Genomic DNA, 72,089 nt, shown 5'->3' with positions numbered 1-72,089 from the left:
TTTGCAGGGATCACTTCAGTGCCATCTAACACAATGTATTATCATCAAAACCATTAACTCAGCATGTTGCACTGCATTTAGATTATGGACCACATTATTTTGTGGAAATAGTTGTGAGGCCAACAATTCTACCCATCACTAATTTAAAGCAATTCCCATCAAGTGCACATGCATGTTTAGTTGCAAAGTTCATGAAGGTGTTAGCCTGAGATTTCAGAATTTTTGTTCCAGAATTATTGTTAGAGATTTAATATAAAGAAAAAACATATGCAATTTTAAACATTTTCTTTCTATCTCTTTTATGTCTCTGTCTCAGTCCCATGGTTCTTTCTTTCATTGTATTTCATTTTATGTACATGATGACATTAAATGTTCAAACTGACATTTTGTGTGTAGCTCAATAACGAATTCTCAATATGATTGGCTAAGGAGATACACAGTTGCGAACTAATCAATGTCATTTCCTGTCTCGCCCTGAACTGGAAAATTCCATTCATTATGCTTCCACCTTTCTCCTTTCTGTCATGCTCACATATTCCATCTCTGCCTCTTCTCTATCGTACCTTGGCTTTTCTGGGTAGGAGCTTATTGGATCTGGCTGAGCTTGGTATGGTAAGATTTGTGACAGAATCAAGCAGGAAGTTCAGTGAGGCCCATCTTGCTCCATCTTTTATGCTTTTCACAAGCAATGTGATGAGTTTCTTGCTAGGCAACAATAAGATGCCTGTTGATGAGGACACACTACAACTCGCCTCACTAATATTCAGCCTCTTATCTTACAAAGCTCACCAAAGAAGCTAAACATTGGGAACACCTGATAGGAAAACCAGAGTATGCCTACCAGAGGTTAGGCAGTATCTGAGGAACAGGAGAATTGACGTTTCAAATGTTGGCTCTCCTGCTCCTTGGATGCTGCCTGACCTGCTGTGTTTTCCAGCACCACACTTTTTGACTGACTCTCCAGCATCTGCAGTCCTCACTTTCGCTTATACCTACTTGCACTGAACAGTCCCCGAGTTGGACACTGGGTATGGCCCACAGAGACCAGCCACACACACACACATGCACTACGTTTTCAGTTACTGGCATCCAGCAGCTCTCAAAATGATCACAAACATCATGACACTTCTGAGATATACTAGTCGGCTACTCAAGGGGTGCAGTCCTGCATTGCAGGTGCACCGGCAACTAGAACTGAAAGGCTGCAGCATAGACACCTTGCATATACAGACAGGAACGCGGATCAAGGATCTGAGCAGGCTGCACCTCAGGCCTGCTCGGATGCTCGCCTAGCATGTGGTCATTTTGTGCCTACCTGACATGCTGGCATCATCTGTGCCCAGCTTTGCCTTGCTATGGGGTACCGTGACTGTTCAAATATTGATACTTCAGTAAGAACTAAAGGCTTTCACTGCTGTTGTTTAAAGAGGCTGCATAATGCCATTACAAACAGACAGGCTGCTTGCAGTGCTGGTCAATATTGAATGGTCCTTAACAAAACAGAAGTTGCTGGAAAAGCTCAGCAAGTCTGGCAGCATCTGTGAAGAGAAATCAAAATTAACATGACCCTTCCTCAGAAGTGGGTCCTTGGTGGTGGAAACATCTTGGTGAATGGTAATCTAAAACCTACAGCATTTACCAGCACCCGTGCACAGCAAACACACTGCCTCTTCTCTCAACTAAAAGGCCGTGTCAGTAACTGCTGAGGGATAGTCCTCCGTCTAGTCAAAGTCAGGGGCTGGAGGGGAATGGGGTAAGGGAACGCTGTCGAGTAAGGGGTCCAGGTAATGATAGTCAGGGTCACAATTCACATACTGTGTGATGGCTTCAACATGGTCAGTCATGCATTTGGAGGAGTCACAGTCTAGGAATCAGTCCCAGTACAGTCTGTTCAGCAGTCAGTCATATAGGGCCAGCACAAGCAGTCAGGGACACCATATTTCAGGGAGCTACAAATGCAGCAGTCAGGAGTCTGGTTAGTCATGTCTAGGGGTGTACGTTGAATGAAGGAGGGGCTACAAGACCAACTAATGTGAGGACATTTAAAGGAAATCAACATTATACATAAACCCATTCCCTGTACAGGATACAGATCGTGGGATTCCTAATCCCTCACTATCCTAATGGATAGTGCTGTGCACCTCTCTGTTTCAGATATTGCTGATCAATTCATTCACAGCTGGACTTTCATGCACAGAGGACAGAGAAGGAATCGGGATACTGTAGGACGAGGGTCAACGGTGTCAACACCAAGACAAGCTTGAACATCTCAAAACTCAACAAGTTTAGCTATCTCAGTGAAAACAGTTTAATGTCAAAAACTGCAATCAAGTCTTGCCGGTTAAAAACAATAAGCTTACAGAAGATATTTTAAAACCTTGTGCACAGACAACCAGTGTTCTCAAACAATTTGTCCAACAGAAAATATCCACAGAAGAAAAGACCTCCTTGGTGTAGAAATCGTCATAACTCCAAGATCAGAGTAAACAATTAGCTGAAGAAGATTTTCTGCTGCAGTTAATGAACAATGATCTAATCTTTCAGAAACAAATCCTGGAGAGAGAACAAGAAGCTTCATTCTTTTGTTAACCACAGAGATCGCTTCCAAAATAAGCCTGACCTTTTAAGGAGGTCTGTCGGTCAGAACATGACAGAAGAATGTTCTATTGATCTTGCTGCAGCAGTTTATCTTATATTTAATGAATGTAGCACCCATCTTTCTCACGCAGCCTGAGAGATGTCTTCGGCTGTTTCTCAGTAACTTAATGATGCAGCAACTATCAAATTGGTAACACTATCTACAGAAACAGAAATCTGTATTTCCCAAAATAATGGATGACGGCACTGTTTTCAGCTCAGATCTGCTGTCAATGCACAGTCTCATGATTATCTGCAAACAGTTTAAACTGGCCTCAGGAGCAAAGGTATATTGAACTAAGAGCAAGGCCATGTTCTTTGGGAACTTGTCCAACCAATCCTTCTTGGCCTTCACTGTCAAGCCAGAAGCTACTGGGCACATGTCTCAGAGAGGCTGGGTTGTGTGCTAAAACTTGGCTTGAGTATATACTCATGATGATGCAGAGACTGGGTATATGGAATTGCTGTTCCATCTCCATTGTTGGTACAAAGCTGGTCATCTTTCGATGTTGCTGCTCATGGCAGAGGTCTGAATTCATTCCATGATCCATCTTCTACTTCATCTGGAGGTCAAAGACTGATCTTATCCACAGGGACATCATGTATGGGTCTCTGGGTAGAATAGGGAAGAATGTGCCCAAAGTCACTCTCACCTGTTTGCTCACCTATGTGCATGGCTGCATCAAACAGTGTGTACATCCTCAGTAGACAAACCCAAAGCGTCACTACCTGCTGAGGTTCTACCTATCCGTGGTGCTATGATGGATGGGTCTGGTTATGATACTACCTGCCACTTTTAGAAAATTTTGTCTAGAAAAGCATCTTTGACCAGAGATCCACCAGGCAGTGGTCAGCACAAAATGCCCCAAGGCCCCTTGGAAAAAGGAAAGGATTGATCCTGTCAGTTGACTCCCTGATCAGAATGTAAAGATTTTTGGCAGAATGCCTCATCACCAGAACTTTCCAATAGGCTTCAGGATGTAGCCTGGTAAAAACAATGACTGCAGATGCTGGAAACCAGATTCTGGATCAGTGGTGCTGGAAGAGCACAGCAATTCAGGCAGCATCCGACGAGCAGCAAAATTGATGTTTCGGGCAAAAGCCCTTCATCCTTCCTGATGAAGGGCTTTTGCCCGAAACGTTGATTTTGCTGCTCGTCGGATGCTGCCTGAATTGCTGTGCTCTTCCAGCACCACTGATCCAGATTCAGGATGTAGCCTGGCTGGTAGTGAGAAGAGCAATACCCATTAGATCTCTCATTCACACCAAACACTGTGCTTCCCCAGGAGGGTTATGGAGTTGAAGAGATAGTTGCATATCTCCATTTGGAATATGCCTTTGCAAAGATAGTCTGGGGAGAGATGCAATGGGTTTTGTTGAGGTTCTTCTGGAGCAGCTCTATGATGCAGGCCTCTGTGGAGTTGTTCCCTGGAACGTACACAGAGACAAGCATTTACTGCACCAGGAAGACCATTAACTCGGTGAAATACATTCTTTTATCTGCCCAAAACTTGTTGATATTCCAATGCAAAGAGATTTCCTGGACTGAGTGTTGCAGACTGGCACATTCCAAAGCCCAGCACATATTCTGTGGGACATGTTATAGCTTGGGACAGCTGCCGCCAAGTCTCAGTAAGGAAAGCTCACTGTCTAAGGTTTTTTTCTGCCATAATGTACCAAGGGGCAGTTAACTTACAGAATCCCTTGTCACCTGGTATTGGAATGTATATAGATCTGCTCATACTTGATAAATATTCAAATTTTGCATTTGGATGGAAGCACCTAAGAGTGCAATACTCAAATGAAAGTATAATTTTTAAAATTGTGTTTTCTAAAATTTCTGCCTTGACCTGTTTTTTAATGTACATGTAGATAATTGATGAATAAAGTATATTTTTGCAAATAAAAAAAACAGGAAATGTCAGCATCCTTAAGAGGAGTGGGTGAGGTGAGGACCCTGTGAAGTGCAGATGGCTTTATTGAGACAAGAGGAGTTGGTGTGATGAGAACCCTTGCAGAGAAGCAGACAGACCAGTGAGGGACCTGAGTGGGACTTGGGACATGGAACGTGGAAAATGGTATGATACTTCTAGTCTATACATTGGTAGAAGTAATGACTCTCTGCATCATTGCACACTGCCCTTGAAGAGCTTGGTTCAGGGTAGAGACTGTCACACATCTCCTGCTAGAATGTGCCTTTGCAAAGAAAATCTGGGGAGAGATGCAGTAGGTTTTTTGTCATGGTTATTCCTGAGCAGCTCTGTGATGCAGGACTCTGTGCTCTATGGTCTGTTCCCTAGGATGCACACTGAAACAAATATCAACTGCACTTGGAAGGCTATCAGCTCAGTGAAAGACACTCACTGGGCTGGCCGAAACTTGTCGGTCTTCCAATGTAAGGAGTTGATCTTGACTGAGTGTTGCAGACTGGTATATTCCAAGGTCCAGGACTATGTGCTTAGGGATGCACTAAAGCTTGGGGCAGCTGCTACCAAGGCACAGTAGGGAAAGACCACCATCAAGGTCTTTCTGCTGAAGTACAATCGATGGGGTGGGGGTATCTATTCAGTTAAAACCTCCTGGTGCCTCAATGACATGTGAATAGTATCTTGCATAAATAAGAATTGCCTTTGTAGAGGGTTTGTTGCAACTATAGAAAAAGTTGAACCCATATGTTTGTTTGTTCTCCACATCCAAAGACTGTACAGAACAGAACTGTAGGAGCTGTGTATGTGCATAAAGTTTTGTAATGAAAAAAAGTATATTTTCACAATAAAACAGGTAAAATAAAAGCTGCGATCCATATTCTATTGAGCTAAGGAATGTCCTGGAGTCTCAGGCCTGTGTTTTGCACATCCTGTGATATGTGGGAAGTCCTAGCTACTCCTAATGGTCTGGATGCTCATGTGACTGGGAGGTGTCGCCAGCTGGAGCAATGGCTGCAGAGGTGGTTGACCAACAGCTGGAGTGACCACAGGGCATACACAAGGCTGAGAGGTTCGTGGATAACATGTTTCAGGATATGGTCACCCTGCAGCTCAGGCAGAGGCCAACCTCCAGGCTCAGTCAGGCTCAGCTCAACACAGGCAGAGGGAATGGGGTGATGGTCTAACAGAAGTAGGAGAACAGGGAGACAGTGACAGAATTCCATGAGTGCATCTCATTCAAACTGCTTTTCAGTGGGAGCGATGGTTCCTCTGTGGAGGCCGGTTAGAGCTATGGCACAGTGGGTTACATTGTCTCCCATGGATACGGGTGAAGGATGTCACCGATTAGCTGTAGGGTACTCTGAAGAGGCAGGGTGAATAACCAAAGGTTGTGGTTCAAATTGGGACCAATGACATAGGAAGAAAGAGAAATGAGGCCCTTCCAGCAGATTTTAAGGAATTAGATCAAAAATTGAAAAGCAGGATTTCAAAAGTAGTTCTCTCTGGATTACCCCTCAATGCCACACATTTGTGAGTATAGGAATAGAAGGATATAACAGGAATAAATGACTGGAGAGATGGTGCCAGAGGAAGCGCTTTAGTTTTCTCAGGCACTAGAATAGTTTCTGTGGGAGTTTGGGCCTGTTGACCTGGTTACATCTAAAAAAGAACGGATCTAATATCCTCACAGTGTGGTTTGTTAATATTGTAGCAGCCGATCTAATCGAAATCGGCAGGGAGATAGGACCTAATGAGTATTTCGGAGGAAATAGAAAATGAGGTGGAATTATAAGTTAAACTGCAAGTAAATTTGCGTGGGTTTCTTCTGGGTGCTCTGGTTTCCTACCAAAGTCCAAAGATGTGCAGGTTAGATGGATTGGCATTGCTCAATTGCCCATAGTGTCCAGGGATGTGCAGGCTAGGTTAACCATGGAAAATGCAGGGTTACAGGGATAGGGTAGAGGGTCAGATCTGCATCTGGGTGAGATGTTCTTCAGAAAGTTGGTGTGGACTCGATGGGCTGAATAGCCTGCTTCCACACTATAGGGATTCCATGATTCTACTAATGAGGTTGGAGGCAGAGAAAACATTGGCTAGATGAGAAAGAAGTGAATTTAGCAAGGCTGAATGGAATATATTTTAATGCAAGGAATCTGAGGAATAAGACAAAGCAGTTGACTACTTAGGCAGGTGGGAGTATGATATAATAGTTTTGATAAAGATGTGTCTGAAAGATGGGCAGGAATGGCACCTCAACATTCCAGGTTATAGAATTTTCAGACGACATGGAGAGTGGAGTAGAAGACAGGAGGGTCACAATATGAATCAAAGAATCAATTATAGCAGTGAGGAGGGATATTAGAAGCATCATCAAATAACGCCATATGGTTTGAAGTTAAAAAAACACAAAAGGGGCAAACATGCTCTTAGGTGTGTTCTGTAGGCCTGCAAACAATTAAGGAGAGATAGAAGGTCAAATATGTAATCTAATTTTGGAGATGTGTAAGAATAATAGGGCAGTAATGTAGGGGATTTAAACCAACCAAAAAATAACTGGGATAATATTGGTGTGCAATGTAGAGTGGAAACAAAATTCCTACATTGAGTCCAGGAGAACTTCTTTAGCCAGTACATAGAAAGCCCAAAATAAAAGAGAAGACAGTTCAGGTTGTAATAATTGGAAAAGAGCCAGTACAGGTAGAAGGTCTATCAGACGGGGAGTATTTTGGAGATTGTGACCATAACTCACTTAGATTTAGGATAGTAATGGAAAAGGATAGAAATGGGTCAAAAATCAAAGGTTATAAACTAGGGGAAAAGCTAATTTTAGTCAGATAGCATACATTTGACCCAAGTGGCCTGGGAGCAGCTATGTGCAGATAAAAATGCATCAGAGAATGGGAGGCATTCATGCAGGAAATATCAAGACTACAGGGCAAATATATTCCCATAAAGTCAGAAGTCACATAATACCAGGTTATAGACCAACAAGTTTATTTGAAATCACAAGCTTTCTGAGCATTGCTCCTTCACCAGGTGAAGGTCCACTGCTTTTTGTCATTTATATAATGATTTGGATGTGGACGTAAGAGGTATGGTTAGTAAGTTTGCAGATAACACCAAAATTGGAGGTGTAGAGGACAGCAAAGAAGGTTACCTCAGAGTACAATGGGATCTTGATCAGATGGGCCAGTGGGCTTAGGAGTGGCAGATGTAGCTTAATTTAGATAAATGTGAGGCGCTGCATTTTGGAAAAGCAAATCAGAGTATGTCTTATATACTTAATGGTAAGGTCCTGGGGAGTGTGGCTGATCAAAGAGACCTTGGAGTGCGGGTTCATAGTCCCTTGAAAGTAGAATCGCAGATAGATGGGATAATGAAGTATGCTTTGGTATGCTTTCCTTTATTGGTCACACCATTGAGAATAGGATTTGGGAGTTCATATTGCAGCTGTACAGGACTTTGGTTTGGCCACTTTTGGAATATTGGAATTCTGCTCTTTCCTATCAGAAGGATGTTGAAAAACTTGAAAGGGTTCAGAAAAGATTTACAAGGATGTTGCCAGGGTTGGAGGATTTGAGCTGTAGTGAGAGGCTGAATAGGCTGGGGCTGTTTTTCCTGAAGCGTCAGAGGCTGAGGGGTGACCTTATAGAGGTTTATAAAATCATGAGGGGCACGGATAGGGTAAATAGACAAAGTTTTTTTCCCTGGGGTGGGGGAGTCCAGAATTAAAGGGCATAGGTTTAGGGTGAGAGGGGAAAGATATAAAAGGGACTGAAGGGGCAACTTTTCATACATTCAACAGAGATTTACTTGTATTTCCACACACATCATCTACTATGTCTGTTGCTCTCGATGTGGTTTCTTCTTCATTGGGGAGACAGGATGCTAACTTGCAGAATGTTTCATAGAACATGCACTAAACAACCCCAGCAGCACTACTCTAATCTAGAATCTGGTTTCCAGCATCTGCAGTCATTGTTTTTACCTAAACAACCCCAATGCCCAGTGGCTGAACACTTTAACTCCCTCTCCCACTCCACCAAGGACATTCAACTGCTGAGCCTCCTCCACAGCCAAACTCTAACCACCCAACGCTTGGAGGAAGAACGCCTCATCTTCTGCCTTGCGGCCCTCCAATCACTCAGGATCAGTATGGATTTCAGCAGTTTCCTCATTTCCCCTCCCCCCACCTTATCCCAGATCCAACCTTCCAACCACACTCTTCAACTCTGCAGTCCTCACTTTCTCCTCCTTGCCTTTCTTAACCAAACATCTAATACAAGTGCAACAAGGTTTTGCTGGATTTGCATAAAATGCTGGTTAGGCTGCAGTTAGGATACTCATGCAGTTCCAGTCCCCACATTATAGGAAGGATGTGATTGTGCAAGACATGGTGTGGGAGAGATTTACCAGGCTGCTGCCTGGGATGAAGGGTCTGAGCTTTGAGGAATGGTTAGAAACATTGGTGTTGTTTTCCTTGGAGCAGTGAAGTTTGAGAGAGGACTGATAGGGAGAACATGTTAAGACTATGAAGAATATAGATAGGGTGGATAAAAGGCATTTTTTTCCCCCTAAGTAGAATCATCAATAACCAGGGAGTACAGATTTAAAGTAAGAGACAAAAGGCTCAGAGAAGAGTTGGGGAGAATTTTACCTTCACTTAGAGATTAGTAGGAGTCTGGAACTCACTGCCTGAAAGGCTGTTTGAGTCAGCTTTTCCAGTACAGCCACAACACTGACATAACGCATGATTTTTCTTTGTATGTGTTCCATGCTGTCAGAGCCAGCACTCTGCAAACATTGTAACATTCAAGAGACAGACAGTTCTAATGAGCTATTACATCAGAGTTCCAGTTCTTGTTGCTATATTTGACTGTTCCAAAATATTATTTATATTCAGTATAGCTGAGGAACAAGGGTGAAGCTTGTTACAAGATTTTCAGTAAGTCACTCAAAGCCATTTGATGTCATTGAAGAGCAAATCGGGCCACAATTAGTTGGAGAAGAAGACATATACAGAGAGAAAGATAAGCTCCACGCAGAAAAGAATTGTTTAGCTGAACTACTGAGAAAAAAAATAGAACAATGCTGATTCTGGGCTCCATAAGAAGTCGGGACTCAGGAATGACTTATAGAGTTATAGAGTTTACAGTTATACAGCATGGAAACAAACCCTTTGGTCAAACTTGTCTGTGCTAAATAGATATCCTTAAAGGTCTAGTTCCATTTGCCAGATTTTGACCCACATTCCTCTAAACCCTTACCAATTATGTACCTGTCCACATGCCTTTGAAATTAGTAATTGTACCAGCCTCCACCACTTCCTCTGGCAGCTCATTCCATACACGCACCACCCTCTGTGTGAAAAAGTTGCCCCTCAGGTCCTTTTAAAATCTTTCCCCTCTCACCTTAAACCCATACCTCTAGTTTTGGGCTCCCCTACCTGAGGAAAAGCCGTAGCTTTTCACCCTATCCTTATCCCTCATAATTTTATAAACCTCTATAAAGTCCCCCTTCAGCCTCTCATGCTCCAGGGAAAAAAAGCCTCAGCCTTTTCAGCCTTTCCCTTGTAACTCAAACCTTCCAGTCCCAATAATGTGTTTGTAAATCTTTTCTAAACCATTTCAAGTTTAGCAACATCTTTCCAATAGCAGGGAGACCACATTTGTACACAATGGCCTCACCAATGTCCTGTACAGCCGCAACATGACATCCCAACTCCTATACTCAGTGCCCTGACCAATGATGGCAAGCATACCAAATGTCTTCTTCACCACCCTGTCTACCAGCAACTCCACTTTCAAGAAATTATGTACCTGCACCCCGAAGTCTCTTTGCTCAGCAACACTTGCCAGGGCCCTACCATTAACTATATAAATCCTGCTCAGGCTTTCCTTACCAATATGCAACACTCCACATTTATCTAAATTAAACTCCATCTGCCACTCCTCAGCTCATTGGCACATCTGATCAAGGTCCTGTTGTAATCTGAGATAATCTTTGTCATAGTCCACTACACCAGCAATTTTGGTGTCATCTGCAAACTTACTAATCATATCTTTTACGTTCACATCCAAATCACTCATATAAATGATGAAAAGCAGTGGCCACTGGCAACAGGCCTCCAGTCTGAAAAGTAACCCCTCACTACTAACCTTTGTCTCGTACCGTCAAGACAATTTTGTATCAAATTAGCTAGCTGTCCCTACGATCTAACCTTGTTAACCAGCCTACCATCCAGGAACCTTGTCAACTGTCTTGTCGAATTCTATATAGACAATGTCCACCACTCTGCCTTCATCAGTCTTCTTTATCACCTCTTCAAAAACTCGATTAAGTTTGTGAGACACAATTTCCCGTGTACAAAGCCATGTTGACTATTCCTAATCAGTCCTTGCCTCCTTAAATGCATGTAAATCCTGTCCCTCAGAATCCCCTCTAACAACTTACCCACAACTGATGTTAAGCTTACCAGTCTATAGTTCTTGACTTTTCCTTACTACCTTTGTTAAATAATTAGCCACCCTCAGGTCTAAGACAGGATAAGCAACATGTTTCCAGGTGCCACTCATATTGCTTTTGGCCACTAGTCTAGAAATTGTGTGAAAGCAGTTCAGCAAGTTCCTGACAAGTGTTCCAGTGTGGCTCAGTTTGAAAACTCACTGAATTAGGATGTAAATCTGCAATTCCTTGTTATGAGATGAAGCAACGTCCTCTGCTAGCACCTGTTTTATGATAAATCCTTTCCACAGCTTATCATGTTGTGTGAGCCAGCTGGACTCTTTGTCACTAGAGGATAGATTTGCTAACACCATCCTCCCTTTAGGTTGAAATCTACAGTGTCTGCTTTGTTTAGACAAAAACCATCAGATAGTATAATGAGAAGAGGCTCCTGTCTTAAACAAGATGTTCTTTGTTTCATAACAGTAATCAAGTCCAAGTCACACCATCAGAATAGATATTGTTACTAAGACTATGAAGACACCTTGCTGATAAGTCTTACTACTTTGAGATCCAGAGCTGTTCTCCCACTCAAGTCCTTAGGGACATCATCATATTAGGTGGAGCTTTTTGCACTCCTCAGCATTAACCTTTTCAGCACCAAACACTTTATTCAACACATGTTACAGTGATGTTCCAATGCATGGGACCACTACAAGGAGACATTTTGTAACATGTAGTGAAAAAGTCACACTTTAATTCACTATGTGTGTGACCTCCTCAGTAGTGTGGAGGTGAGTATCCCTTCCTGTCACATGGGAGACTGGGGTTCAATTCCCTACTGGGGAGGACCTGCCCCTTTTTTCAAGGGATGGCCCAATAGTTAGCACTGCTGCCTCACAGTACCAGGGTCCCAGTTTTTATTCCAGCCTCGGGCGACTGTCTGTGTGGAATTTACACATTCCCCCTGTGTCTGTGTGGGTTTCCTCCGGGTGCTCCAGTTTCCTCCCACAGTCCAAAGATGTGCAGGTCAGGTGTATTGGCCATGTTAAATTGTCCATAGTGTTCAGGGATATGTAGGTTAGGTGTATTAGTCAGGGGTAAATATATGGTAGGGGAATGGGTCTGGGTGGGTTACTCTTCGGAGGGTCAGTGTGGACTTGTTGGGCCGAAGGGCCTGTTTCCACACTGTAGGAATTCTATGATCTACATTTTTGTGCGCTTGTAATTTTGATTTTTATATTTTCTCTAGGGATGTGGGCATCTCTGGCTGGCCAGTGATTATTGCTATCTGTAGTTGCCCTTAAAAGGTGGTGGTTTGATAATAGTCAAGAGGGCCATTCTCTTTCCCCAGGACTGACAAAGGAGACCACTGCACCAGGTGCCGCCTGGGTCAGTGTGATGTCCATGGCCCAGAGGAACATGCAGGAATGCTGCAAGGTTAATGCCCTTCCATGTTCCGCAAGAGGAAGTGCAACCATTTTCTCTCAGCTACCTTGCACTCACTCTAACTCTGCTACTGCACCCACCTCCCACCAATGGCTGTTGCCTTAATCTTCCCTTACTGACTCTAACCTAATCCATCCCTCAAAACTACAAAACCTCCCTGTCCTCTAAACTTTCTACTCCAGGGAGAGGTGGTGTAGTGGTAATGTAACTGGTCTAATAATCCAGAGCCCCAAGCATAATACTACAGGGACATGGGTTCAAGTCCTTGGTGGTGAAACTTGAGTTCAATATTTTTAAAAAGGCAACCATGTAAATACAGTCATTAAAAACCTATCTGGTTCACTAATGGCTTCAGGGAAGGAAATCTTCTGTCCTTAAAATTAAAAAAATGGAGATCTGAAACAAACAAAAACAGAAATTACTGGAGAAACCCAACAGGATTCTAAGAGATGGTAGGTGTCTAAGTATTGGAGTCAGAGCTTCACAATTGCTGGGAGCTGTGGACAGTCTGAAGAACCTATGTGTCCTAATAGTTCTGTTATTAATGAAGGGAAATAGAAAACCACAATCTGTTTGTTTTGTTCAACTAAACCATATTAGAGCTCAGGAAATAAACCCAGAAAAAGTACTGGCTTGGTGAAGCTTGCTGTTTGTGAAAAATTTGGAGTTATTCCTGTGAGTAACTATTGGAGTGCAATTTCCAGGAATCCAGGGGAATCTGGACTCAGGAAATGAATGTGATCCCCCAGAACACAGGCAGTTGTCAATGTAGTCCATGATAGAATAGTTTTTAAGGAGGTTTCAAGGCCAGTTTGGCCTAAAATGTACAACCGCCATTCTTTTCTTATTCACTTGTGGGACATGGGCATTGCTGGTTGGTCAGCTTTAATCGCCCATCCCTTTTTGCTCTTGAGAAACTGCTCTTGAGCCATTGTATTGAGAAGTTTCATTGAGATTTGGTGACCCACAGTGTCACTAATATAGGCAGGGAGAGGGGGAAGCTGTGAACTCAATGAGTACATTTTTGTTTGTATTTGTGATTTGCAATATTATGGAGCATGGTTTTTGACTTTTCTTTTGTCTGTTACCCATATTTGCTTCATATTAAGTTTGGAATATCAGAATAAAAGTCCATTTTGATGTTTGCAATCTGTGCTATATTTTGTTAATACTCCTGGTTGTTTGGTTGTTGAAGCATTATTTATAATTATTTGGCAGTACAGAACTTAAACATTGCTGGAGACAAGAAATCAAAACGCTTTGTCTTACACTGATCAGAAACAGAAGTCATTTCTTCAGTCCTGGTCCTGATGAATACAAGACAAAAAATATTCTACTTTGTGCGACTTGAAGTTTTTTTTTGTTTTCTGAAGACAGCTGTCTGAAGTGTTTCAAATGCTAAACCAGATACAGACTAAAACATAACTAATTGGCTTTATCTTCAGACTGGTTCAATTTAAATTTTGTTGTGAACAGTGGAAGAGTGGAGCTAGAAAGAAATTGGAGCATTCCTCCAATATCAGTTGGACTCCTGATGATGTGGAAGATTGCCCAGACATATTCTGTCCACAAAAAGCTAGATAAATCCAACCCAACCAATATCCGCCCCATAAGTCTACGCATGATCATAAGCAAAGTGATAAAAAATGTTATTGACATTGCTATCAAGTGCACTTACTGAACGATAATCTGTTCCTTGATGCTCAGTTTGTGTTTTAGCAGAGCCACTCAGTTTCAGACTGCTTTACAATATTGATCAATATTGGACCATCTCCAATGCGAGAGAATGTAAGCATTTGTTGAATTCCTCACTTACCTCTCCTGAGAGGTACCAATGACCAGATGCTGAACTGGATCAGCAATACAAATTCTGGGACTACAAGAGTAGGTGAGAGATTAGGAATTCTGGCGCCACTTACCAGTACAAATTGGGATGTTGATGGAATGTTCTTTACATGCCTAGAAGTGTGCAGCACCACCAACATTCATGAAACTGATGAAATAAAGGGGCAAAATGGTGGCTCAGTGGTTAACACTGCTGTCTCACAGAACCAGGGATCAAATTAGATTCCAACTTCAGCCAACTACCTGTGTGGAGTTTGCACATTCTCCCTGTGTCTGAGTGGGTTTCCTCCTGGTGCTCTGGTTTCCTCCCACAATCCAAAAATATGCAGGATTGGCCATGCTAAATTGCAGATAATGTCCAGGGATGTGCAGGCTAGGTGGATTAGCCATGGGAAATGTGGGATTACAGGCATAGGGTAGGGGGTAGGTCTGGGTGGAATGCACTTGGACATGATGGGCCGAATGGCCAGCTTCCATATAGTAGGGATTCTATGATAAAAGAACCCCCTCATTTGTAACCATCCATCACCTAAAATGATCAGTTCCTGTACATCTGACATACAATGTCAACAATGTGTACCACCACAAGATGCACTGTAGTAACTCACCAAGTCTCCTTTGAACATATCGTCCAATCCACAGCCCCTTCCACCTGGAAGAACACGTGCAGCAGATACATTAGAAATGCCACCACCTGGAGATCCCCCTCCAAAGCACACGTTATCGTTACCTGGAACAACATCACCACTATTCCTTCACTGTCACTGAGTCAAAATCCGGGACTTCCCTTTCAACAACATTGTGGGTTCCCTCCATGACATGAATCACAGTGCTTCAAGATAATGCTTCACCATCTTGTCAAGAGTAATTAGGGATGGACATTAAATGCTGGCCAGAGATGCCAATATGCCACAAAAGAGCAAATTAAAATATATAAATGCTTATTGCTTTTCTTTGAAGTGTGTTATATCCAGGGCATCCATCCCTCTGCTTCCCTGTGTTGTACCTGCCACATAGTGTGTTTAAATTCTTATACTCTGCAAAAGAACTGAGTCAACTCTTATAGACAAGAATATTCATTTATTGAACACAATTAATATTAGAACAACAAAATATACTGTAAACTAATGAAAAATACACGACAAACTATCTTACGCTTTAACTTAATTTTGTATGATTGTGAACCACTACACTAGAATATAGCCAGGCTCCACATGGTCATGTCTTCCTCTTCTTCCGATGGTCTTGGAGGTGTCTTCTCTTTCGGTGATCATTCTCAGGTTACTGCGCTGAGTGGGGTTTTACATTGGTCCTTATCCTTTCGATTCTCTGTGCTCTTTTAGGAGGGTCTTGAGGATTTGCCAATGGATTGATCATGTATGATTACCCTGATCAATCAGACCCAACCAGGTTTTGGCTCATTAATAGCAGGGTGGCCCTTAAGTATCCATTATGGTGGGTGCTGGGAGCATGTAGCCTCCTCCAAATAAGGGTGCTGGGCGCCTCCATGTCTAGCGAATGATTCTCTGGCCCCTATTGTCCCAAGGGGACATTCCATTGTCCCAATCAAGTCCAACCTAAGGTGTGTTTTGTAGGGTCTACAGCTGTCAGGTTTGTATGCAAAGCGCCTGTAGGCAGCTGCAGCCAGTGTGGATTCTGCAGCATGTGGATTAGCACAGTCACTTTCGTCAAAGCTGGGTTCTATTTCCCAGCATACTTTAATTGGTGTTCATCTTTTGTAACCCCATGGTAAGTTTATTATTGTCCATCATAAGTTTATTATTTCAGGTGGCCACACCTCCCAAAATCTGCAATTGGAAAATTAACTTGGAATTCAACATTTTTCTCAAGGATTCAATATACAAAAGTAGAATTTGTCCATTTGTTTTCACAGTGGATAGAAAGTCCTGTGGCTACTGACCTTCATGTATAAATTCCCAGTATTCCCAGCACCCGAAACATCACTAGAGAAGAAGAAATCTGTAAAATTGATTATATAATGCCTAACCTAGCCTGCTTTAAATTCCACCATAGATCGCAATTGAAAAGATACTGATTATTAACCAAGTCAGGCTTGTACACAGCAGGAAAGCAGACTGTGAATGTGCTAAATTCTACTCATTGGAGGTGTCAACTCTGACTTATGAGAGATACATTAATTAACACAATGTTATCAAATACACCTGCAAAGATGCAATTAATTCTACCACAAAGTTAAGTGTTGAGGATTACTGTAAATCTTCAGTATCAAGCTGTAAACCATAAATCATTTGTATAATGACATCTCAGTTATAACTGGATTTTGCTTGTGACAGTGTAATGAAGTTAAATTTGATATTCAATATTACAATACTGACTGAGCAAGATTACATTCATGACATCACATAACAATTTCCAGTATTAATTAATGTTTTTTCTTTGGCTACTGAGCAAAAGAGGATACAGCCTTTTCCTTTGTAGGATTGGACAATTCTGATACCCTTTGACTCCCAGATTAACCTCTCGAGCCATAATTTCTGGGTCATTACTCTCTTCAAGAATTTTTTTTATTCACTTAAGGACATCACAGCTGGCCAGCATTTATTACCTGTCCCTGGTTGCCTTTAAGAAGGTGGTGGTAAGCTGCCTTCTCAAACTGCTGCAGCCCACATGGGGTGGCACAGTGGCTCAGTGGTTAGCACTGCTGCTTCACTGTACCAGGGACCTGGGTTTGATTCCAGTCTTGGGCGACTGTCTGTGTGGAGTTTGCATGTTCTCCCTGTGTCTGCGTGGGTTTCCTCCCACAATCCAAAGATATGCAGATGTTTAGCCGTGCTAAATTGCCCGTAGTGTTCAGGGATGTGTAGTTTAGGTGCATGAATTGGGGTAAATGTAGGAGAATGGGTCGAGGTGGGAGACTCTTTGGAGGGTCAGTGTGGACTTGGGCCCAAGGGCCTGTTTCCACACAGTAGGGATTCCAATTCTCACATGCTGTTGGTTGACCCACACTGTCCTAAAGGAGGGAATTCCAGTATATTGACCCACCGACAGTAAACTTTCCAAATTAGGATAGTGAGTGGCTTGGGAGGGGAACTTACAGGTGGTGGGGTTCCCACATACCTGTCCTTCTAGATGGAAGTGGCCATGGGTTTGGAAGTTGCTATTAAGGATCTTTTGTGAATTTCAGCAGTGCATCTTGTAGATGGTACTCGCTGCTGCGACTGAGCATCGATGGTGTAGTGAGTTGACGTTTGAGGATTTGGTGCCAATGAAGTGGCTGCTTGATTGTGTCTAGCTTCTGAGTGTTATTAGAGCTGCACCTATCCAGACAAGTGGGATTATTCCATCACACTCCTGACTTGTGCCTTGTAGACAGTGAACAGACTTCAGGGTGTCTGGAGGTGAGTTACTTGTTGCAGTATTCCTAGCCTTTGACCTGCTCTCATTCACCACATTGTTTATGTGGTGAATCCAGTTGAGTTCTTGATCAATGGTACCTCCAAGGATGTCCTGGAGCTGAGATGACTAACCTCCAACAATCACAATCATCTTCCAAAGTGCCAGGTATGACTCATTCAGTGAGGACTGCAGTAGCTGGAGATCAGAGTCGAGAGTGTGGTGTTGGAAAAGCACAGCAGATCAGGCAGCATCCGAGCAGCAGAAAAATTGATGTTTCAGGCATAAGCCCTTTAACAGGAATGAGGCTTCCTGATGAAGGGCTAATGCTCGAAACATCGATTCTCCTGCCCCTCAGATGCTGCCTGATCTGCTGTGCTTTTCTAGCACCACATTCTCGACTCACTCAGTGGAGAGTTTACCCCAATACAAATTGATTTCCAGTTTGGCTATTATTGTCTTCCAAAGTTAGGCTGCCTGTCATTCTGTACTTTCTCTCTGAGTTAAAACATTTGAATGACTAAAGTTTTGGGATGTTCTATGCATTCTTATTTCTATTTAAATCTAAATGTTTACAGTTCAAATTTCAAATCAGTAGTGAAGTGAATCATCCTACGTGGACAATGCACATCCAGCTGTTTCTAGAGCAGCCTATGTAGTGTACCACCACAAAAAGGGTACTCAAGCAGAAATTTGCTGTCTGCGCTGGAAATAGCTGAATGCATCCTATCCTCACATCACACTGCTCAATCAGGTGATATGAGGCCCATCAACTAAATTTGGAACACCCTGGTCCGATTACATGCCACTTACAAAAGATTAAGTACTCAGCTGAAAAATGTGTCTTGTATTTTTTTACAGGACCCGGCACCCAAAGTGAGGTTAAGTGATTTAAAGAACTTCTTGCATTGCAATGTGCTTGAAAAGTACACTAGAGTGTTTTTTTTTGTGGCACTGTTCATGGATGTGCTATATCCATGCAGTGGGTATGGAGGATTTGATGACCTGTCCACATAAAGGTGGAACAGCTGGCCAAGTGGATATAATATTGGAGACAGAGGTTGTTAATAGAGGTTGTTTTTCAGGCTGGAGGTCTGTAACCAGCGGTGTGCTGCAAGGATTGGAGCTGGGTTCACTGTTGTTTGTCATTTATCTAAATGAATTGGATGAGAGCTTAGGAAACATTTTTAGTAAATTAGTGGATGACACCAAAATTGGTGGTACAGTCGACAGCAAAGAAGGCTATCTACGAGTATAATGGGATCTTGATCAGCTGGGTCAATGAGTAGTGGAGTGGCAGATGGAGTTTAATTTAGATGAATGTGAGGTGTTGCATTTTGGTAAGACAAACCTCGGCAGGATTTATGTAGCTAATGGTAGAGCCCTGGCGAATGTTGTTGAACAGAGTACTTAGTTGCTTGAAAGTGACATCACAGGTAGTCAGGGTGGTGAAGAAGGCGTTTGGTATGCTTGCCTTCATTGGTCAGAGCACTGAGTATAGGAGTTGGGAGGTCATGTTGTGGCTGTACAGGATACTGATGAGGCCATGTTTGGAGTATTGCATGCAGATCTGGTCACCCTGCTACAGGATGGATATTTTTACATTGTAAATGGTGAAAAAAGATTGACAAGAATTTTACTGGGACTGAAGAATTTGAATTATAAGGTGTGGCTGGAAAGACTGATAGTTTTTCTTCCTGGAGCGTAGGCTGTTGAGAGGTGACATTATCGAGGTTTATAAATCATAAGGGGCATAAGTAAGGTGAATTGCAAAGGTCTTTTCTCTAGGATAGGGGAATTCAAAGCTAGAGGGTATAGTTTTAAGGTGAGAGGGGAAAGATTTAAAAGGAACCTGAGGGGCAACATTTTCACACAGAGGATGGCACTTACATGGAATGAACTGCCAGAGCAGGACTTATATACTTAATGGTAGGGTCCTGAGGAATATTGCTGATCAAAGAGACCTTGGAGTGCAGGCTCATAGTTTGCAGATAGATAGGATAGTAAAGAAGGCATTTGGTATGCTTTCCTTTATTGGGGTCAGAGTATTGAGTACAGGAGTTAGGAGGTCATGTTGCAGCTGTACAGGACATTGGTTAGGCCACTTTTGGAATACTGCAGCACTCTAATCTTGACTCTAATCTCCAGCATCTGCAGTACCCACTTCTACCAAGATTTAGATGGATGTAGGCTAAATGCAGGCAAATGGGGCTAGTTTAGTTTAGTTTGGAAAACTTGTTGGGCATGGATGTTTGGACCAAAGGGTCTGTTTCCGTGCAGTATAATGCTATGACTCTTGGTATGATGGCTGCATTTGTGGTGCTTATGAATCTTCAGCATGACAGGGTAATGCAGCAGAGGCAACAGAGATAGGAGGCTCTTATTGCTATCCTTTGCCAACTTGGAACCTTGACGTGGAGGAGCCGGTGTTGGACTGAGGTGGACAAAGTTAAAAATCACACAACACCAAGTTATAGTCTATTTCTTAACTTGGAACCTTAACTTGGCATCTTTATGCGATCTCACACTGACAGGAAGCTGTCTGGCAGACGTGCCAATTCAAGCAGCATTGCTGTGTGCATGCTCCTTTACATTGTGCTGTACATCACTATAGTCATGTCCTCACTGAGTCCTCTGAAGCAGAATTCCTCTGCCATTTCACTTTCTGCTGAGCTGAAAAATAAAACCTCCTTTACCTTAGCATGGCTACAGCGCGTATTTGCACAGACCAGCTCGATATTAGCTTCCAAGGTACGAGCAATGCCATGACCTGTGCCAGTGGCAGCAAGTATCAGATCAATTGGTAGAGCCCTTCCATCAGCCCTATTACTTCCTCTCCTCGTCCTGGGGCTGCTCTGACTGAGAAGGCAGCTTATCCCACATATCTGTAAGCAGTAAATTAAAAGCTGAGGTAGAGTGCATGGAATGGGGTGAAAAACAGAAGGTCCATGGTGACAGCATCTTCAGCTGAACCAAGTGGCAAGATGAGGACAAGCTAGGTATTGAGAAGTGAATAAGGCAAGAACATAACTGGTTAACACTGTGCTGTCCATGGCTTGGGCAGCATGGTGGCTCAGTGGTTGGCACTGCTGTATCACAGTGCCAGGGACCCAGGTTCAATTCCTGCCTCGGGCAACTGTCTGTGTGGAGTTTGTACATCCTCCCTGTGTCTGCATGGGCTTCCTCTGGGTGCTCCGGTTTCCTCCCACAGTCTAAAGATGTGCAAGTTAGGTGAACTGGCCATTTGAAATTGCCCATAGTGGTAGGTGGATTAGTCAGGGGTAAATTTAGGGGAATGGGTCTGGGTGGGTTGCTCTTCAGAGGGTCAGTGTGGACTTGTTGGGCTGAAGGGCCTGTTTCCACACTGTAGGGAATCTAATCAAAATCATTCACATGGCACTGGGTGCCAAGGACTCAGTGACAGCTTGTCTCATGATGCAGAGTCAGTACTCCCACAAGTTAAGGAGGTGTAGATTCTTCCTCCCAATTCTTCTGTGTTCCCTTCTTTTCTGTGTGAGGTGACCCTTAGGTTAGATCATCACAAGTCATCTCTGTCTGATGATATTGCAGCCCTATGGCTGTCCACGTCTATAACTTTACCATGGTGGCACGGTGGTTAGCACTGCTGCCTCACAGCGCCAGAGACCCGGGTTCAATTCCCGCCTCAGGCGACTGACTGTGTGGAGTTTGCACGTTCTCCCCGTGTCTACGTGGATTTCCTCCGGGTGCTCCGGTTTCCTCCCACAGTCCAAAGATGTGCAGGTTAGGTGAATTGGCCATGCTAAATTGCCCGTAGTGTTAGGTAAGGGGTAAATGTAGGGGTATGGGTGGGTTGCGCTTTGGCGGGGCGGTGTGGACTTGTTGGGCCGAAGGGCCTGTTTCCACACTGTAAGTAATCTAATCTAATTCATTCTTCACAGGAGAGGGAAGTATGTCAGTGGATAGTGAAACACTTTTTGAGTGATAGAGCTGCCATAGCTGAATAGATGAAGTTTTGGGAGGCAACAGGAGGTGGTGTGAGAGTAGTGGTACTGGTTAAACGAGAGAAGGTGGAGTGAGGTATCTGGATGTAGGCTTGAACCTTGAGTGCCAGGGCTGAGCGAATGGACCAAGGTGACCAAGGTGAATTGCATTGTCGTCTAATGGTGCATGTATTTTTAAGGTTGCATACCTTAAACTGCGACCAATCACTGGGCTGGATGTGATGTGATAGTCCCATGACTCCATATTTAGAATACAGCAGCAGCCCTACAGGACCAGGTGTGCTTTCTCAGACACTCATCTTCTGACTCCGTAAAGCCTGGCCACTATCTACAAGGTCACAAGTCACACAACACAAGGTTATAGGCCAACAGGTTTATTTGAAACCACAAGTTTTTGAAGCACAGGTGAAATGAGAAATGACGCAGGAGCTGCGCTCTGAAAGCTTATGATTTCAAATGAACCTGTTGGACTATAACTTGGTGTCGTGTGACCTCTGACTTTGTCCATCCCAGTCCAACACCAGCACCTCCACATCATGACTACCATCTACAAGGCACAAGTCAGGCATGTGGTAGAATACTCTCCACTTGTTTGCATGAATGCAGCTTGAACAACATCCAACAAATCAACACCATAAAACAGAAAGTAGAATAAAACCATGTTGACAAAGCTTGCAAATAATTCTAAGGTTAAAACGGCTAAATTTCTGTTGATGTTTACCACCCCCATTATAGCATTATTCTGAGTGATTTTTTTTGGCAAAGTTACAACAAATCAATGGGATAAGTACTGCAGAAGTTTCACCACTACAGTGTCCAGTATGGTGTGTTAATTTTGTTATTAATACTCACAAAATTGTGTTTTCTGCCTTCATTTCTTTATATAGATTATTGTTAGTGTTAGAGGGCTAAGTGTCTGTATACTAATGGACAGGTGATGGCCTAGTGGTATTATTGCTGGACTGTTAATCCAGAGACCCAGATAATGTTCTAGGGAGCCAGGTTCAAGTCCTGTCATGACAGGTGTTGAAGTTTGAATTCAAGTTTTAAAAATCTGGAATTAAGAATCTAATGATGACCATCCAATGATTGTTGGAAAATCCCATCTGGTTCACTGATGCCCTTTAGGGAAGGAAATTGCCTTCCTTACCTGGTTGGCCTACATGTGACTCCAAACTCACAGCAACGTGGGTGACTCTTAAAATGGCCTCTGGGCAATTAGGGATGGGCATTAAATGCTGCCTAGCCAGTGACATGCTCATCCCAAAAATGAATAAAGAAAAAAGGAGAATAACATCTAAACAATGTTGAAAATATCTTAGCAATTTGTTTGTTTTGTGGTAATTGATGGTGCCACACGTCTGAGTTGAGCATTCTGGGCAGTTCCATAGTGCTTACACATTGCTGTTTGAAAGTTTCCTTTTTCTCTTTGACAGTCAGTCAGGATTGAAACTTATTTCCATTCTGTTTTGATGGATTCTGGGTTGTTTACTAAGTCTAATGTAGTATCTTCAGACTCCGCCACAAGTGGGCAGTTAGTGTCTGATCCTGTGATAGTTACTCACCTCTAATTGCTCTGGACTGGCTCAGGCATTTCATAGGATAATTAAGAATCAGTACAATTTTTATGATTCTGGAAACAAACTTCAGGCAGATCGGGGAAGGACAGCAGACTTTCTTCATCAAGGGGACTGTGGATGAACTAGATTCCTTTTCATGACAACATATGATAGTTTTATGGTCATTGTTACTGAGTGTTGAGTTTGAAGTCCTGCTAATCATCGTGATGAGATTGAAGTTTGAACTTTTATCCCAAGTGTATTTGCTTCAGTCTCTGGAGTACTAGTCTAATGACATTAGCAATGCACCATTGTCTCTCCCTATCTGAAGCACTCCTTATATTGTAAACAGGAACAGAAATTGGTAGAAATACTTAGCAGGTAAAACAGCATCGATGGAGAGAGAATTAGAATTAATGTTTCTGGACATGATATCCCTTTTTTTTGCCCTTGAATAAATGGCAGTTTTGGAATATGTCACATTTAAGGTACATGTGTGTGACGGCAGTTCAGCTCATATCTTTGAAACATATCCACCAGATGTTTGAATTTTACTGAATAAAAATAGCATACATATCACAGTACAGTACAGTATGGATTCCACTACTAGTTATAGCAAGTATCTACAATAACTCCTTTGGTTCATTCTTCATTCCCAATTATTAATAATTTAAAATCTTGCAGTAAACATTTACTTGGCGGCTGCCAAGTAACGGTTAACCATCTGGAAAGACAGCTGAGCACAATATCAGTCACTTAATTGCTCCTGATCTTTACACCACAAAGTTTGACCATAAATAAGTTGTTTAAAACTCAGCAGATCTGACAGCATCTGTGGAGCATAAACAGAGTTAACATTTTGAGCCCAGTGACCTGCTGAGTTCCTCCAGCAATTTCTGTTTTTGTTTCAGATTTCCAACATCCAGTTCTTTGTTTTATTTGCAAAAGGGTCACTGCACTCAAAATATTCATATTATTTCACTCCACGGATGCTGCCAAACCTGCTGAGTTTCTGGTTTTGTTTGCTTCATTAACTTACGTATGTATGACTTGCCAGGAGACAGGCAGTGCAAAATATATTGCAAACAAAGGCTACATTATGATTTGGAAAAAGATATTTTCAAAAATGGCATATCTCAACTGTTGCTTAATGTATTACCTGTTCCAGAAGTTAAGTGCAACAACCACATGAAAACAATCAAAATTGTATCATGTGTAAAGAAATTTTTAAATGCGGACATAGCAAGAGATCATGACCAAATAGTGAATATGTTCATTTATGCAGTTTTCAGCCACCTTCCTTGTTCAAATATACTTTAAAATTTACAAAGGTGAAGCATAGGAATGAAATGATGCTTAAGTCCAAATATAACAATTTGATCCAGATATAAACAGCTCTAAAATTCAATTATTAGCAGGTTATAACATTAAGCAGACCGCCAATGAACAGATACAAATATAGTTTTTAAAGCTCCATGGAGGAGTTTAATTTTCCTAATGAGTCAGTGCATCCGTATTAAGGTACAAACCTTCTAAAAATGAACTTGAATTATTTTATTTCACTCACTGGAAGGTAGGAATATGTCTAAGATTATAATGATACAATGTGCCTATGGCTTCAAATTGAGCTGATTGTTTCTTTTGAAACACTGAATAATGAAACAAGGGATCTAACTACAGAAGGAACCTGTAAACCGATTTCTCAAATAATTTCTGGTGATAATCAAATGGTAGTGTAGTTACTGGTCTTATTTCAGATGATTCTGGTCCATTAATTATTAAGTTAATTGATGCACGCTTTGCCTCTTTGATGGCCTGGGTCAGTTGGCCCTTGCTGTTGTGAGGGCTGCCTTGTCACCTGCTCTGAAGGCAGAGTCATGGGTCCTCACCTTTGCGGTCATCCACAGCTTTTGGTTGGGGCAAGAAGCGACTGACACAGTGATGTCGTCAATACACTTGCTAATGTAGCAAATCACTAACGCCTTGTACCCTCTAAGTTGATGGAATCGCTATCGATTGCTGCCTCCCTGAACACGCACCAGTCAGTGCACTCAAAACAGTCTTGAAGAGCAGAAATGGCTCCTGCCGGCCAGGTTTTCACCTGCTTCAGAACCGGTTTGATAAGCGATCTGTATTAGTATAACAGCGATGTGTGATCTGAGGAGCCGAGGTGGGGCCAAGGCTCTATCCTGTACACGTTGGGGATGTTTGATAACTGTGAGAGGGTATGTGTGTAAGTGTAAGTGTGTGAGTGGGTATGTGTGTGTATGTAAGAATGTGTATGTGTGTATATATGTGTGTCAGAGTGTATAGTGTAGTGGGGGTCACCTGTAGTGTGACATGAACCAAAGGTACAACACGTGCAACAATCGCCAGACAGGGATGTTCCATCCCAGTTTGGAAACACTTCAGCAGTCAGGGATATTCAGACTTGGATCTATGGGTGACAGTCCTCAAAGGCAGACTTCGCGACAAGCAACAACGCAGAGTGGCCGAGGAGAGGCTGATAGCCAAGTTCGGTACCCATGGGGATGGCCTCAACCAGAATCTTGGGCTTTATTTCACAGTACAGGTGACCCCACTACACACACACGCACACACACACACTCATACATATGCACATATACACACTCACGCAGACCCTCTCTCATACACACAATCTCTCTCAGACACACACACACCCACGAGCATACTCTCTCACAGGCGTATACTCTGTCATCATCATGCACACACTCTATTAAGCATACTCACACACACTCACACGTTCTCTCACACACATTCACACACTCTCTTCTCATTTTCTCTCTCCTCACATGCACGCACACACACATATACATCTATGGGGTGAATTTGATTTGTAGAATTGTATTTGCAGATACATTCTATTTTGTTCAAAAAGCACAGAATCTGTAGGCAGTCAATCCATGTGACATTTCATAAATTCCTACTCTGGAAATAGAACCAGCCTGACTCAAGAATGGAATACAGACAGACTGTAACCTCACACAATTAATGTATTGTCCAGGCTGAGATGTCACCTTTTTTTTAAACACCTTAAGTTATCTTGGGAATATAACTTGAAAGACGTTCTGCGATTTACGTACTAATGAATCAAAACCTGCAACCCATTCTAACAGATGATAGACTTATCAGCAATCTAGCTTTGTTCAATATATTGCATCAGTTGTATGAAACTATGATCTTTTGCAATAAATTCTATGTTCTATGATCCTGCACCACTAGCTACCTGATGAAGGAGCAGTGCTCTGAAAGCATGTACTTGCAAACAAACCTGTTGGGCTATAACCTGGTGTTGTGTTATTGGCAAGGATCAGGACTTGCGTCCATACCCCAAATAGTCAGAGGGAAATTGAGAAACAAATTTGTAAGGAGATCTCAGTTATCTGTAAAAATAATAAGGTGGTTATAGGAGGGATTTTAACTTTCCAACCATAGACTGGGACTGCAATAGTGTTAAGGGTATAGATGGGGAGAAATTTGTTAAGTGTGTTTGTTATTCAGTATGTGGATGTACCTACTAGAGAAGGTGTAAAACTTGACCTACTCTTGGGAAAAAAGGCAGGTCACTGAGGTGTCAGTGAGGGAGCACTTTGGGGCCAATGATCATAATTCGATTAGTTGTAAAATTGTGATGGAAAAGGATAGACCAGATCTAAAAGTTGAAGTTCTAAATTGGAGAGAGGCCAATTTTGACGGTATTAGGCAAGAACTTTCAAATGCTGATTGGGAGCAGATGTTCTGAGGGAAAGAGATGGCTGGAAAATGGGAAGCCTTCAGAAATGAAGTAATGAGAATCCAGAGACAGCATGTTCCTGTTAGGGTGAAAGGAAAGGCTGGTAGGTACAGGGAATGCGGGATGACTAAAGAAATTGAGGGTTTGATTAAGAAAAAGAAGGAAGCATTTGTCAGGTATAGACAGGATAGATCAAGTGAATCCTTAGAAGAATATAAAGGCAGTAGGAGTATACTTAAGAGGGAAATCAGGAGGGCAAAAAGGGGACAAGAGATAGCTTTTGTTAATAGAATTAAGGAGAATCCAAAGAGTTTTTACAAATACATTAAGGACAAAAGAGTAACTAGGGAGAGAATAGGGCCCCTCAAAGATCAGCAAGGTGGCCTTTGTGTGGAGCTGCAGGAGATGGGTGGAGATACTAAATGAGTATATAGATAGATAGGATAGTGAAGAAGGCGTTTGGTATGCTTTCCTTTGTTGGTCATAGAATTGAGTACAGGAGTTGGGAGGTCATGTTGTGGTTGTACAGGACATTGGTTAGGCCACTGTTGGAATATTGCGTGCAATTCTGATCTCCTTCCTATCGGAAAGATGTTGTGAAACTTGAAAGGGTTCAGAAAAGATTTACAAGGATGTTGCCAGGGTTGGAGGATTTGAGCTATAGGGAGAGGCGGAACAGGCTAGGGCTGTTTTCCCTGGCACGTTGGAGGCTGAGGGGTGACCTTATAGAGGTTTACAAAATTATGAGGGGCATGGACAGGATAAATAGACAAAGTCTTTTCATTGGGGTGGGGAGTCCAGAACTAGAGGGCATAGGTTTAGGGTGAGAGGGGAAAGACATAAAAGAGAACTAAGGGGCAGAGGGTGGTAAGTGTATGGAATGAGCTGCCAGAGGATGTGGTGGAGGCTGGTACAATTGCAACATTTAAAAGGCATCTGGATGGGTATATGAATATGAAGGGTTTGGAGGGATATAGGATAAGTGCTGGCAGGTGGGATTAGATTGAGTTGGGATATCTGGTTGGCATAGACAAGTTGGACCAAAGGGTCTCTTTCCACACTGTACATCTCTATGACTCTATGTTCACAATATACATCAATGAGTTAGATTTGGTAATAAATGCAATATTACCAAACTTGCAGATGCCTCAGAGGTTGGTGGGAATGTGCACTGTGAGGAAGATGCAAAGTGGCTTTAGGAGGATTTGGACAAGTTTAGTGATTGGGCACATGGAACCTAATGGAGAAAAGTGTGAGGTTATCTACTTTGGTAGGAGAAACAGATGTGCAAGGTATTTGTTACGAGTTTGGAAACTGTAGATATACAAAGGGATCTAGGAGTCCTTGTCAACAGGTCACTGAAGGCTAACATGCAGTTTCGCAAGCTATTGGGAAGCCTAATGGAATGTTAGCCTTTATTGCAAGAGGATTTGAGTACAGGAGTAACTGAGCTCATATTTGGTCTCCTTATCTTCAGAAAGACATCAGAGGAAATGCAACAGAGGTTCGCCAAACTAGCTCCTGCGTTGACAGGATTGTCGAATGAAGAGAGATTTGGCAAATTAGGCCCATATTCTCTCGAATTTGTGGAGACCAAGAGGTGATCTCAGTGAAACTTAGAAAATACTAATCGTGGTAAAATGTTTCCCTGATCAGGGAGTCTTGAATCAGGGGCCACATTAAATGAAGAAGTGGGTTGCTATTTAGGACTGAGGTGACATTTTCTTTTACTCAAAGGTTTGTGAATCTTTGGAATTCTCTACCCCAGAGGGCTGTGGAAGTTCAGTCTTTGCATACTTTTAAAGTAAAATTTGATAGATTTCTGATTGCCGATGCCATAATGTAGGTAAAACATTAAATCAGCCATGATTGCGTTGAAGGTGGAGCAGGTGCACAGGCTGACTGGCCTACCCTTATCCCTATTAATTATACTCTTATACTTCTCCTAGCACCATCAATTCACATATCTTGTTGCAAAATCTGCATACATTCAGATAGAAATCTCTACCTTTATAATGATATTCTGATAGTTGACTCTGGTTAATTTTAGAATTTGCTTCTGCTGATTTTCATTTTCATTTAAAGCATCTTTACTTCTCATAACTACCCTTGTTGCCCTTTAGGTTCCTATCACTATGACAACCCTTCCCAACAGCAGTAGAAATCTCCCCATGAGAATATTTGCTCTCATCCTCCTGAGAAGTAACACACCTTCCTTATTTATGGCCTACCTGCCCCAGAATCAATCACAGAAATCTAATGCTCTCTCTATTAGATCATATTTTCAGCCATTTGCTCAAACTTCATGTTACCATACTCATTAGCATGTGGTACAAGGAGCAATCCTGAGATAACCGCACATCCTGCTTTTCAGTTTCTTGCTTAGCTCAAGGGCCACCTCCCTCCTTCTATCCATGTCATTGGTGCCAAAGTGGACTATGACATCTGGCTCTCTTCAATTTCCCCCAAAATAATGCCCCACTTTACACTGAGTAGAACATTTAAGTGAATAATAAAAACATCACAAATTTTCCCTCTATCACCTTTGCTCATGGACACTTTGCTTTATGACACCTTTTATCCTAGAGCCAGGGAGACAACATCTAATCATGGAATACATCAATCACCACAGAAATGCCTGTCTGTTCCCCAAAGTGCTTACCTCTACTCCCCTTTCACTCTTCTTTCTCCTCACCTGTGCAGCTGAGCTACTCACAGGGCACAACATTGGCTCTCATTACATTCTTTTAATCAACCACCACCCTCACAAGTGCCAACTGGAATGTAGGGGACTCCTACACTTCCTGTTTTTTCAAGTCTGCCAAGAAGTAACCCATTCCTTCTCTGCCTACCTGGTCTAAATCTCTGCTGTGACTTATTTGTCTTTCATGTAGTTTTCAATTTCACAGATGCACGTCAATGGCTCCAGCTACCACAGAAGTTCCAAAAGCCAAAGTTCAGGTTTTTGCAGTGAGACAACATGTGTCACATGAAGAATTAATGATTCCCCACAGATGGGTATTCCATGGAACTAAACTATCCTGCCATGCCTTAAACCAATATTCAGATTAGAACATAGAACATAGAACAGTACAGCACAGAACAGGCCCTTCAGCCCACGATGTTGTGCCGACCACTGATCCTCATGTATGCACCCTCAAATTTCTGTGACCCTGTATGTCGAGGAGTCTCTTAAATGTCCCCAATGACCCTGCCTTCACAACTGCTGCTGGCAACGCATTCCATGCTCTCACAACTCTCTGTGTAAAGAACCCACCTCTGACATCCCCTCTATACTTTCCTCCAACCAGCTTAAAACTATGACCCCTCGTGTTAATCATTTCTGCCTGGGAAATAGTCTCTGGTTATCAACTCTATCTATACCTCTCATTATCTTGTACACCTCAATTAGGTCCCCTCTCCTCCTCCTTTTCTCCAATGAAAAAAGTCCGAGCTCAGTCAACCTCTCTTCATAATTCCAAAATGCATCACCTCGCATTTATCCAAGTTGAACTCCATCTGCCACCTCTCAGCCCATCTCTGCATCCTGTCAATATCCCGCTGCAGCCTACAATAGCCCTCTATACTGTCAACGACACCTCCAACCTTTGTGTCATCTGCAAACTCACTGACCCATCCTTCAATCCCCTCATCCAAGTCATTAATAAAAATTACAAACAATAGAGGCCCAATCTGTATCCAGATAGCTATGTTCCCCCGAATCCCATTCCTTCTGACATTCTGAATGAGCCTACCATGGGGAACCTTATCAAATGCCTTGCTAAAGTCCATATACACCACATCCACAGCTCGACCCTCATCAACTTTTCTAGTCACATCCTCAAAGAACTCGATAAGGTTTGTGAGGCATGACCTGCCCCTCACAAAGCCCCTCACAAAGATTATTGAGATAAGAAAGCTGAAAATAAAGTTGAATACCATTCAACTCCAGTGAATCTAAATGAATAAATATTGTGGGAAGAGTTGCAGAAACCAGTGTCTAGACATGAGGAAGAACCATCTCAAATAGTGGAGTGAATTCAGGAGCCCAGTGATAATAAATTGAAGAGCTCAGGATGGGACGTAAAAGTGAAGTAAGGCACAAGTATAGAGTGGAACAAGCTCATGAAGAGGTTTATAGATATGCTGGTGTTTTGAAACTGACATTGGTGAATAAGGAAGTGCTGCAACTCAGGAAAGATTAGTTTCAGGGCACTTAGGGCAGTGCAGGATAAGATATAGAAAAATAAATTTTGAATGAGCTTGAGTTTGTTGAGAATGGAGCTTGTAAGTGTGGTGCTAATGGTATTTAAGCCTGGAGATGTCTAAAATATAAAGATTTTGGTTGCAGGGAGGCAATTTTACAGGTAGAAATGGAATTAGAAAGTAGTTATAAACAGAGTTTGAGGATCAAATCTGGTTCAACAAAATTGGTCGTTCAAGTTGTGATCGATCTGATACAGATAAATTTGTTTTAACATCCTTTCAACAGCTTGTAATTTCACCAAGATTGAAACAAATTGGCCCAACAAAGAATGCAAATGCCAATAAATGTCAGTGCGACTCAGCACACAACTTTGAGTCATTAGATCTTAGAGTTATGCCTCAGTCCAGGGTTAGACTCAAATATCAAGGCAAAACTCTAATGCAGTCCTGAGGATTTCCTGCACGATCAGAGGTGTTATCTTTCATGAGACCCCATCTGCCTGCTCAAGTTTATGAAAAAGATCCCAAACCATTATTCCATCGAAGAGCAGGGGAATTATCCCTGGAGGCTTAGCATATACTTATTCCTCAATCAATATCACAAAAAATAGGTTCTCATCATTTTGAAGTTGGAACTTGCTGATTAGATTCCCTACAGTGTGGGGACAGGCCCTTCTGCCCAAGAAGTCCACACCAACCCTCTGAAGAATAACCCACCCTCCTCTGACTAATGCACCTAACACTATAGACAATTTGGCATAGTCAATTCACTTGACCTGCCCATGTTTGGATTGTGGGAGGAAATCCACACAGACACAGGGAGAAAGTGCAAACTACACACAGACAGTTGCCCAAGGCTAGAATTGAACTTAGGACCCTAGCACTGGGAGGCAGCAGTGCTAACCACTGAGCCACCATGAGCATTGCTTTGTGAGTTTGGTTACCATAATTTTTATAATACAACAGTGAACACAATTCTGAATTCTTGCTACAAAGAACTTTGCTGGTCATAAACAGAGCTTTATAAATGCAAGTCTTTCTTTTAAAACATGTTTGGGTCATCTCATTCTAGTTCTGTTGACTATTAATCCAAATGAGAAGACTGCCAATGTTATTTGGCATTCAATTGTGAGGCTGGCAGAGAAATGTTAAGAAAGGCTTATGTGGGAATAGAAATGTCATGTTTATATGATTAAGATTATTTTGTGGTTGGATCTAAAACCAATTGATAGAATGATGGGACTGCATTCTACATTTGGCCCATGCTATAAATGGCCAAGGGATATTCATAATTTACACCAAATGCAAAATAGTTGCAATCCTCTACACAAATGTATTCATTATTGATAGATAGTAGTGCAAAACGGAAAAGAAACTGGGCAGCTCAACCACTATGAAAATCCAATTTTTAATTAGAATACAAGATTAAACTTAAAAAAAATCACATTTCTTTTAATTACAAGAGCTGGTTTTGTAAATATTATTTTCTTTATTATTTATTGCTATTATTAACATTACCATGGTGATGCAAAGCTCCAATTCCCTCCTGCTACTCTAGCAACTGCTAAAATTGAAATCATATTTCAGTAAATGTGAAGCATAATTTTTGGACAGTTTTGTGGCTTGACTTCCAAAAAACCTGACCAGTTCAGATTGCTAACTGGAAGCACTGCAGCATGAGTAGGAGTCATGCATGAATCGGAGAATCAATGAAATTGCTTCCATATTTCTGTAATTTCTAAATGTACAGGCAAAACACTGTTTCTTTTCTTTCTTTACTGTGCTGCTGTTTTCTTTGATTTTATGTTATTTCTCTTTCTCCCTTTTTTCCCCTTTATTTTTATCTAGTTTGGTCCTCCCTGCTAAACCACTGATTAATTAAAAGCTAGCCGAGCTGCAGAGCATATACTGTACTATAATTGTGTCTCTTGCTATTTTCCAACTATTTTGGAGAATTTTGACAACAATTGATAAATACATCACAAAATAGCCATACATGCACAATAACATGCTAAACAAAGCACACATTTTCAGAAATTACTTCCATTTGAGTACTTGCTTGTGCCTTAAGCTTAAATAAGCTCCTGTCAGTTCAGTGTAAAACATGAATATTCATTATAGGGTGCACTAAGGAAAAGTTGATGGTGCTGAGATAGGTAAATGTAATGTGATGTGTGTTAGAACAATCAAGAAACCTTGAATATGTACTCAATGTCAAATTGGAAAAAGTGAGGACTACAGGTGCTGGAGATCAGAGTTGAGAGTGTGGTGCTGGAAAGGCACAGCAGGTCAGGCAGCATCCAAGGAGAAAGAGAATTGACATTTTGAGTATAAGCCCTTCATCAGGAATGAGGCTTATGGGCTGGGGGCTGAGAGATAAATGGGAGGGGGTAAAGTAGCTGAGAATGCAATAGATAGATGAAGGTGGGGGAGAAGGTGATAGGTCTGAGAGAAAGGTGGAGTGGATAGATGGGAAAGGTGATGGACAGGTCAAGAGGGCGGTGCTGAGTTGGAGGCTTGGGACTGGGAAAAGTGGGGGAGGGGAAATGGGGAGGTCTGTTTGTAGGTGGCAGATGAGATGTTCTTCCTCCAGTCATTTGGTGGTTAGAGTTTGGCGATGGAGGAGGCCCAGGACCTGCATGTCCTTGGTGGAGTGGGAGGTGGAGTTGAAGTGTTCAGCCACGGGGCGGTGAGGTTGGTTGGTGCGGGTGTCCCACCGATGTTATCTGAAACGATCCACAAGTTGGCGTCCTATCTCCCTGATGTAGAGGAGACCACATTGGGTGCAACGGATACAGTACTTGACATTTGTGGAGGTACAGGTAAATTTCTGTTGGATATGGAAGGGTCCTTTGGGGCCTTGGACAGAGGTGAGGGGGAGAGGTGTGGGCACAGGTTTTGCACTTCCTGTGGTAGCAGGAGAAGGTGCCAGGTGTTGGGTGAGGACTGGTAGGTGCGTGGATCTGACAAGGGAGTCATGGAGGAAGTGGTCTCTCCGAACGCTGACAGGGGTGGGGAGGGGAATATATCCTTAATGGTGGGGTCTGTTTGTAGGTGGCAGACGTGGAGGAGGATGATGCGATGAATGTGGCGGTTGGTGGGGTGGAAGGTGACGACCAGGGGTGTTCTGTCCTTGTTGCATTGGGAGGGTGAGGTTCAAGTGTGGAGATGCGGGAAGTGGAGAACATGAGCTGGAGGGCATTGTCAACCATGTGGGAGGAGAAATTTCAGTCTTTGAAGAAGGATACTATCTGGGATTTTCTATAGTGGAATTGGTTATCCTAGGAACAGATGCAGCAGAGGCAGAGGAATTTGGAATAAGGAATGGCGTTTTTACAGGAGGCAGGTGGGAGGAGGTTCACTAAGGTAGCTGTGGGAGATGGTGGGTTTGTAGTAGATGTCTGTGGTTAGTTGGCCACCGGAGATGGAGATGGAGAGATCCAGGAAGGGGAGGGAGATGTCCGAAATGGTTTAGGTGAATTGAGGTCGGGGTGAAAGGTATTAGTGAAGTTGATGAACTGTTCAACCTCCTCGTGGGAGCACGAGATAGCACCATTATAGTCATCGATGTAGCGAAGGAAAAGGGGGATGGTGCCGGTGTAGCTGCGGAAGATGGACTGCTCCATGTACTCAACAATGGCTATCGCTTTGGTTTGGAGGAAGTGGGAGGATTGGGAGGAGAAGTTGTTAAGAGTGAGGACCAGTTTAGCTAGGCAGATGAGGGTGTCACTGGAAGGGTACTGGTTGGGACAGCATGAGAGGAAGAAACAGAGGGTTTGGAGGTCTTTGTCATGGTGGATAGATGTGTACAGGGATTGGGTGTCCTTGGTGAAGGTAAGGCATAGGGGGCCGGGGAAATTAAAGTCTTGTAGGAGGTGTAGGGGGTGGGTGGTGTCCCGAATGTAGGTGTGGAGTTCAAAGGGAAAGCTTGTGATGTTTTTATTATTCACTTAAATGTTTAACTCAATGTAAAGCTACTATCAACATAGCCAATCAAATTCAAGGTTCTATTTCAAGGGCATTTAAGTTATAATTGGAAACATGTTCCAGATGATTATAGGTGCTGCCAGATTTGAAACATAATGAAATTTGTAGGATTAATTGGAATGAAGTTTCCTTTAGAGGGAACTGTGAGCCATTGTTATTCAATTTATTTTTCTCCCCTGTGACTCATAATTCAGAAAATTTATCATTGGTCCAAACGTTAACATACATGGGATTATTTTTGCAGAAAATGAATAAGATTTGATGAATACTAAAATAAAACCTGTGTGGAAATAGTAGAAGAGAATTTCCTCCCAATTTCCATGATTAAGGATAGTTAGGTAAGCAAAATTGATAACTGTTTTGGTCGAATTCCCTTGGTTACTCATACAGAGAATTATGTCTACTTTTTTTGTGTACTCATTCCAATGGATATTTAATTGCATGTCAGCAGAGAAGGAAGACTGGAAGTGTCATTAAATATCTCCCATTTAATTTTCCTGGCTGCCAATGCTGAGTAAGTCCTAATGTAGTGAGCCCTGGACATATCCACTCTTGGACTAAAAACTGGAAAGTTACAATTACAAGAAAGTGAGGACTGCAGATCAGAGTCAAAGGGTGTGGAGCTAGAAAGGCACAGCCGGTCAGACAGCATCCGAGGTGCAGGAGAATCGACGTTTCAAGCATATGCCTTTCCTGACGGTATTCCTGATGAAGGGCTTATGCTTGAAACGTCAATGCCTTGGATGCCACAAATTACAATTATGCCAAACAAAAGGCAGGCAATGATCACCTACAACAGGAGAAAATCTAGCCAATATGTCTTGACATTTAATAGCATTACTGAATCTTCCATTATCAATGTCACAGCAGTTACCATTGACAAGAAAATGAACAGGGCTAGCCATAGAAATGCAGTGGTTACAAGGGCAGGTCAGAGGCAAGGAATCCCTTAATGAGTCAGTTCCTGACTCTCCAAAGTCTGTCTACAATCTCCAAGGCACAACTTACGAGTGTGGTGGAATACTCCCCACTTACCGAGATGAGTGCAGCTCCAACAAATTTGCCGTTCACGACAAAGCAGCCTGTTCAGTTGGCACCACAGTCAGAAGCATCCACCTCCTCCACCTCCAACACTCAGTAGCAACAGTGTGTACTATTTACAGGGTCCACTGCAGAAATCCAGCAAAGATCCATAGATAGCATCTACCAAATGTATGACCACTTGATCTAAAAGGACAAAGGCAGCAAATACATGTTCCCCTCCAAGCGACTCACCATCCTGACTTGAAAGTATGGCGTTTTTCCTTCATTGTCGCTGGGTCAAAATCCTGGAATTCCCTTCCTAAAGTGGAGGTGCTGGAGTGGACTGGTGTGAACAAGGTCAGAAGTTACACAACATCAGATTATAGTCCAATTGGTTCATTTGAAATCACAAGCTTTCGGAGCACTGTTACTACGTCATGTGACTTCTGACCTCGTCCCTTCCTAATGGGATTGTGAGGCAACCCATAGCACATGGACTGCAATGGTTCAAGAAGGCAGATCACCACCACCTTCTCAAGGGCAACCAGGAACAGTCAATAAATGGTGACCAGCCAGTGATAACCACATACCATGAATGAATGAAAAAGAATTAGAGATGGGTAGTAGATGCTGGCCATCCAACGCTGCTTACATCCTGCGAATGAATAACTTTAAAGTCATAAATCTTAATCTTCCAGTAATGTAGGGAGGGGAAGGCAATTTAGTTAGGGGAGAAAGTGAAGACTGCAGATGCTGGAGATCAGAGCTGAAAATGTGTTGCTGGAAAAGCGCAGCAGGTCAGGCAGCATCCAAGGAACAGGAGAATCGACGTTTCAGGCATAAGCCCTCCTTCAGGAAATGAAGATTTCCTGAAGAAGGGCTTATGCCCGAAATGTCGATTCTCCTGTTCCTTGGATGCTGCCTGACCTGCTGCGCTTTTCTAGCAAGGCAATTTAGTTATGCAGGATGAGCTCAGGAATCCTCCCACTAGTCATCTCTTACAATCATATACTCCACAACCACCTGATGAAGAAGCAGCACTCTGAAAGCTAGTGCTTCCAAATAAACTGTTGGACTATAACCTGGTGTTGTGTGATTTTTAACGTTGTCATCTCTACTTCTCTCCATAAGTTTAAGCAGCTCTTTAATGCCTACATCTTTGACCAAAGTTTGGTTTGCCTGTTTCATTCCACCCTTTGTTGCTTCATGTCAAATTTCAATTTTCACACTCCTGTTGTGAGCATTCATTTAATCAAGTTCGAAGGTGCTATATAAAAGTGAGGTTTAAGTAGCATGTACCACTTCATCAGTAGTAGGGTCATAGATATGAGATAGCACAAGATTTCCAAATTCCTCCTTCTTACTCTGTTTGAACACTTACTGCATTGCCCACTGACTATTCTTTGACTGAGCCTCAGGCAATTTTGCACAAAGTACACTTTACCCCGAGGTCCGTGCAGCCAGTGGAAGCTGCACCTTGCTCCTCCTGCCAGAAGGTGGAGCTGTGAGTGTGCTGGCGGGCGACCGGAGCTAAGCGCAGCCCCCGCCGCTCCGACGCCATGGAGCCGCCTGGCTCGTAACTTTAATTCGGGGCTTGGCTTGGGGCCTTTATAGAAACCATCGCGGAAGCGGTGGGTTGGGATCGCTATGTCGCTGCCGATGCTGCAGAGTAACAGTGGGTTGATGCGGAGGATCCTGGCCCATTTCCCCCGGGATCTGAGCCTGGCCTTCGCCTATGGTTCCGGCCTGTTCGGACAGACAGGACACACAGGCCCAAGAGTAAGTCAGGGAGAGCCTGTATAAACAGTGCTAACCTGGGGAGAAAGGGGACTATCCTGGTTAATTGTACAAAGCTAGGATAGGGATTTGAAGTAGTGATATTAATATAGAAGAAAACAGTGCGGATTTGAAATAAAGACAAAAAGCAATGCTGGAGAAACTCAGCAGATCTGGCAGCATCTGGAGAAAGAGAAATAGAACTGACGTTTTTTGGAACTGAAAGGGTTTGGAAAACGGTTTTGCTCTGATGCTGTTGAGGAGGATCTACTGGAACAGATGGTGAAGGTTTGCTCAGTGTGTTAATGTTGGTAAAGGAGTGGTGGTGATGTGAAGTAGGTGCAAATGACAAATGTGAAAAGGAGAAAATTTTGACAGCAAAGCCAACAAGGAAAAAAACAGACCGTGACCAGGCAGTAATCAAAATGGAGAGCAGAAGTCTTGCACTGTGGTTGTTGAATTCAATGTTGAGTCCTACAGGCTGTAAATTACTTAAGTGTTGTTCCCCTGCCTTGAGCAGAATGGAAATGATAACATGGGAGCAAGATAGTTTATTAAAATGGCAAGCACCTGGCTAGGTTAGATTCCCTACTGTGTGGGAACAGGCCTTTCGACCCAACAAGTCCACACTGACCCTCCGAAGAGTAACCCACCCAGACCCATTTACCCCTGACTAACGCACATAGCACTACGGGCAATTTAACACGGTCAATTCATTTGACCTGCACGTCTTTGGACTGTGGGAGGAAACCAGAGCACCTGGAGGAAACCCATGCAGACACGGGGAGAATGTGCAAACTCCACAGTCACCCGAGGCTGGGATCAAACCTGGGGCCCTGGTGCTGTGAGGCAGCAGTGCCACTGCTGAGCCACCGTGCCACCCGATAGGGTCATTCTCACAGTGGATGCGTTCCTCAAACTGGTCAACCATTTTGCAGTTGGTCTTGCAAGTGTGAAGGAGACCACTTTGTGAGCAGCATAATGGAACTGATTTGGGATGAAATTATTGGTCACCAGAACAAATGTGAATTAATTAAAGAAAGCTTGGTCCTTAAATCTGTGCTATCAGGTTGAACTAACATGACTCCAGAAAAAAAAACACTTTTAAGAAAAATGCATCATTTATAGAAACGCTGCCAAAAAGCCAGAATGATGGGCAGATCCACCTCTAAAAGACCCTTTATAATTTAATGTTTAATAAAGATTTACACTTGTGTGTTGTCACGTCTCAAAGTGTCTAACATACAATGATTTACTTGAGATGCATGTACAATGGCTGCGTTAGATACAAACATGCAACAGGTTAGCTGTCATATGGGTGGCATGGTGGCTCAGTGGTTAGCACTGTTGCCTCATAGCACCAGGGTCCTGGGTTCAATTCCCACCTATCTGTGTGGAGTTTGCACATTCTTCCTGTGTCTGCGTGGGTTTCCTCCAGGTGCTCCGGTTTCCTCCCACAATCCAAAGATGTGCAGGTCAGGTGAATTGGCCATGCTAAATTGCCCACAGTGTTAGGTGCGTTAGTCAGGGGTAAATGGGTCTGGGTGGGTTACTCTTTGGAGGGTCGGTGTGGACTTGTTGGGTTGAAGGGCCTGTTCCCACACAGTAGGGAATTTAATCTAGCCAGGTGCTTGCCATTTTAATAAACTATCTTGCTCCCATGTTATCATTTCCATTCTGCTCAAGGCAGGGGAACAACACTTAAGTAATTTACAGCCTGTAGGACTCAACATTAAATTCAATAACTACAGTGCAAGACTTCTGCTCTCCATTTTGATTACTGCCTGGCCACGGTCTTTTTTTCCCCGTTGGCTTTGCTGTCAAAATTTCTCCTTTTCACATTTGTCATTTGCGCCTACTTCTCATCATAATCTCATTGTGGAATGTGTGTTTTGGGTGTCTTCTTTTGACTTTAAATGCCATTGTGCCGAAGAAATTAAAGCTTTCCTTTTGTGTTGTGTCTTTAAGTGTAATAGAGCCGTGATGATAAGAGGTGATATTGATGAATTCTTTTTATTCTGTTTCAGTGTGAGTCCAAATTGCCCATTTATTTCACATAAGCATGAAAGGTGTTATCCCTCAGTGATTGCACCACCTATGGAAGGATTTAGTGAAAAAAGGGAGTCCCTGAAAACCTAAAAGTAGATGTCAGGAAATCTCAAATGGAGTTCTGATTCATAGCTGAAGAAGGAAGTTAAGGATGCTATCAAATTGAAGGAAGCACTGCATAAATCTGCAAAAAATATTGGTAGGTCAGAAGATTGGTCAAAATTTCAGAATCAGCAAAGAATGGTTTGAAAATACAAGGAGAAAGCAGAGTATTAGCAAAATCTAGCTGTTAATACAAAACAGAAAGTAATGGTTTTAACAATATTTAAATAGGAAAAGGGTAACTAAAACTACCATTCTAATTCCCAAGGATTCTTGAAAACGAAGAGGTGACTAGGAGCAGGAAGTTAAAATAATTACCATTAGGAAGTTAAAAATCACACACCACCAGGTTAGAGTCCAACAGGTTAAGTTGGAAACACACTAGCTTTCAGAGCGACGCTCCTTCATCAGGTGCTTGTGGACTCCACTATCACCTGATGAAGGAGCGGCGCTCTGAAAGCTAGTGTGCTTCCAACTTAACCTGTTGAACTATAACCTGGTGTTGTGTGATTTTTAACTTTGTACACCCCAGTCTAACACCGGCATCTCCAAATCATTACCATTAGGAATAGTTCATGGGAAAACTATTACCTGTATACCTAATTCCCAAGGGCAATGTTTCCTCTAAGCTGCATGCAGGCAGTCTTTGAAGGTCTGTGCATGGTGATTTGGTGTGATGTTGTTTGCAGCATTGATTGATTGACTTCCAGTTCTAGAAGCTGCTGCACACATGGACCTTGGAAATCCATACAGAAGAAAGAGAATTAGCAGGGATGTTGTTTAAGAATCTCTTAAGAACCCATAGGAACCTATAGCCAATTAGCCTAGCATCTGTTGAAGGGAAGCTGTTGTAATCCATTATTAAAAAGGTTAAAGCTGGATATTTAGAAACTCAATGTGATCATGGCTTTATGAATAGAAATTGCAGGAAGTAACTAGCATGGAAAATGCATAAAGGAGGATCTGTGGGTGTAGTGTTCTTGCATTTCTAGTGGGCATTTGAAAAGATGCTACATCAAAAGTTACTACAGAAGATAAGAGCACATGGTGTAGGAGATAAGGTATTAGCATAGATAAAGCATTAGTTAGCTAACAGGAAACAGAGAGTAGGGATAAATGTTTTTATCAGGATAGCAAGATGAAAGTGGAACATCCAGGGCTCAGTGCTGGGATTCAATTATTTGCAATCAATGTCAATGACTTTGATGAAATGACTGAATGTGTTGTAGCTGGGTTTGCTAGTGACACTAAAATAGTTCAGAATATAGATTGTCAAAAGAAAATAGAGAGTCTGCAAAGAAATATATTCAAATTAAGAGGGGGCGGAAAATTTGGCATTTAAAATATAATAACAGACAATGTGAACTTGTCCACTTTACAGGAAGAATTGAAAAATATTGTCCTTTTTTAAATGGAGAGAGATTGAAGAACTTAATAGTGTATAGAGATCTGATTGTCCTGGCAAGTGGAATGAAGACATTTATTGCCATGAAGATGTGATATGAAAGTAGGGAAGATTTACTTCAACTATATAGGACCTTGGTGAAGCCACACCTGGAGTACTGTGTACAACTTTGGAGTTTTTGTTTCTGTATTTGGAAAAATATACTATTGCATTAGAAGAAGTTCAGAGAAGGTTCTTCTGATTGTTCCTGGGATGAAGGGCTTATCTTGTGAAGAATGGTTGAACAGGTCACGCTAAAGTCCTTTTAAGTTTAAAAGAATGCAAGGAAATCTTATTGAAACATTATAAGATCCTCCTGAGGTGATTTGACAGAGTGGGAGTATACTTTCTGTTGTGGTGAGACCAGAACTAGGGATGGCATGGTTAAAGAATAAGAGGTTTCCTTTTAAGGCAAAAATGCTTCTCAGGGGGTTGTTAATATGTGGAATTCTCTTCTCTAGAAAAAAAATGGTGACTGGATCATTGATATTATTCAAAACAGAGTTAGAATTACGATGGACAGTGGAGTTTAGGGCTATTGGGCAGATTAGAAAGTAGAAATGATGCCACAACTAGATCATCCATAATATTATTGAACTGTAGAGCATGCTCATAGGGTTGAATGACCCACTCGCGCTCCTTCATCCTATATTCATATGTGGTCAACTACAATTAGTAGCTTGACAATGAGTCGTTACTGAAAAATGTGTTGCTGGAAAAGCGCAGCAGGTCAGGCAGCGTCCAAGGAGCAGGAGAATCGACGTTTCAGGCATAAACCCTTCTTCAGGAATGAGGAAGGTGTGCCAAGCAGGCTAAGATAAAAGGTAGGGAGGAGGGACTTGGGGGAGGGGCGTTGGGAATGCGATAGGTGGAAGGAGGTTAAGGTGAGGGTGATAGGCCGGAGAGGGGGTGGGGACGGAGAGGTCGGGAAGAAGATTGCAGGTCAAGAAGGCGCTGCTGAGTCCGAGGGTTGGGACTGAGGTAAGGTGGGGGGAGGGGAAATGAGGAAGCTGGAGAAATCTGCATTCATCCTTTGTGGTTGGAGGGTTCCTAGGCGGAAGATGAGGCGCTCTTCCTCCAGCGCCTCATCTTCCGCCTAGGAACCCTCCAACCACGTTTATGCCCGAAACATCGATTCTCCTGCTTCTCGGATGCTGCCTGACCTGCTGCGCTTTTCCAGCAACACATTTTTCAGCTCTGATCTCCAGCATCTGCAGTCCTCACTTTCTCCTAATAAGTTGTTACTGTAAATATTATTCAGCAGATACTTGTGTAGTTGGAAATTAAGCAGGAATTAAATAGAGGACAGGTTGTGATGTAGAAAAGAATGTTCAAAATTAATGATGAGTCTAAGAAGGCTGGAAGTCTTGGCTTTAAGGTTTCAGTCTGTGGCCATTTCATGCATTATTTAAATGATCTTTATCATTTCTGCTTCCTGTCTTCCCAGTGTCTACTGTCTTCTTATATTCTTGGATGTCTCTTACACAAGCACCAATACCGGTTAACAGTCCTTGATGTTTTACTCAACAATTTCCTATTTAGCTCACGTTTTGAAGTTTAAATTTTCATGGTATGAGGGAACAAAATAATCTTGCATACATTATCTGAGTAAGTGTGTGGGCACACTTGCAGTGTTGTCTAAGTATTTGACCCAGATATATTCTGCATAAGGCTAGAGTTGCTTCTGCCCTTTGAATGAGGGACTAGTTTCATGCTTGGTCTGTTGCAGTGTTTTTTTCATTAAGTGTGTAATTCACTTCCTATTTAGGTAAAGATTTGCTTGTTTCTTTTAACCAAAATATTTTATTCACTTTTAGAACAATATGCTGGATTTTGTCTTTGCTGTGGATGATCCTGTGACATGGCATACGATGAATATCATGAAAAACCCCAGACATTACTCATTTTTAAGGTTTTTTGGACCAAAACATGTTAGTAAAATACAGAATAATTATGGAGCTGGAATATATTACAATACCTTAGTGCCGTGTGATGACAGGGTGAGTAAGTCTAACAAGAAACGTAGCTTTGTATTGTTGACCACAGGAAATACTGTTGATCGTGATATAGGTTGATCTTTAGGTTTTGACAAGTTCTTCCACAAATATGGGTCAATTTGTATACAGAATGTAAAACTGAATCTGAGCATATCTTAAACTCCCTCACAATCTTGGCAATATGAGTGGTTTTATCTACTTGATCCCATTGAGTACAACATATATTTCTGAGCAGGAGGCCAAATCCTAATGTGAGTATTCTCTAAACAATCATTTCCTATCTAAAATAATAAACTTTTATCAATTTATATGCCAAATTTAGTTCTAAAGATGCATTCTGGCACCAAAAACACAGGTTGTCCTATTTGCCAGGTTGATTTGTACATCATACTCCATACTGAATAGTCCTAGTTAGAAAATTGTACTGAGAAGTATTTAGTCCATTTGTATTTCCTCAAGTGTTGTATTTCTTCCCAAATCACCTTTTAGCCGTAGGGAACATTTTTTCTTTTTTCTATGAAATATGTACGTACTCATGGTCAGTTAGCTCAGATACCTGGATAACTGGTTTGTGATACAGAGTGACACCTACAGCACAGATTCCTGTACCAGCTTAAGGTCACCATGAAGGTGCTACCTTCTTCCCTCCTCGCTTGAGGTGTGGTGACCCTCCGGTTAAAACAACACTTCTCTATCTAATGACAGAGCAGCCCTGAGATCCTCAAGGACTGACTTTTTAATGCACTTGCAATTAAACCAATGATCACAGTTAGTGCATGCTGTAGCTTTATTGGTGTTAGAAGTGTAGCTATGTTATACTATGTATAATGCTGTGTATCATTGTACACTCTTTATAAATTTAATTTGTATTAAGTAGACACTGGGTCAGGTTATAATTTAAATTACATCAAGAAGCAAGTCAGAACCCTGTTTTCTTTAAAGTAAACCTGATTTAGAAATGATGGTGCTATAAATATTTTAGCCATTCTCTCTATTAAGAAATTTTCAACTGCTGAGGAACTTTGTATATTCCAAATGATGAGCTTACAAACAAAAAAAAAATGCCATTTACGAATTTTATAACCACAGTATCTTTGTTCCTTATTCCTCTGCATAAGGAACTTGCCAAACCCGCCTCAACAGCACCTTCCAACCCATGACCTCTAACAACCAGGAGGACAGGGACAGCAGATGCGTGGGAATATCACCACATGCAAATTTCCCTCCAAGTCACACACCAGTTTGATTTCAATTAAATTGTGATCCTTCACTGTCTCTGGATCAAAATTCTAGAACTTCCTCCCTCCACAGCATAGTGGGTGTCCCTTTGGCACAAGAATGCACCTCGCCATCATCATTTTTAGGGTAATTAGAGATTGGCAATAAGTATTGGCCTCGCCAGTGATGCCCATATCACATGAATGAATTTTTTCGAAAATGTCAGTTGCACTGTCGCCTCTGTGTCAAAGGGTTGTGATTGAAGTTCCATTCTGGAGGCTTGATCACAAATGTCGAGGCTGATTCCCACTGCAATCCTGAGGGCATGCAGCATTAAAATGAGGGCTTATCTGCTGTTTTGGGTGAAGGACACTGGACAAATGCACATCAATCATCTTTACCAATATAACCCTTTATCCCATTTAGCTAAATGTCATGCTAGTGTTTGAGTGTGCTGTGTGACAAGTCAGCCATTACAGTTAGGTTCTAAATTTCTTTTTAGAATGCCTGTTTAATCCATAAGTGAAACCTTGTTGAATTGATAAAATACAGTTCTGTGTGGAACTTTGCCATAAAAGGTGTATGTGTATATCTATCTCTCTCTCTCTCTCTCTCTCTCTCTCTCTCTCTCTCTCTCTCTCTCTCTCTCTCTCTCTCTCTCTCTCTCTCACACACACACACACACACACACACACACACACACACACACACACACACCTCTATATAAGGTGTTTAATGCAGGTGTTGAAACTATTTTGTCAGTGAAGACATGACTTAAGTATGACAAAGCAAAGTTGATAAACTGGAAAAAAGGCTGATTTTAAGGACTGAGAGTAGAACATCACAGAAGGATGTCATTCAGTCCATCAAGCCTGCTCCGGCTCTATTATCTAGTGCCAATCTTCTGCCTTTACTCCAACAGAATCACAGATTTATTACTAGGCAATAAAAAATATGTAACAACATTGATAAGCAACGATGAGGAACAACAAGAGAAACATGAACAACAATATTTGTTGGAGTGCAGGAAAAGTATGTTCAGCTAAAATCAAACTAAGCATTAGTGATATACCACGGATCAATAAAGATACAAGGGAGCAGCTAAGTAAAGAGATCAAAGATCAGTGCAGACAACATTAAAGGATAAAGCAGAGGAGTGCATGACATGAGAATATGAATTCAGTAACTAATAGAAACAGGTGTATGGAGTGCCAGAAGACTAGCAGATAGCTCTCATATTTTTGTATTTAAGAAGAGGAGCAGAATACACCCCAGGAATTATAGTCTAGGCAACTTAACGTCAGAGAAATAATAGAAGTCCTATTAAAGAAAATATTAGAAGAACATCGAGAAATGGAAAAATATTGAATGGTCAGCATGGATATCAGAAGGAAATGTTCTTCTTCACTCACCTTACTGAATTTTTTGATAAGGTAACTAGGACAGTGGACAATGGTAATGCAATACTTGTAATTTATCTGGACTTTTGGCAGGGCTTCAATAAGGAACCTCATAATACACATTTCTCACAATACACTAAAGGTTAATGACTTTACTCCTACTTCTGCTTTCCTGCCATGAAACCAGCTAGCAATCCATTGTGACACATCTCCCAGATTCATGTTACCATTCTATTCCAAAAAGATCAGTGCAGAGAACATTGCTGTTCAAAATTTGCATTACTGATCTGGTTTTGGAATAAAAGACATAGATTCAATGTTCTTGGATTATGCCAGTTTGGCTGGTAGGGGACATTCATACTGGCCAATGCAGAGAACATAAATACTTAAAAACACAGAGAGAAATAAAGTGCCATCACCATCACTAGAGAAGTAGTACTAGACAAACCAATTGTGCTAATGGCTTGTTTCTAAGGATCCTAAAACAAGTAGTTACAAAGATAGTGGATGCATTGGTTGTATTTCTCCAAAAGTCCTTAGATTCTGTAGAAATACCAAGAGTACAGGAAAACTGCCAATGTGACACCCCAATTCAAAAAGGGAGAGAGTTAAAAAGCAGGTGTCTGTAGGCCAATTAATTTAACATCTATAATGTTGGAATTAATTGTAAAGAAAGTAATAACAGCACATTTGGAAAATCACAATCTAATCAAACAGAAGCAGCAGGGTTTCATGAAAGGGAAATTGTGTCTGACTAATTTTTTGAGTTTTTTTAAAGGAAGTATCAACCAGACTGGATAGAGGGGAACTAGTAGATGTATTTGGACTTCCAGAAAGCGTTCAACAAGGCACCTCACAAAAGGTTAAGTCATTGTGTTAGAGGGAGTATATTGGAGTGGATTAAAGAATTGGCCAATGGGCAGGAAACCATGACTAGGAAGAAGGGGTACCTTTTTCAGGTTGGCAACCTGAAACTCATGGAGTTCCACAGGGATCAGTGCTGGGACCACAACAATTTATATGTTAATAACTTGGAGGCAGGAAGTGAATGTCCAGCAGCCAAATTTGCAGAAAGCACAAAAGTAGGTGGAAAGGCAAGTTGTGAGAGGATACAATCAATTTCCAGAGATTTGATAGGCTACGTAAGTGGGCAAAATGTTAGTAAATGGAGTATAACATGGACAAAAATGGAATTGTTCATCTTAGGGAGATCAAAAGAATAGAGAAATGGAGAAGCGCTACAAAAAGCTGCAACAAAACTGACTTAGGGGGACTTGTGCATGAAACACAGAAAACTGGCACACAGATGCAGTGGGTAATTAGGAAGGCTGATAGAATGTTGACCCTTAATTCAAAGCGTATATGATTAGGAAAATCTTTGTACAGTTGCAATATGTGCTGGTGAGGTCACACTTGAGTAATTTGTCCTTTTTAAGAAAATATATTATTTCATTGGAGACAATTGAGAGAAGGTTCACGAGGAATGGAGGAATTATCTTATAAGCAAAGGGTAAACAGGTCGGTACTCTACTCAGTGGAGTTTAGAAGAATGAGAGGTGATCTTACTGAAACACAAGATTTTTAAGGGCTTGGCAGGGTAATTGTTGAGAGGATGTTTTGCTTCTTGGGAGAGTCTAGGATCAGAAAGCATTATCTCAAAATAAAGGAACACAAATTTAAGACCAAGATAAGGAGGACGGTCAACTCGGAGGATTGTGAACCTTTGGAACTGCTTGCCATCAAGAGGTGTAGGGGCAGAGTCCTTGTGTAAATTTAAGACTGAGATATATGATTAGATTCTTGACCACTAGGGGCAATTAAGGATTGCAGAGAATAGGCAGGAAAGTGGACTTTAGAAATGTCGGATTAGTCTGATGCTATTGAATGGCCCAGCAGGCTCGAGAAGCTGAACTACAATTCCTATTTCTTATGATCTAATGACAAGGTTTATTGATAGAGTGATAGAATTGAAAAGAAGGAAGGTGATGCCAAATATGCATTTAATTTAGGTTTGACTACAATTAAAAGTAGTACATACAGTTCTTATTCCTTATTATAAAATTGATATGCAGATACTGGTGACTGCTGCAGAAAATACTTACAAGGACAATACTACAAATGTGTGGGCATGCATATCAGGAAAGGATGTACAGGCTGGGCAGCTTCTATTGGGGGGGATGGGGAGAAACAAGGATGATGTAACAGAGATATTTAAAATTATAAAGATTTGACAGATTGGAATGCAGAGAGATTATTTCGACAGGATATTTTCTGCAAAGAGGATAGCAAGAGGCCATCAACATTAGTGACTGAGAAATCCATTAAGGAATTTGGAAGAAACTTTTTTTAAGCAAAGTGTAAGCAAAGTGAGGTGAGAATGTGGAACTTGCTGCCTCAGGGAATTGTTGATTCAAATAATATGTTTCATTTAGGTGGAAAATAGATAAATCACTAAGAGAGAAAGAAGTAGAGGGCAATGGTGGTGGATTTAAATGAGGAAGATGGAAGGAAGCTCAGAGTATAAATGCCAGCCTGGAGACGTTGGACTGAATGGTCTTTCTGTGCAGAAAGACCAATCTAGTTCAATGTAAAATGCTATCCCATTAATTGTAGTTTATTCCAGATGTCATTAACCAAACTTTTCCAGTTCAGAAGAGAGAAAATCTCTCTTGCAAAAACTGTAAGCTGAAGAGGAACTTCTAGTTACAGCCATCTTAAAGGCCGTTGAAACAAAATATATTAACAAATCCCCAACATTTAAATATCTGATGTGTTGCACTGTTTACGTAATAATTGCAACAAAATTTTGAAACTTACAGTTGTTAAGCAATATTGGATTCTAATATTGAAGTAAAAAGAGAATTAAGATAAATACAATAGGTGAATAGTCTGCTAGAATGATAATGAAATATTCTCTTTTTCAGATAATCAAGTATGGAGTCATCAGTACAGGAACTCTGATTGAAGATCTTCTTCATTGGAAAAATTTATACATTGCTGGAAGACTGCACAAGCCTGTAGGTTGTGTGTATAAGTGATAGCAGCTTCTGAGTCTAGGACCTGGTTGGAATTTGAAACACTGGGGGACAGTATACTAAAATAACTAAATGTATTGAATGACTCTCAAATTAAGAAATTACCAACAAAATTTCATTTTACTTTGAGCTTTTGCAAGAATTACACAAATTGGAGCCAATGCAAGTTAGGCATGAATTAACAGATAAATCATACTTCAAAAAGAAAGTTAAAACTTACTTTAAATAATGATACAATAAAAATACATCTTGCTTAACCACAATCAATTTACATCACACCCTGCACAAATTGGCACTATGTAGCTACACAGTTCCACAATATGTTTTGTTTTTAATTCTCAAAAGTACTAACTGATATTAGTTTTCACCTTTTCATGTCATAGGTATGATTATCATTAGCATGGCATGCTTCTGTGAACCTTCTATCCATTGGGTCCGGACAGTGCTAATGGTGTTGTTTTGCAGATTTCCTCTTGAAATGAATGCCAACATTGCATTTGCCTTCCTTGCTGCCAATTAACCTGCATATTAACCTTAAGAGAATCCTGAACTAGGAATTCTAAGTCCCTTTATACTTCCAATTTCTAAAGCCTTTCCCAATTTATTAAATAGTCTACACCTTTTCCTCCTACCGAGGTGCATAACGTCAAATTTTCCCACATTACATTCCATCTGCTACTTTATTGCCGACTCTCTTACCCTTCTGCAGCTTCCCCTTATCCTCAGCGCTATCTGTCCTTCCATCTGAGAGCTTAGCAATAATGCCCTCAGTTCCTTCATCCAGATTGTTAATGTATAATGTTAATAGTTGTGATCTCAACACAGACACATATGGAACTCCACTAATCACTGCCTCCTGAAAAATACCTCTTAATCCCCACTCTCCATCTTCTGCCAATCAGCAAATCCTCTATCCATGCCAGTACCTTGCCCATAACACCTTGGCTTTTATTTAGCAGCATCTGTAAGGCACCTTGTCAAAGGCCTTCTGAAAATCCAAATAGATAACGTCCACTGGCTCTCTTTTGTCTAACTTGCTCTTCACTCCTCAAAAGATTCTAACAGATTAGTCAGTCATGATGTCCCCTTAATAAAGCCATGCTGACTCAGTCCTATTTTACTATGCATTTCCAAGTTCTCCACAATCTCATCCTTAATAATGGACTCTAACATATTATCAATGACCAAGGTCAGACTAACAGTCCTATAATTTCCTGTCTTCTGCCTTCCTTCCCTTTTAAACAGGGTGTTGCATTAGCCATTTTCTAGTCCTCTGAGATCCTGCCTGACTTCAATGATCCAAGAAAGGTCACCATCAGTGCCTCCACAATCTCTTCAGCCATTTCCTTCAGAGCTCTCGGCTGTAGTTTATCTGGTCTGGGTGATTTATCTACCTTCAGACTTTTCAGCTTCCTCCACACCTTCTCCTTAGTGATGGCCGCTACACTCACCTCTTCCTCTCAACTATTTTGAAGTTCTGTTACCCTACCAGTGTATTTCACCATGAATACTAATGCAAAATATCTGTTCAGTTCCTCCACCATCTCTTTGTTCCCCATTACTTTTTCTCCAGTCTCATTTTCCAGCACTCTGATATCTACTCTTGCCTTTCCCTTTTTCATATATCTTAAAAAAAACGCTTGCAATCTTCTTTTATATTACTATCTAGTTTACCCTCCTATTTCATCTTCTCCCTGCTTATTGCTTTTTTAGTTATCCTCTGCTGGTTTTAATGGCTTCCCAATCCTCTAATTTCCCACTAACCTTTACCACATGATATGCTTTTGCTTTTGCTTTTGCTATTATGCTGTTCATGACTTCCCTTGTTAGCTACAGTTGTCTTGTGCTGCCCTTTACTATGTTCCTTCTTCCTTGGGACAAATTTCTTCTATGCCTCTTGAATTACCCGAGAAACTCCTACCATTGTGACTCTACCATCTTCACTGCTAGGTTCCCCTTCCAATCATCTCTGGCAGCTCCTCCCTTATATCTTTATAGTCACCTTAACTCAATTGTAATACTGTTACATCTGAATCAAGCTTCTCCCTCACAAACTGTAGAGTGAATTCTATCATATTGTTGCTACTGACCCCCAAAAGTTCCTTAAGCTTCCTAATCAAATCTACCTCATTATGTATCATCAATTCCAAAATTGCCTGTTCCCTAGTGGACTCTACCATAAGCTGCTCCAAAAAACCATCAATTTTTTATTTGAGATGATTTAGTCATAGAGATATACAGCACGGAAACAGACCCTTCAGTCCAACTCGTCCATGCCAACCAGATATCTAGTCCCACCTGCCAGCACCTGGCCCATATCCCTCCAAAACCTCCCTATTTATATACCCATCCAGATACTTTTTAAATGTTGCAATTGTGCCAGCCTCCACCACTTCCTCTGGCAGTTCATTCCACACATGCATCAGCCACTGCATGAAAACGTTGCCCCTTTTAAATCTTTCCCTTCTCACCCTAAACCTATACACTCTAATTTTGGACTCCCCATCCCAGGGAAAAGACCTTGTCTATTTACCATGCTCCATGCTCCTCATTATTTTATAAATCTCTTATGGTCACCCCTCAACCTCCAAAGCTCTAGGGAAAACAGCCCCAGCCTATTCAACCTCTCCTTATGGCTCAAATCCTGCAGCTCTGATCCGCTGTAAACCTGATTTTCAGAGCCCATCTGCATATTGAAGTCTCCCATGATTATTGTAATAGTCCCTTTCTTAAAACCTTTTCTACCTCAAGATTTATTTTCTTCCCCACATCCTGACTACTGCTATGAGGCCTGTACGTAACTCCCATCAGGGTCTTTTTTCCTTTGTGGATCCTCAACTCTACCCAAACAGATTCTATATTTCACAATTGCTTTTGATTTTAATATCATTTCTTACTAACAATGCATCCCTGTTCCTCTGCTTATCTACCTGTCCATTTGATAGGAGGGTATCCTTGGATATTTAGTTCCCGGCCCTGATCCCCTAGCAGCCATGTCTCTGTGGTGCCCTTGCCATCATACGCCCTAATTTCAATCTGGTTACAAGCTGATTTACCGTATTTCACACACTGTATGCATTTAAGTATAACACCTTCAGTCCTGCATGGACTACCCCTTTTCTCATACTGATCCCTTTATATGATATGCCTGAAGTTAGATTCCTAAGCCTTTCCATATTCTCTATCCTATTACTTGTTCTGGAAACTTTAATAATCTCTTAGCCCCTCTGCCATCATCAATTCAGTTGATATTGTATTATGGAGGTGTTCATGCAATACTGCTCATAAAAAGGAATAATTCGGTCAGTTGTTTCCTGTATCAATTAAGTAAGAAATTGCAGTGGTTGACTTGCTCCTGCAGGAAAGGGCCATCTTACTACACAAGAGATGTTTCATGCACTAATGCTTTGTATGCACAGGCTGGCAAAGCATCACTGAAATCTATGTTCATTTTCAGGTGAAGATATTAATCCAAAATGAAAATGGCAAATTGCAAAATGCACTGGCTAAGAACCTGAAAAGTGCAGTGATCACAGCATTTCTTATGCTGCCAGAATCATTTACAGAGGAGGAGCTCTACGTTCGTATTGCTGGACTCTCGTACTCTGGTTTGTTTAATTTGTAGTTGCTGTTGATGCCCCTTAGATGAATGTTTCAAATAAATGAATAGCAAGTGAAAATTCATGCAAATCTTATGACTACAACTATTACATTCACTCATGTCAGTTGAATACTTGATTTATTTGTTCTTCCGCTGTTTTCATTTCCAACTCCATCAATGATCTTGCCCCTGTGGTCCCTTTCATCCCCATATTCCTTCCAAAATACTGCATTCCTCTGACTCAGCTCCCACCCTTTGCTTTGCTGCGCTATTGGAGAATGACCCTTTTCTCTGTTAGTCCTCACACCAACCTTTCATGTTCTTTCCAACTTTTTAAGAGATTCAAAATTCCTCTTCAATCAATTTTGATCGACCTGTTTAATGTCTCGCTTGCAGCTGCAGTGTCCAATATCAGCTGAGATTTTTTCTTTATATTTAATGATGCAATAAAAATATAAGTTGCTTTAATATTTTAATCATAAAACATTGTCACTTCAGGAATTCAAGATAATGGAAGGTCAAATTTGTGTAAATTTTGGTTATAATGGAATAAATTCTTTTTTAAATCAGGTGATTTTCGAATGATTATTGGAGAAGACCGATCAAAAGTAATGAATATTGTTACTGCAAACATGGAAAACTTCCATAGACTATACAACAACATTTTGCAGGAGTGCCCTCAAGTGGTCTACAAGCAGCAATTGGGTAAATTAGAGGTAATGGCTCTTCAGTTTGGAAACCAGTTAGATGCAATTTGCTATATTAATTGACATAAATTCTACTATTGAACCGTGATAATGAATTGTATTTATTTTTAAAGCTTGATAAAAGTCCAGAAGGTCAATTCAATCAGTTGATGGCTTTGCCTAGAACTCTTCAACAAGAGATAACTCGTTTAGTAGACCAACCAGGGAAAAATAGAGATGTTGAGGAGATCTTGCTTCAAGTAGCCCAGGACCCAGACTGTGGATTACTAATACAACAAAGTAAGTGGTAAATATTTTTTATTTTAGTTAATGAATTACAAACAGGACTTGCAGAATTTTCTTTACAACCTAATAATGATGTTTGATGTTTTGCCGTCTTAAACTTTTGAATAGTTTAGATTCTGATTCTCAACTCTTTCCAGATATTTACATGTTTTGTATATATGCAATGCTTGCCCATTTACAGGAGAACCTCGATTATTCGAACGACTCGAGTGGGGAGTAGTTTGTTCAGATAATTGAATGTTGAGATAACACAGTTTAGCCAAGCATTGGGACCTTGCAATCTTGTTCAGATAATCCAAAATTCAAATAATTGACATTCAGATCATTAAGGTTCCTCTGTATATTTGGACTTATCATACTCCCAGAATTTATCCATTCCTCTATTAGTGGGACATCTATTCAGACTAGCAGCACTTTTGCCCCCATACATTCCTCACTACAGATGATCTTTTGTCCTCTGAATGATTTAATTAGTCCTATGCTACCTGCAAAAAGTAAACTTGTTATGAGAAATATATTAAAGACCTTCCTTCAGGTTATGAAAGATTGTGTTGCTTTTGCACCTGCAGAAGCTCAATGAAACAATAAGTCAGGAGAATGCAAGATACTTCTGCTTAATGAGCAGCACAATGTTCACATTCAGTTCAATATTGCAAATCAGAGGAATCAGGAATGTATTTCCCTAAATTACAAAACATTAGATGCCAGAAAATAGGAAATGGCACAAGGTGCGAGGAGAGAGATTTTAAAAAGACATGATGTGCAATTCTTTTTATTGAGGGTGGTTCACATGTTGAATGAACTTCCCAAGGAAATGGTGGATGTGGCTACAATTACAGTGTTTAAAAGACATTTGGATAAGTGCATGAATAGAAAAGGTTTGGAGGGATATGGACCAGGAAAGGCAGGTGGGACTAGTTTAGTTTGGGATTATGTTCAGCATGGACTGGTTGGACTGAAGGGTTTGTCTCCGCACTGTATGGCTCCATGACTCTGTTAATCTATGAGACAATTTAATAGTGTAAAAACTTCATTCCATCCTAAAGAATTACCTGCTTTATTAATAAAAATATAGCCAAACATTTGCAATTTTTGTGAAGATTTGTAGCTCAGTTTGGAAGTTTGCTCGCTGAGCTAGAACATTTGTTCTCAGACATTTTGTCACCATGCTCGGTAACATCATTAGAAAGCCTCCATTTGAAGTGCTGGTGTTCTGTCCCACTTTCTATTTATGTGTCTTGGTTTGTTATGGTGGGTGATAGCACTTCTGGCTCTTTCTCTGATAGGTTGATATATGGGGTCCAAATTGATATATTTGTTGATGGAGTTCAATTTGAATGCCAGGCCTCTAGGAATTCCCCATGTGTGTTTTTGTTTAGCCTGTCGCAGGAGGGATGTATTGTCCCAGTCGAACTGGTGTTCCTAATCGTCTGTGTGTAAGGATATCAGTGATAGTTGGTTGTCTTTTTGGTGATGCGTAGGTGTTTGTGTATCCTGGTGGCTAGTTTCCTGCCAGTCTGTCTGATGTAATGTTTGTTGCAGTCCTTGCAGGGTATTCTGTAATTGCAATTTACATTTCCTGTCAAACATTCTTCAGTCCATCTAGCTCAAAGGAGTTGTGTCATGTGGTGAGAGAACCTTAGAATGTGGCTGCTCCAAGCTTTAGTGTGGTCCCTCGCACATAGTTCTTGAAAACTTTACCGTTATAAATCTGTCCATTGTACAGTTTTTTGCACTGGGAGATCAGCATGATTCAGGCAAACCCAAAAGTGTTTTCACCAAGTTGATGGCCCTCAAGCAACAATTGATATTTGTCTCTGGTCATTGAAACAATTGGGAAAGAGTGAATGTGAGCTGGTACTTTTTTGGCCTGAAACAATTCTCTGGAGGCAGAAGGATCACTCGTGCTCCTATAGTATCTAGCTTCAATGCTGAGCTATTTAATTTCTAAGTTGAGGCCATGATATCAATAAAGCAGAATAATTGATTAATTCCCATTGCACGTGGATGGATCTGCCTAGTTTTCTATCTTGCTTATTTGCTTTGTTTTTGACAAGGACCATGTGAACCAATTTTAAATTACATTTATACAAACTAATAAAGGCTACAAAGTTTTCTTTACTTATGTCTTGATGAAAACTGTTTTCAAACCTAGCATTGGATCTACAGTTCCTTCAGATTTAATTTTATGTACTGGTTAATGGCCCAAATCTTTGAATCATGGTTGGCATCCTTCTCAAAGGTTATTTACCTATGGATTTTTTTATTTAGAGGCCATAAAATAACGTAGAATCTTTCATAATAGAGGTAATGCAGCATTCTTCTCAGGAGAATCTTTTTAGAAGACATGTCTTTTTTATGGCACTGGTTGCCATATTCCAGTAAATAAAATATTTGAAGATCAAAAGTTAATTGAATTAGAGGGGAGGGTGACGGGTGAATGAAGGAGGTTCCAACGGCAAATATGGCAACCCAGAGACTGAAGATCTGGACGACTGTTCCTCTAATCTGTGTGGTTATGCATAAAGTGACAGTGTGTACGTAGGAACAGTCAGCTCGTGAACAAATATTTTCATTTAGGTGCGCACATGCAAGATTGTTCATTAGTTTTAAAGGCACTAATAATGAAACAAGCCAGCCACACACTACAAATGGAAGTTGGAGAGAACATTGGTACCACACAAAGTCTGACGTAGGGTATTACATACCTTTTATTTAGTCAATTTACATTGGTATCTTTGTGTTTTTGTCAAATGACATCTCCTTGTATTTCTCCCTGTTTACCTTATTCAGGTAAACTAAATCTGCGCACTAGTTGCAAACTGATTACACAGTTACTACAGCAGTCTTTGTTCTGCTATTTCTATCATTAAAAACCTTTGAGCAGAAATTTGGGGTCGGATGGCAGGGAAGAACTTGTTAACAGGGAAGGAGCAATAACAGCTGGAGGACAAATGCAAAAGGCTTGAGTTAGCCACTTCCGGCATGCACCCTCAAATTTAAAATTGTTACTCCATGGGCAAGTTAATTTATATTCAGTCTTTTCCAAACTGTAGTTGCAACTTTCAGAGCTAACTGCAATGTATAATATTACTTAAATATAGTTTGGACTTCTATAGCATTTCTTACTTTCTTTCAAAATTAAAATAATAGCATTTTGTTTCTCCAAATGCTAGGTGTAGCAGGTATCGTAAAGTCCTCAAGTATGACCCAAAGCGCAAAAGGAATTCTTACTGCTGGTAAGTTTTTTTTTAATTTTTGTCCCTCCTGTAAATAGTTGTACACAGTAGAGTATTGATTGCATTCAGCTGAAATACCATTGGCAATTTAGAGCTGTATTAAAATCTCTAGATGTTTTCTCATGTTTCATTTGTATTTAGGTATGAAAAAGACAGTTACATATAGCATGAAGAAGCTGCATAAAATGTGGAGAGGTTGGAGAAGAAAATCATCCTAACATTCACCAACTATTATTTAAATTATATTTGAAAAAGGCATTTTTTTAAAAAATCATGCTAGCTGAGCTTTCATCAGTGACTGGGATTCTTTATAAAATATTAAATGCATGTTTGCATCAACTTTATATTGAGAGGAGGTTACTCCTACTGCAAGTCAATGTAATTAACAAGTATTTTGGAAACAATTTTACTGGTAAATATTTGATGAAGACAAGTACTATTTATGATTTGCAATATTCAGCATTATAGTTCCATTGAACTTTGTAAATGTGTACATTTTGCAAGTCTTAGATGATTAATCGTCAAAGGGTTAATTAGGATCCAATCTCGTTGGAAATGTGCAGAACCCTCCAGATCCCTGTGAGCTACAGAAGTTCCACTTAAAAGTAAGCACAATCAATGGAAAATCTTTATTTGTGTCATATTGTTATTTTATTGTCTCTAAGTCACACCCATTAACCAAGATGTTGACATCATAATCAAGCTTCAGCTCACGAGTTGTTTGGTTTCATGGATTTTTTTGGGTCTCAGTCACTCAAAAGTAAGGTTTTAATTATTTCTGATTCAGTTTTCTCTATGATTTCTATATTTTTGGTTTAATTAAAATCTTTACTTTTTCTGCTGTGTTTAGACATTAAGTAGTTCTTAAGCAAAAACAGAAATTGCTGGAAAAGTTCAGCAGTTCTGGCAGTATCTGTGGAGAGAAATCAGAGTTTAACGTTTTGGGTCGAGTGACCTTTCCTCAGAACAGACCATTCTGAGGAAGGGTCACTTGACCCAAAATGTTAACTCTGATTTCTCCCCACAGATGCTGCCAGACCTGCTGAGCTTTTCCAGCAATCTCTGTTTGGTTTCTGATTTATAGCATCCACAGTTTTTACGGTTTTTACTTATAAATAGTTCTTACTTTAGTGAGGGCATGGAAAGAGAGAATGGAAGATCAGTAGGGACAATAGGTTTTTTCAGTCTGCATTTTTAATGCCACCATGTGTGGTGAATTTGCCTACTGAATTATAGAGAAGGTGGAGTCATACAACTTTTCATTCTTGTGGTACTAGTTTACTTGTCATTTGGTTTAGAACTAGTTTTGCTGACTGGATTGTACAGCAATGATTGTCATTGTGAAGTACTGTATTCGAAACTGAAACTAGGCAAAATATAAGTTCGTACCATTGTTGCTCTTTGCATTGATTGGCTTTCACTCCAGTGAATTACAATTCAACAGACGGTTTTATGTTTACCCAGTTGTTGGAAAATTTGAAATGCATCAAATTACACTAGATACTGTGTTTCCTCCATCCCTTTATAACTATAACCAATAGTTTCATACTTAACAAAGGACTAATTAGAATCTAACCATTGAGTCCTACTGAAAAGAGCCATTTTTGCCAAAGCTTTTTGTCTTGCATTCATCAGGGCAACTGAAGAAAGCCAAATTTCAAGCAATTGCAACAGAATGGGTACTGATTTTTGACAAGTCGTGACTGGGGCATTGGCATGAAAGAAGCAGCCAGCTATTATAGGATCAGGTGCCCAAGGTCCTGGGCAGTTTAGTTAAGGTGCAAGGTATAAACATATTCCTTTTTGTGCATAGTGATTTTCTGCATTTGAATCAATGTAACTCTAGAAAGGGTAAATGAACCTAACCTAAACTCAACTGATAATTTTAAATTAGCTAGTGTAGCTAACTGATCAGAATTGTTCAGTAAGTGTTGCTGTATCACAGAATCTCATCTAATAGCCACTGTTTTATTTTAGGTTGAGTAAATGCAAATGGTTGAATATAGTTTTTTCCTCTCCATGTTCCAAACAATTGAATGAATCAAATAGCATGTTCTATCAGCCAACTGTTGAAATGTACTGCCTTGTCACCTTGAGTCACACCAACACTGATATTCATATGAGTTTACTCAATTATATGATAGCTAGAATGTTGTTTGGAACTGATGTTTACATCCAGTTAGTTGCCACTAAATAGTAACAGCCTGAAACGGCAACAGAGTTTCTGAATTTCTATTCCAGTGCAGTGTCTGATGCATAGACAATATGCTCCAATGATTAACTGATGGAATGGAGCATTATGTTCCTTCATTTATTTGTAATAGGTAGACTATGTAAAGTTCTCAACCAGCCCGTATTTGCAATCCTAAACCAAAGCATCTACTGTTATATGTGATCTGCAGTTGGGAAACATTTGCTAAATAATCCTGAGTATGCTCAGGACCATAATATGACCAATTTTAAGCTAACCAGTTGAGCTTGTAATGTGGATCATTTACACTTGCGAGAGTTGACATTCATTCCTATCTATGTACCTTATTCTCTGCAAATGGAAGTAACGTGTTTTAGTCTAGTGCCTTTTTTGAATTACCCACAGGATTGGTACATCAATAGTTCCCTGTCCTTTCTCCATGGCATCCCCTTGGCCAGAAGTGATAACTTGCCAACTAATATGTATCTTTTCTCAAGTAGTATAAATTATTGTGATCATTCAAAATTTGGCATTCTTGTGTTTGTCCTGATGAGTGCAAAATGAAACATTTTGGTAATGTGTATCTCTCTTCAGCAGTATTCAAGTTCTGTATTATTGAACAACTTACAAATGTCATGGATACTGCACTGTTCAATGTAATTTTTCTCAATCACTTGTCAAATATTTGTAGAAAGCTGTCACTGTACAAATGTCCTGAACATAAATTACTGAAAAATATGGATTATTAGAATGCCATTGACGTGAGAAAGGAATGTGCATTCTCTTACCATTAAAGCTCTCATTCAAACTGAGAGCTTAGGTGCACCTTTGCAAAAGACCCCGAAATAAATGGGAGGAGCAGTGCCACAATATAGCAAGCAAAAACATAGCTATTACACTTTTTTTGCTTCCTTTGCATTTGGCCAGGATTGCATTCTCCTTGATTATGGACTGACTTGTGAGTACCTGGACATCAGTAGGAAGAAATCACATTTCCAAGAACTGGCACCAGCATTGTGAATGAGCCATAATAAAAATAGGAAGTGCTGGAAAAGTATGTGTCTGTACCCTCCACTTTCTGAGAAATATTGTTAAATTTTGAGTTTTTTTTATTTCCAACTTACATCATATGCAGCATTTTGCTTCTATTTTTCTACTAATGAGCCAACTGGTTAATGAATATCTTATGTTTCCTGAAGATATGTTGACTGTTTTGCCCAGTCACTGGACAATTATGTCTACTGCGGATTGATTTTGTTTTGCTAGTTCCATCTGTCAGTTATCGTCTTGGAGCAGGCTAACTTATGTCCACAAACATGTTGCTCAAGTTTCATTTCTTCTCCCAAGTGGCTAGTTATTAATTGGAGAATGTCCATCACTAAGATCAAATGTATTAATAAGCTTGGGGTCAGGATATCTTAGATGTCTGAGCTTGATTGAATCAAGCAGTGATTTTTGCCTCAACATACCACTAGATTCCTGCTGGTGGCGGTGTTGGGCAGTGACAGCCAAATGCCTTGCCAAATTAGATCTATAACACAGTGAAGTTCAGTTTTTCCTTGCAACTTTTACAAGCATTTGGAGTATCCCTGGTTATACTAGTATCCTTAAAATTGTAAATTTAATACTGTATACCTAGAGCAATGCATAGTTGCATGGAGATGTGGATTAATATGGCCTGATGTGTAGGCATAATTGGATTTAGTGTCTCAGAAACCATTAAAGTAAGTGATCTGGTATTTTAGTCTATTTTAATAAAAGTAAACAGTTTCTGCAGCATTTTCTGTGTTTGTTATAGTATATTTTACACTGTATCACTATCCATATACCATTTTGGATTTGTTTGGCATTGTCCCATTTGTTTAAAAACATTGCACTGAAAGGGCCAGAATGATCGAGTTATTTATTCATATATCTAATCTACTTACAGTTTTTGAGCTATTACATCTGCTTAAGGTATCAAACATATGACAAAAAAAGCGGTTATTTATTCATGGCTTGAATCCAAAAGATTTGCAAGCACATTTCAATTTTATTTACAGTTCAGTGGAAGAAGTTGCTTGACCTTATTGTATATTATTCTACAATAGAGCTCTAGTTAAGTGAACCATGATACATTGAATGTAAGATGGTGTAATGCTCATGCCCTTAAAACATTGTTCACATAAAGTTATGTGGTAATGCAGTTTACATTGTATTGTAACATATCTGAAAATAAAAGAATTACTGTGAAGGAGCAACCAATGTTAAATGTTCTTTTTTTTAAACAGCTTCTGATGGACGATTTATTCACCAAAGTGTGCAAATTCCCATTTCTTCTTTCTTGATCCATTAATATTGCTAAGTAAGATATCTTTTCTATTCTTTCTTTCTGTGCAAGGAAAAATATTTTGGTGAACTGGGTAGCTGAGGGCCCCCCTGGACTTTCAAATTGGCACAGATTAATTATGGAATGTATTCCCCTTGACTTCCTCACAAATATGGTGCACCGAAAGACCGAATTATTTTATAAAATATGGCAGCCCTTCTTGAATTACATAAATACAGATATTTCAGCTATCCTAACAAGGGCTTTTATTTAATTGAGATTACAAACCTGGCTGGTCCGGGGCCTCTTAGGAGAGGAATCCTGCACGAATACGGGTTTTATTACATCTGATGTTAACACATTCCGAGCATGTAAGAGACTTAAATATACACTCTGGTTAGTTGTAGGTTAGATTAGTAGATAGTTGAGTTTTGTTTTTTTTTCTTCTTTTTCGTTTTTTTTGTCTTTTGTTAAATTTTGGCTATTGTATATTTGAGTTAATTGTATATCAATGTTTATATCTGAGAGTTCTGTTTATTTTTGTAAACTTGTAAAAATGTTAAATTTCTAATAAAAATATCTATTAAAAAAAAGTAAGATATCTCGCACTAAACACCAGCATGTTTGACCAGTCTCAGCAATCCATATCCACTGGAACTTTGACAAACCTGTTCTGTTACTGAAGAGCTTGCATATACTAAATGCAATCTCAGTTTTTCCAAGCATTTCATAGAAAATAAATGATTCAAGCTCAGTCATGAAATCTTTCCAATTATACAACACTATTCAGGGTACAAAAGAAATTAGACACCCTTGTAAAGATGGAGTTGCAAAGTTCTGAACTAAATAGAGTTCTTACAATTTCTAGCTGATACAGCAATAGTTTGCAATAGTTTATTTTCTCTTCCATGAATGGGAGAACAATTGAAAGGTATATTGATTGTCCAATATCTTAAATTACATTTACACAATGTGTATTGACTTTGTGTTGATAAAAAATTTTGTCGTCATTTGCCTCCACCTATGTTAACCTGATTTTTTTATTTAAGTAACCTCTTAAATAATGGGTTTATCAATATAATGACAAGTGAAGAACTGTTGAAATTTACAACTTGAACTAGTGGAATTGTAAGTTACTACTGATTTTACTTATCATTATGAGTTCCATGAGTTTAGAAGCAGTCCTCCCCCTAAATAATAGGGCTGACTTTAGGAATATGCCCAAAGTAGATTTACAGTTGTGAAGTTACATGATGTGTGAATGCAGCTAAATATAATGCATATTTTAACAAGTAACTGGAGATATCGCTGGGTGGAAGACAGATGATGACAAAACAATTAATTCATTTGTTTAGCTTTTTGGGTAAATTTGACATTAACTTACTAATGTAAGTTCTAGGTGATAGTACACATCAAGCAGCTTGTCAACATTGTCACAAAATAATGATTCATGTAGAGCAATTTCTGTTAGTGCTCCTTTTGAAAATTGGGTCAAAGGAATTGTGATTGTCTTAACTTTTTTTGTTCCTTAGCTATTATCATATTTTGGAAGTTGCTAAGTACTCCAGCACAAGTGATGAGAATAAATGAGTGCTGCAGGCCTGCAAATTCAAGCATATCTGATGCACAAGTATTTTTCCATCAGTTTCATTAACTATTTGGACCAACATTGGATACTTTTGGGTCTGACTCCTCTGCCAAAATCACCCAGAGTAACTATAACGCCTGTGTTTCTTTCCCTGCTACTAACCATTTCAAACACCAAAGAGTTGGAAAATTGCCAATATGGCATCTTTTAGTTTTTAAAAAAGGGAGACAAAAACCAGGCTACTACAGGTGAGTTGGTTAATATCTGTTATTTGAATAATGTTAGAATCTATTAAAGCATGTCATAGCAAAACATTTAGAATGCATAATGTAATCAGTACGGCTTCATGAAGGGGAAGTCATGCTGATAAATTTACTAGAATTTACTAGAAGGATGGAAGCAAGGAATGTAATAGATTTGGATTTTCTGAAAGTGTTGATAAGGTATCACACATTAGGCTACTTAATAAAATAAGAGCCATTGGTGCTGGAGGTCGTATATTAGCATGGATAGCGAATTGGCTCACTAATAGAAGTCAGAGTTGGGATAAGGGTCTTTTTCCATATGGCAACCTGTAACGAGTGATGTGCTGTAGAAATCAGTGTTAGTGCCAAACTAGCTATGGAAAGCCTGTCCAATAGCCAGAGACTTTTCCCCAGGGCAGGATTGACTGGTACGAGGAGTCATAGTTTGGAGATATTAGGAGAAAGGTATAAAGGAGATGTCAGAGGTAGGTTCTTTATGCAGAGAGTAGTGAATACATGGAATGCATTGCCAGCTGTGGTGGTGGAAGCAGAATCATTGGGGACATTTGAGCGACTGCTGGACATGCACATGGATAGCAGTGAGTTGAGGGGTGTGTAGGTTAAGTTACAATATTTTATGTTAGGATTAAACCTTGGCACAACATCGTAGGCCAAAGGGCCTGTTCTGTGCTGTACTTTTCTATGTTCTATGTTCTAGAAGAGGTTGAGAAGGTTGGGTCTGTGCTTATCAGAACACAAAAGAATAAGAGGGCACCTTTATTGCACTTCTAAGACACATACAAGGAGGAATTTATTTTCTCAGAGGACAGACTTTTAAATCAATCAGAGAATCAAGGATTATGTGAAAAAGATAGGAAAGTGAAGTTGAGGATTCAGATCAGCCATGATTTTATTGAGTAGCAGAGAAGACCCAATGGGCTGAATGGCCCTCTTCTGCTTCTATATCATATGGTCTTATTGAACCCTTTTTACCTGTACCATCCTGTATTCTTCCCTGTTACAACAAAAGTGTGGAACACTTTGCTTTTTTTTCTACAAGTTATGCCACAACTCTGGAACAGGTGGGACTTGATCTCAGACCTTCTACACCCCATTAGATATTAATTATGTCGACAGTCTGTCCAGCTGCTTCTTCTCCACCCATTTTTCACTTTTTCTCACCATTTCATTTTATCCCCCCCCTTCACAGATCTCAATTTTCTCTATTTTTGTCTCTCATTCTCTCCTAGCTTGTCTATAGGCCCCACTTGTAGATTCCTTGATTCTTTCCCACTGAACTGCTGAATAGTTGTCATTATCCAACTCTCTTTCCTGATCTTTATGCTATGTGACATTGTAAATGATTCCCTCTCCTCCATATTATTGCCACCATATAATGAATATATAGGGTGAGTTTCCATTGAAAGCATTTAATAGAAGTTGTATAGTTCTGTGTATGGACATTAGGGAAGGCTGCAAGAGTATACATTATCAAACACTCTATGGAAAGCACTGATCATTTGAAATTGTAGGATTGTGTGTGTCCCCCTGTGGAAATCAACTGGCCAGAACAAAATGGTAGAACAGTTGGATTGGTAAGGTGAATTCTTCCCAGCTGCTGAATGATCTAGGCTGTGGTGATAAATTTGGGAAAATTGGATGAGATGTCAAGTCCCCTGTCACATTTTGACATCGAGCTATAAGGTTGCATTTTGCAGTCAAGTGTTGGGCTTCAAGGGGAGAGCTCTGTTACTGTGGATTCATGCTTTCATTATCTAATCATGCCCAATGGATAGAAAGTATATGCTGAGGTCCTAGGGAGTGTTGCTGAACAAAGAGACCTTGGAGTGCATGTTCATAGCTCCTTGAAAGTGGAGTCGCAGATAGATAGGATAGTGAAGAAGGCGTTTGGTATGCTTTCCTTTATTGGTCAGAGTATTGAGTACAGGAGTTGGGAGGTCATGTTGCGGCTGTACAGGACATTGGTTAGGCCACTGTTGGAATATTGCGTGCAATTCTGGTCTCCTTCCTATCGAGATATAAAAGAGACCTAAGCGGCAACCTTTTCACGCAGAGAGTGGTACGTGTATGGAATGAGCTGCCAGAGGATGTGGTGGAGGCTGGTACAATTGCAACATTTAAGAGGCATTTGGATGGGTATATGAATAGGAAGGGTTTGGAGGGATATGGGCCAGGTGCTGGCAGGTGGGACTAGATTGGGTTGGGATATCTGGTCAGCATGGACGGGTTGGACCAAAGGGTCTGTTTCCATGCTGTACATCTCTATGACTCTATGACTCTAATTCATGACATGAAAGTCAGAGCCTGTACCTGACAACTGCAGCTCACTGTTTGCTAGTCTGGATCTCCATCTTAGATAGCAGGTACCAACATCTTAGGGCATTCTACATATGTAGTGACTCCACACACACTCCATCCATGGCATCTGGCATCTAGCATCTTCACCACATAATCATGGCACATTTCTATCCACTTGCAGTAGGTTTCTGCACTTCAGTGCTGCATTTTGAAGTGCATGGCACCTTTCGTTGAAATGTTGCTGTACCCAGCACATGGACTGGACCAGGCTGTATCTCTGGCTGCTCACTTACTCGATTAGCAGTCACTCACTTTGAGCCAACTTTGATGCTCACAGCATCTTTGCATTGACTTGACTTGCCTTTTAGTGCAAAACAAAGCCAGACAATTTGTCATGGTTGTCAGCAGTCATCAATCAAGGGGATGAGCATGTTGTTTTATGGCACTGTGCAGTGCTAGTGTTACACTCTTATCATGTGCCAGTGTCATATACTTTTAAAAACACTGCACATGCTTCAGGCTGGCAACCATGTCTAAATTTGGAGGGAAGTAGTCTTTAGTCAAGTCCAGAGATGAGAGTGTGTTGCTGGGAAAGAACAGCAGGTCAGGCAGCATCTGAGGAGCAGGAAGATTGACGTTTTGGACATAAGCCCTTCATCAGGAATCCACACCGGGTGCAACGGGGGATGCAGTAGATGACATTGGTAGAGCTACAGGTAAAATTCTGACGGATGTGGAAGGATCCCTTGGGGCCTTAGATGGAGGTGGCGGTGGTGCGTGATGTGGAGGAGATGCGCTGGAAGGCATTGTCAACCATGTGGGAAGGGAAGTTACAATCGTGGAAGAAGGAGGCAATCTGGGACTTTCTGAGGTGGAATTGGTCAGCCTGGGAACAGATGCGATGGAGGCGGAGGAATTGGAAATAAGGGATGGCATTTTTACGTGAGGTATGGTGGGAGGAGGTGTAGTCTAGGTAGCTGTGGGAGTCGGTGGGCTTGTAGTAGATATCTATGGTTAGTCGGTCATTGGAGACGGTGGTGGAGATGTCCAGGAAGAGGAGGGAGGTGTCCGAGATAGTCCAGGTGAATTTGAGATCGGGTGAAAGGTTGGGAGCACCAGGCGTCGCTGATAAAGTCATCGATGTTGCAGAGGAACAAGTTGGGGGTGATGCCAGTGTAACTGCGGGAGATGGACTGTTCCATGTTTCTGACAAATAGGCAGGCATAGCTGGGTCCCATGCGGTTGCCCACGGCTCTGCCTTTGGTTTGGAAGAAGTGGGAGGATTGGAAGTTGTTGTTGAGGGTGAATCTTCGATAGGAGGTAGAATCAGGCAGTGCGGGTTCACAGACAATGTGGTTGGAGGCTAGGAAATCACGTCCAGGAAAGCCCAGCAGAGTAAGTCAAGGGTAATCTCCAATATCAGTCCACAGATTGGCCATGGTCAGTCAGCTGCTTTGGACAGTCAAAGTATAGAGATCAGTACTTGATTGGTATCCGTAAAGGATCTTCAAGGTTTGTGTAAAGATTTGTAGCTCGGGTGCCAGCTGTCGTGGTTGTGGATATATTCATTGAGCTGGGAAGTTGATTTGCAGATGTTTTGTCACCGAGACAGGGGACATCTTCAGTGCTTTGGAGCCTCCTGTGAAGCGCTGCTGTGCTGTCTCTTCTGGAATTTATTTGGTTTCGTTCCTGCTACTTCCGGTTGCCGGTTCTGGTTGTTCATTGTAGTGGCCAGTATGTTCTCAGTGCTTGTTGATAGAGTCCGTGGATGAGTGCCATGCTTCTAGAAATTCTCTGGCTGTCCTCTGTCTAGCTTTTCCTATATCATTGTGTTGTTCCAGTCGAATTTGTGGTCTTTGTCATCTGTGTGTGTGGCTAATAGGGACAGCTGGTCATGGCATTTAGTTGGTGTTTGTGGATGCGGATTGCTAGTTGACTGCCTGATTGTCCTATCTAGTGTTTTGTGCAGTCTTTGCATGGAATTTTGTAAATTACGTCACTCTTGACGGGTAATGGGTCTTTTGCCCTGGTGAGTTGTTGTCTTGAGTGTGGCTGTCGGTTTACAGACTGTCAATAATCACAGTTGGAGATGTCTAGCTGTCAGTTCCAAGATTTTTTTTATGTAAGGGAGTTTGGCTAGTGAGTTAGGTTGTGGTCCCTCTTTGTTGAGTTGTTAGCCTGTTAGGCATCTGCAGATGAATTTGCAGTGATGTCCGTTCTTGGCGAAGACTTTGTAGAGGTGTTGTTCTTCTTTCCTTCATAGATCAGCAGTGCTGCAATATTGTACCCCTTTTGAATTGCGTCCCAATGCGACTTCTCTTGCGTGTATTTCGGTGGTTGCTGTTGCAGTTCAGGACCTGGTCAGTGTGTGTGGCTTTCTTGTACACTTTCATGGTGCATTCACCATTCTGTGTTCTTTCTACTATCACATCAAGGAATGGGAGTTGATTATTGGTTTCTTCCCCATCTTGTAAATCTGATCCCTGTAAGTAAGGTGTTGATAATCCATTGTTTGTTCTCGACTTCTGTTCTCTTAATTATAACAAAAATGTCGTCCACGTATCTGATCTAGAGTTTGGGTTGGATTTGTGGGAGTGCTGTTTGTTCCAGTTTTTGCAACACTGCTTCTGCTATGAGCCTAGAGATGGGTGAGCCCATAGGTGTTCCATTGATCTATTCATATATTTGGTTGTTGCATCTGGTTACTCAGCATTCAGGGCTATCTTGCTGCATCACGCAAAAGGAGATGAGGCCACAATCAGTTTTCAGTGTCCATCCAGTAAAAATGAAGGCCAGCTGAGAACGTAAAAGTGGAGATTGGAGGCAGTATGCTGGGATACAGATGATCTATAATACTGAAGGGGGCAACTCTATATGTAAAAGGAGAAGAAGATAGAGCATTGAAGGGAAAGGTATAAGTGGTGGCTGGGGAGGAGATGCCAGTCATTGAGTGTAAATAGCTCTAACCATGGCTTAGGGGGTACAATGGGCTACAAGATCGGGCATGTTTACTCGACATAGCTATAGTTATGGAGTAAACTGGGTGGATGACGGATGACTAGATAATGGGTTTGGTGAGATTGTGGGGGATGTTCAAATTCTATGCAGTTGACAGGGAGGGCTGCCAAGAAGGGAAGGGAATAGTTGCCAAAGTAGCAATCACTTGCAATTTACCCATAACCTGCAGGAACTGCTCACTTCACATCTTGAACCATCAAACATTGCACAATTCTAAGGATTGTGAGGCTCTGTCTTTTTAATGTTGTAGTTGCAACTAGACAGGCATGCATACATAGAGCTAATGAAGTGAAGTGAACATATATTTATAAATGTGAAAATGTTCCACATCTGCCATCTATGTGGCCTCAGAATATGGTCTTTATCTCCCACTGTATCTCAGTACAATCCCAGGGTCTACAGCTGGGATGGAGTGAACTGCAGTGGAGCCTGTTAGACTTGAAGGTTTGGTCAGGCGACCCCAAGGGCATTTATGTTTCGAGGGCCAGACTTGCTGAATGTGTCCTACCCAGAGGCAGATGTGCCCTCCTCAACTTACATTCCGACAAGCCAGAGTGGGGCAAGCAAGCCAGAGGTGAAAGGCCCAGCCACCTCTGAACTATCCTGAGAGGAGACTTATGGAGGGCCTGTATGTGGTTCCCCCTACACCTGAGTAGCTTGTGGCACTGCCCTAGCAGTTCTCTGAGTGCCATTGATATTCCACTCTGTCCCTCCTGATGTGTCAATATCTGAGCTGGAAGGAGGCAGGAGGAGCCTTGGTGATGCTCCCTCTCAGGCAGACATGTCCTCTTCCTCAGAGGTGGACAAGGGAATGTCTTATGATGCTGCTGTTTTGATGGCAAAGGGTGGAAGAATCCCACTGCTAACTACAGGAAACAAAAGAACAAATGTGTTGCCATGAAAGGATTGATGTTATTGGCATGTTAACACGTTCACAGTAAGGTAATGGGAAAATAGCTCAATAATGGATAATACCAGGAAAAGGATGTTTCAGCATCTCTATGGGACCAATTCCAATCTTTTGCTAAAAAGAGGATCAAGAGTTGAATATCAGATACCCCCGATCCATCCTGGTCTTTTTGGCCCTATTATGGGCCAATTTCTCCTATAAATGAGAGAAAGGGAGGGATTGAGTGAATGGCACACCTTCTAGTGGTAGTGTAGGTGAGGGAAAGGTAGTGAGATGTCCCAAAGAAATGATAGCAAGAGAAAGTGAAGGAAGATGCTACATGCAAACGTGTGAGAGTATGAGCTTTGAGGGAGGTGGATGCAGAGATAGAGAGTGTGAGGTGGCAGAGGGATGGTGGTGGCATTTACCCTGGCAGAGTGAAGAATGTCATTCTGCTATGTCATTTGCCTTTTGCTAATGATTGAGACTTACCCAGGTAGAAACCTTGGACAAGAGTGGCAGGATATTATGTCTTGATTTCCTGTAATGGAAAAGATCTGGAATGCCCTCCCTCAGGATATTGTGGTCTGTAGTGGTTCACGAATTCAGCTCACCACCATTTTCTCAAGGGCAACTAGGGGTGGGCAATAAATGCTGGCCCAGCCAGGGATGCCTACAAGTAAATATAAGTATAAAAAAAGAAATTATCTCCCTCTTGTCTACCACCCAATCCACCAGCACCTTCAAGTCCCCATCCACCAATTTTGCCTTGTCTATGTGCCCATGGAAAAGGTCTCCAAATCTGCAGGCAGCTCAGGACTGGAAGCACTTGCCCGAGTGCACAGCAACATTTTAGATGTGATATTGGCACCAAATATCAAAGGATAGCTTGGCAGTGGCTAGTACTTCTGCCTACTGTGAGTGGGAGAACCAGCTAACATTGGACGAGAGGGCAAATTACTGACTGGACTAAGAAATTGGTTGAGTGTAAGGCAACAGAAAGTAGCGATGATGAGTAGGTACTCAAATTGATAGGATGTGACCACTGTTGTCCTACAATGATCTGTGTTCAGTCCTCATTTATTCACATTATTCATTAACAATTTGGAAAATGGCATAGAAAGTCACACCTTCAAATTTGTTGATGATACAAAGTTAGGCAGCATTGCAGCAGCATGAATGATAATAAAATTATGGAGGGATATTGATAAACCAGGTGGATGGGCAAAAACGGGCAGATGGATTTCAATGTGATACATTTTGAACTGTAAAAGGATAAATCAGGATAATTTCTAAATGGTATAAAATTAACTACAGTAGATAGCCAAAGAGACTCGGAGGTCCAGGTCAATAGATATTCAGAATGCCATGAACAGGCGCATAAAATGATCAAGAAAGCTAACGGAATACTGACTTTTATATCTACAGGACTGGAACGTGAGGATGCAGAGGTTATGCTGTAACTATATACAATTCTGGTTAAACCTCACTGTGTGTACTGAGAGCAGATTTGGGCACTTCACCTTTGCTAAGATATATTGGAGGGTTTACAAGAATGATGGGGAGAGATAATGCTTTCTCTAGAAGTTAGAAGGTTAAGTGGTCATTAAAGTCTTCAAGATAACAGGAAAAGGCAGGGTAGGTTAAGATAAACCATTTATAACGGGGGGGGGGGGGGGGTGGGCATAAGATGTTGGGCATGGAGGTGTAATAGTCTAGAAACCTTGGGCCAGACCATTCAGGAGAGATGTTAGGAAGCACTTCTACACAAAGTTTGGAACTCTCTTCCACAGCTGGCAGGTAATGCTAGGTTAGTGGTTAATTTTAAATCTGAGATGGACTTTTTTTTTGTCAAGCAAGGGTATTACGGGCCAAAAGGCAGGTGAACAAAATTAGGCTACAGATCAAACAGGATCTGACTGAATGGTCTATTGTTCCTATTTTCCTATATGTTGACCAATCAAAACAAAGTGACTTGATGCCAGTCTGTACTGAGGTCTGTTTGGTTAACATCCGATTAAGGACAAAAGGGTAACTAGGGAGAGAATAGGGCCCCTCAAAGATCAGCAAGGTGACTTTTGTGTAGAGCAGCAGGAGATGTGGGATGGTACTAAATGAATATTTTACATCAGTATTTACTGTGGAAAAGGACATGTAAGATATAGAATGTAGGGAAATAGATGGTGACATCTTGGAAAAAAAGCCCATATTATAGAGGAGGAATTGCTGGATGTCCTGAAATGCATAAAAGTGGATAAATCCCCAGGACCTGATCAGGTGTACCCTAGAACTCTGTGGGAAGCTAAAGAAGTGATTGCTAGTCCTCTTGCTGAGATATTTGTATCATTGATAGTCACAGGTTTGGTGCTGGAAGACTGGAGGTTGGCTAACATGGTGCCACTGTTTAATAAAGGTGGTAAGGACAAGCCAGGGAACTGTCGACCAGTGAGCCTGACGTCAGTGGTGATCAAGTTGTTGGAATCCTGGG

General features: G+C 41.1%; 1 protein-coding gene across 4 annotated transcripts; it reads left to right on the top strand.

Moving 5' to 3' along the window:
* The first annotated feature begins 37,700 nt into the window (after nt 1-37,700).
* On the top strand, nt 37,701-61,661 carry tamm41 (TAM41 mitochondrial translocator assembly and maintenance homolog). Of its 4 annotated transcripts, XR_006314283.1 has the most exons (9): nt 37,701-37,969; nt 43,379-43,561; nt 49,101-49,193; nt 52,669-52,819; nt 53,383-53,528; nt 53,633-53,798; nt 56,981-57,043; nt 57,185-57,648; nt 60,162-61,661. XR_006314283.1 is itself a non-coding variant. In XM_043707942.1 (8 exons), the coding sequence occupies exons 1-8, from the start codon at nt 37,838-37,840 to the stop codon at nt 57,259-57,261; spliced, it is 1,011 nt and encodes a 336-aa protein (XP_043563877.1). In that variant the 5' UTR covers nt 37,701-37,837; the 3' UTR covers nt 57,262-57,981. The 4 variants fall into 4 exon arrangements, 3 of the variants coding, with proteins under 3 accessions (XP_043563877.1, XP_043563879.1, XP_043563880.1); XM_043707942.1 differs by lacking the exon at nt 60,162-61,661 and having other exon boundaries at nt 57,185-57,981; XM_043707944.1 differs by lacking the exons at nt 37,701-37,969; nt 60,162-61,661 and adding an exon at nt 37,983-38,254 and having other exon boundaries at nt 57,185-57,981.
* The last annotated feature ends 10,428 nt before the right edge of the window (nt 61,662-72,089 follow it).

Source organism: Chiloscyllium plagiosum, chromosome 18, assembly GCF_004010195.1.
Source record: "Chiloscyllium plagiosum isolate BGI_BamShark_2017 chromosome 18, ASM401019v2, whole genome shotgun sequence".
In the NCBI taxonomy this organism is placed as follows: Eukaryota; Metazoa; Chordata; class Chondrichthyes; order Orectolobiformes; family Hemiscylliidae; genus Chiloscyllium; species Chiloscyllium plagiosum.
This window is presented reverse-complemented; position numbering and strand designations above follow the sequence as displayed.

What these genes read in the sequence shown, in the direction of transcription:
- tamm41 (XM_043707942.1), top strand. Translation starts at nt 37,838, where the DNA reads ATGTCGCTGCCGATGCTGCAGAGTAACAGTGGGTTGATGCGGAGGATC. An exon ending in CTGGAAGACTGCACAAGCCT is followed by an intron (nt 49,194 to 52,668) that starts GTAGGTTGTGTG and finishes GTTCATTTTCAG; the next exon opens with GTGAAGATATTAATCCAAAA. An exon ending in TGCTGGACTCTCGTACTCTG is followed by an intron (nt 52,820 to 53,382) that starts GTTTGTTTAATT and finishes TTTTTAAATCAG; the next exon opens with GTGATTTTCGAATGATTATT.